Source organism: Phyllobates terribilis, unplaced genomic scaffold (assembly GCF_046119375.1).
Source record: "Phyllobates terribilis strain yellow unplaced genomic scaffold, ASM4611937v1 Scaffold_4__5_contigs__length_816908805, whole genome shotgun sequence".
NCBI classification, from domain to species: Eukaryota; Metazoa; Chordata; class Amphibia; order Anura; family Dendrobatidae; genus Phyllobates; species Phyllobates terribilis.
The window spans coordinates 657,382,768-657,454,856 of record NW_027362764.1 but is presented as its reverse complement, the minus strand read 5'-3'; the positions used below and the strand labels follow the sequence as shown (position 1 = coordinate 657,454,856).

Here is a 72,089-nt window from a genome sequence, read left to right as displayed (position 1 = left end):
GTAGGCAAGAGCGAACATTTCAATGTTCGGTACAGAAAAGTTCGCCGAACAAATTGATATTAGCCGAATTTATTCACCAAATGTTAGTTAAACAATTCCGAATCACATAGGAGTCAAGGGGTGACCAAAAAAACGCATATACAACACCTAGAAACAGGACCAAAAGCTGACAAAACACAGCAGGCAGAGTCTGTATCAGAGTGCAGCAGGCAGAGTCTGTGTCAGCGTGCAGCAGGCAGAGTCTGTATCAGAGTGCAGCACGCAGAGTCTGTATCAGAGTGCAGCAGGCAGAGTCTGTATAAGGAGTGGAGTAGGCAGAGTCTGTATCAGAGTGCAGCAGACAGAGTCTGTATCAGAGTGCAGCAGGCAGAGTCTGTATCAGAATGCAGCAGGCAGAGTCTGTATCAGAGTGCAGTAGGCAGAGTCTGTAGCTGGAGTGCAGCAGGCACAGTCTGTATCAGAGTGCAGCAGGCCGAGTCTGTATCAGAGTGCAGCAGGCCGAGTCTGTATCAGGAGTGAAGCAGGCAGAGTCTGTATCAGGAGTGCAGCAGGCAGAGTCTGTATCAGAGTGCAGCAGGCAGAGTCTGTATCAGAGTGCAGTAGGCAGAGTCTGTATCAGAGTGCAGCAGACAAAGTCTGTATCAGAGTGCAGCAGGCAGAGTCTGTATCAGAGTGCAGCAGGCAGAGTCTGTATCAGAGTGCAGTAGGCAGAGTCTGTAGCAGGAGTGCAGCAGGCAGAGTCTGTATCAGAGTGCAGCAGGCCGAGTCTGTATCAGAGTGCAGCAGGCCGAGTCTGTATCAGAGTGCAGCAGGCAGAGTCTGTAACAGAGTGTAGTAGGCAGAGTTTGTAGCAGGAGTGCAGCAGGCAGAGTCTTTATCAGAGTGCAGCAGGCCGAGTCTGTATCAGAGTGCAGCAGACAGAGTCTGTATCAGAGTGCAGCAGGCCGAGTCTGTATCAGAGTGCAGCAGGCAGAGTCTGTATCAGAGTGCAGTAGGCAGAGTCTGTAGCAGGAGTGCAGCAGGCAGAGTGTGTATCAGAGTGCAGCAGGCAGAGTCTGTATAAGGAGTGCAGTAGGCAGAGTCTGTATCAGAGTGCAGCAGACAGAGTCTGTATCAGAGTGAAGCTGGCAGAGTCTGTATCAGAGTGCAGCAGGCAGAGTCTGTATCAGAGTGCAGCAGGCAGAGTCTGTATCAGAGTACAGCAGGCAGAGTCTGTATCAGGAGTGAAGCAGGCAGAGTCTGTATCAGGAGTGCAGCAGGCAGAGTCTGTATCAGAGTGCAGCAGGCAGAGTCTGTATCAGAGTGCAGTAGGCAGAGTCTGTATCAGAGTGCAGTAGACAGAGTCTGTATCAGAGTGCAGCAGGCAGAGTCTGTATCAGAGTGCAGCAGGCAGAGTCTGTATCAGAGTGCAGTAGGCAGAGTCTGTAGCAGGAGTGCAGCAGGCAGAGTCTGTATCAGAGTGCAGCAGGCCGAGTCTGTATCAGAGTGCAGCAGGCAGAGTCTGTATCAGAGTGCAGCAGACAGAGTCTGTATCAGATTGCAGCAGGCAGAGTCTGTATCAGAGTGCAGCAGGCAGAGTCTGTATCAGAGTGCAGTAGGCAGAGCCTGTAGCAGGAGTGCAGCAGGCAGAGTCTGTATCAGAGTGCAGCAGGCCGAGTCTGTATCAGAGTGCAGCAGGCAGAGTCTGTATCAGGAGTGAAGCAGGCAGAGTCTGTATCAGGAGTGCAGCAGGCTGAGTCTGTATCAGAGTGCAGCAGGCAGAGTCTGTATCAGAGTGCAGTAGGCAGAGCCTGTATCAGAGTGCAGCAGGCAGAGTCTGTATCAGGAGTGCAGCAGGCAGAGTCTGTATCAGAGTGCAGCAGGCAGAGTCTGTATCAGAGTGCAGCAGGCAGAGTCTGTAACAGAAGTGCAACAGGCAGAGTCTGTATCAGGAGTGCAGCAGGCAGAGTCTGTATCAGGAGTGCAGCAGTCAGAGTCTGTATCACAGTGCAGCAGGCAGAGTCTGTATCAGAGTGCAGCAGACAGAGTCTGTATCAGAGTGCAGCTGGCAGAGTCTGTATCAGAGTGCAGCAGGCAGAGTCTGCATCAGAGTGCAGCAGGCAGAGTCTTCAGCTGGAGTGCAGCAGGCAGAGTCTGTATCAGAGTGCAGCAGGCCGAGTCTGTGTCAGAGTGCAGCAGGCAGAGTCTGTATCAGGAGTGAAGCAGGCAGAGTCTGTATCAGGAGTGCAGCAGGCAGAGTCTGTATCAGAGTGCAGCAGGCAGAGTCTTCAGCTGGAGTGCAGCAGGCAGAGTCTGTATCAGAGTGCAGCAGGCTGAGTCTGTATCAGAGTGCAGCAGGCAGAGTCTGTATCAGGAGTGAAGCAGGCAGAGTCTGTATCAGGAGTGCAGCAGGCAGAGTCGGTATCAGAGTGCAGCAGGCAGAGTCTGTATCAGAGTGCAGTAGGCAGAGTCTGTATCAGAGTGCAGCAGACAGAGTCTGTATCAGAGTGCAGCAGGCAGAGTCTGTGTCAGAGTGCAGTAGGCAGAGTCTGTAGCAGGAGTGCAGCAGGCAGAGTCTGTATCAGAGTGCATCAGGCCGAGTCTGTATCAGAGTGCAGCAGGCAGAGTCTGTATCAGAGTGCAGTAGGCAGAGGCTGTAGAAGGAGTGCAGCAGGCAGAGTCTGTATCAGAGTGCAGCAGGCCAAGTCTGTATTAGGAGTGCAGCAGGCAGAGTCTGTATCAGTAGTGAAGCAGGCAGAGTCTGTATCAGGAGTGCAGCAGGCTGAGTCTGTATCAGAGTGCAGCAGGCAGAGTCTGTATCAGAGTGCAGTAGGCAGAGCCTGTATCAGAGTGCAGCAGGCAGAGTCTGTATCAGGAGTGCAGCAGGCAGAGTCTGTATCAGAGTGCAACAGGCAGAGTCTGTAACAAAGTGCAGTAGGCAGAGTCTGTAGCAGGAGTGCAGCAGGCAGAGTCTGTATCAGAGTCCAGCAGGCCAAGTCTGCATTAGGAGTGCAGCAGGCAGAGTCTGTATAAGGAGTGCAGTAGACAGAGTCTGTATCAGAGTGCAGCAGGCAGAGTCTGTATCAGGAGTGAAGCAGGCAGAGTCTGTATCAGGAGTGCAGCAGGCAGAGTCGGTATCAGAGTGCAGCAGGCAGAGTCTGTATCAGAGTGCAGTAGGCAGAGTCTGTATCAGAGTGCAGCAGACAGAGTCTGTATCAGAGTGCAGCAGGCAGAGTCTGTGTCAGAGTGCAGTAGGCAGAGTCTGTAGCAGGAGTGCAGCAGGCAGAGTCTGTATCAGAGTGCAGCAGGCTGAGTCTGTATCAGAGTGCAGCAGGCAGAGTCTGTATCAGAGTGCAGTAGGCAGAGTCTGTAGCAGGAGTGCAGCAGGCAGAGTCTGTATCAGAGTGCAGCAGGCCAAGTCTGTATTAGGAGTGCAGCAGGCAGAGTCTGTATCAGTAGTGAAGCAGGCAGAGTCTGTATCAGGAGTGCAGCAGGCTGAGTCTGTATCAGAGTGCAGCAGGCTGAGTCTGTATCAGAGTGCAGCAGGCAGAGTCTGTATCAGAGTGGAGTAGGCAGAGTCTGTAGCAGGAGTGCAGCAGGCAGAGTCTGTATCAGAGTGCAGCAGGCCAAGTCTGTATTAGGAGTGCAGCAGGCAGAGTCTGTATCAGTAGTGAAGCAGGCAGAGTCTGTATCAGGAGTGCAGCAGGCTGAGTCTGTATCAGAGTGCAGCAGGCAGAGTCTGTATCAGAGTGCAGTAGGCAGAGCCTGTATCAGAGTGCAGCAGGCAGAGTCTGTATCAGGAGTGCAGCAGGCAGAGTCTGTATCAGAGTGCAGCAGGCAGAGTCTGTATCAAAGTGCAGTAGGCAGATTCTGTAGCAGGAGTGCAGCAGGCAGAGTCTGTATCAGAGTGCAGCAGGCCAAGTCTGTATTAGGAGTGCAGCAGGCAGAGTCTGTATAAGGAGTGCAGTAGACAGAGTCTGTATCAGAGTGCAGCAGACAGAGTCTGTATCAGATTGCAGCAGGCCGAGTCTGTATCAGAGTGCAGCAGGCAGAGTCTGTATCAGAGTGCAGTAGGCAGAGTCTGTAGCAGGAGTGCAGCAGGCAGAGTCTGTATCAGAGTGCAGCAGGCCGAGTCTGTATCAGAGTGCAGCAGGCAGAGTCTGTATCAGGAGTGAAGCAGGCAGAGTCTGTATCAGGAGTGCAGCAGGCTGAGTCTGTATCAGAGTGCAGCAGGCAGAGTCTGTTTCAGAGTGCAGTAGGCAGAGCCTGTATCAGAGTGCAGCAGGCAGAGTCTATATCAGGAGTGCAGCAGGCAGAGTCTGTATCAGAGTGCAGCAGGCAGAGTCTGTATCAGAGTGCAGCAGGCAGAGTCTGTAACAGAAGTGCAACAGGCAGAGTCTGTATCAGGAGTGCAGCAGGCCGAGTCTGTATCAGGAGTGCAGCAGGCAGAGTCTGTATCACAGTGCAGCAGGCAGAGTCTGTATCACAGTGCAGCAGGCAGAGTCTATATCAGGAGTGCAGCAGGCAGAGTCAGTATCAGGAGTGCAGCAGGCACAGTCTGCATCAGAGTGCAGCAGGCAGAGTCTGTATCAGAGTGCAGCAGGCAGAGTTTATCAGAGTACAGCAGGCAGAATCTGTATCAGGAGTGCAGCAGGTAGAGTCTGTATTAGAGTGCAGCAGGCAGAGTCTGTATCAGGAGTGCAGCAGGCAGAGTCTGTATCAGAGTGCAGCAGGCAGAGTCTGTATCAGGAGTGCAGCAGGCAGAGACTGTGTCAGGAGTGCAGCAGGCAGAGTCTGCTTCAGGAGTTGCGCAGTCAGAGTCTGTATCAGAGTTCAGCAGTCAGAGTCTGTATCAGAGTGCAGCAGGTAGAGTCTGTATCACAGTGCAGCAGGCAGAGTCTATATCAGGAGTGCAGCAGGCAGAGTCAGTATCAGGAGTGCAGCAGGCACAGTCTGCATCAGAGTGCAGCAGGCAGAGTCTGTATCAGAGTGCAGCAGGCAGAGTCTATCAGAGTGCAGCAGGCAGAATCTGTATCAGGAGTGCATCAGGTAGAGTCTGTATTAGAGTGCAGCAGGCAGAGTCTGTATCAGGAGTGCAGCACGCAGAGTCTGTATCAGAGTGCAGCAGGCAGAGTCTGTATCAGGAGTGCAGCAGGCAGAGACTGTGTCAGGAGTGCAGCAGGCAGAGTCTGCTTCAGGAGTTGCGCAGTCAGAGTCTGTATCAGAGTTCAGCAGTCAGAGTCTGTATCAGAGTGCAGCAGGCAGAGTCTGTATCAGAGTGCAGCAGGCAGAGTGTGTATCAGAGTGCATCAGGCAGAGTCTAACAGGAGTGCAACAGGCAGAGTCTGTATCAGGAGTGCAGCAGGCAGAGTCTGTATCCGGAGTGCAGCAGTCAGAGTCTGTATTAGAGTGCAGAAGGCAGAGTCGGTATGAGGAGTCCAGCAGGCCGAGACTGTATCAGGAGTGCAGCAGGCAGAGTCTGTATCAGAGTGCAGCAAGCAGAGTCTATAAGAGTGCAGCAGGCAGAATCTGTATCTGGAGTGCAGCAGGTAGAGTCTATATCAGAGTGCAGCAGTCAGAGTCTGTATCAGAGTGCAGCAGGCAGAGTCTGTATCAGAGTGTAGCAGGCAGAATGTGTATCAGAGTGCAGCAGGCAGAGTCTAACAGGAGTGCAACAGGCAGAGTCTGTATCAGGAGTGCAGCTGGCAGAGTCTGTATCAGGAGTGCAGCAGGCAGAGTCTGTATCAGGAATGCAACAGGCAGAGTCTGTATCAGGAGTGCAGCAAGGACTGTTACGCAACCTTACACAACTTAGACTGCAGAACAGGAAGGTTCCACTACAGCCAATCCAATAGATAGAGAGACAATCAGGATTCCTCACATTTAACAAAAATTGTGACAGACGCCAGCAAAGTGTTATCAATTTCACTACTGTAGAAATAGTGTAAATAAGACCCACACCTCTTCCAGTACAGCCAGCCCAGGAGATGGAGACCTGACCAGAAGTGTTCACATTGCCCTAAATGAGGGATTAACACCACCAAAGTGGCATCAATGTCATCAGACTACAAGTAGTTTAATGCAGACCCAAACCTGTCCCACTACAGCTAACCCAATGGATGGAGACAGAATCAGAATTGTCCACATTTCCGAAAATTAGGGCCTAAAAAGTGCAGCACCAGCAAGAGCATGCACAGAAGCAATATAACAGACTGCAATTTCAAGAAATCAATGCAGCACACTCAAAACGACAACATCGCCTACTCTGTACAGTCTGCAATTGGGGTGCAAAAGTCCATGGAGATCCATGACTTGTTCATCTTGATGAAAGTTAGGCGGTCTATACTTTCAGGGGACAGCCGGGTGTGCTTTTCCGTCAAGACACTACCAGCAGCGCTGAAGACATGTTCAGAGAGAACGTTGGCTGCCGGGCATGATAAAACGTCCAAGGCGTGAGAGGCGAGCTCAGGCCATTCATCCATTGTTGAAGACCAAAATGTAAAAGGGACCAAACCCTCCCAGATGGTATTGATATTGAACTCTAGATACTCCTGCAGCATCCTCTCTATTCATTCACTTCATGTTTGACTTGTACTCTGTTGTGCTGGTGCACGAGCTGGTGCAAAAAATGTGTGAAAGGACTCCCAGAAATTGCTTCTGCCACTTACTCTGCCGCTGCTGCTAATGTTTTGGTGTTGACGAACTGATGTGCCGAAGGTTGAAAGACTACAGCTGCGATACGCCAACATAAGCGGGTCCCTTTCCAGGGTAGGAAGCATCTGGCAAAATTGACTCTTATAACGTGGATCTAACAGAGTGGCAACCCAGTAGTCACTATTATTTTAAATCCTAAATATACGGGCATCATGTTGCAGATAGTGCATCAAGAAGGCACTCATATGTCGTGTTCTTCCAGAAGGTCCAAAGCCAGGATGTATTGTGGGCTGCATAATACTGATGCTTGTTTCCTCCGTCCCCTCCTGCCAACCACGTTCAAACGAGAGGGGATGAAGATTCTCTTTATCCTCTGACAGCTGCTCGCCCAACACCTATTCCTCCTCCATTAGTTCCTCAGCTCTTGCACCTTCACTAACAGTTTGCCTGGTATCACTAAACCCCCTTAATCGCTGTAATCCACCATCACTTGGCATCCGCCTGTGTGGCGACAGTCTGGAAATTTGAGACATTGGTATCCCTTACGCATCCTCCTCTTCTTCTGGGGCCACCACCTCCTGCCGCAGGTTATTCAAAGATTTCTCCAGCATGTATATGACCGGAATAGTGATGCTGATGATGGCATCATCAGCGCTAACCAGTTTAGTAGCCATTTGAAAACCGTGCAGAAGGTTGTAGAGGTCCTTAATCTGTTCCCACTCCGCAAACGTGATATGCCCAAGTCCGTACTGCGTTGCCCCAAGCTATACGTCATGACATACTGCATCAGAGCTCATTGCTGCTGGAACAGACACTGCAACATGTGCAGAGTGGAATTCCACCGCGTCGGCACATCGCAGATCAACCTGTTAACTGTCGATGACTTGAGTGGTGCAAACGGAGGAAGTGAGCACACAGCTTCAGTACTTTGTGAAGAAGCTCATCCAGGCCAGGATAGTGGTGGAGAAATCGCTGTGTCACCAGGTTGAGGACATGAGCCATGCAAGGAACGTGTGCAAGCTTGCCTTGGCCTAGGGCCGCTAACAGGTTTGCACCATTATCGCACACAGCCTTCCCTGGCTCTAGATTCAGGGGAGACAGCCTTTGGTCAAACTGAGCCTGGAGAGTTGCCCGCGACTCTTCACCTGTATGACTGCGATCTCCAAGGCATATTAATTTCAAGACTGCCTGATTATGGTGAGTCCTGACTGCACAGTACGCTGGTGGTGTGTATTCGCTCTGCACCCTTGGAATGCTTGTCTCGTTAAGGCAGAGGTTGAGTGCGCAGGTGGAGGCCCTAGAGGAGGTGAAAGACGCAGAACCAGCGGAGGAAGTGGGAAATACCGAGGTTTCTTCTGCAAGCCTTGGGGATTCCAAGATTTGTGGAGCAGCCCCTTCCCCGCCTGCCCCCCCAGCCACCAGAGTCACCCAGTGCCCAGTCAGCAAGATGTAACGCCCTTGACCATGCTTACTCGCCCCGGTGTCCCGGTGTCTGTGGTGAAATGCACCCTGACACATGTAGATTTAGACAAGGAATGGGTGATGTTGTCTGAGACATTCTGGTGTAGTGCGGTCACAGCTTTCTTAGAGAAGTAATGGCGACTGGGCAACTGGTACTGTGGGACTGCGATGGCCAACTGTCTGTATCTACCAGGCGGAAAGGCAGCATTTCTGTGGCCAACAGATTGGAGATGGTGGAGTTCAACCTCTTAGCTTTGTTATGCGTAGAATGAAACAATCTTTTACGTGACCACAACTACGGGACCGAGGGCTGGCTAAGGTGCTGAGAGAGGGTGGAGTATGGTGAACCAGAAAAACTGGTGGAGCGTGAGTGAGGTGCAGATGTTACAGTGGATTGAGAAACATGCGTGTCATCGGTGAAAAAAACACAGCAGGCGTGTCCACTTCCAATACAGCTGACGGGCTGTCACTCAGCCTGACTGGAGTGGGTAAAGAACTGGAGTTTCTGCAATGGGAGACCTGCGTGACAATACTTGGCATGGTAACAGAGGAGGAGGAAGAAGCAGCGGATGCGTTTGATGGGGCAGCTGATGGTTGCTGAGCTGCACTGGTCCGCATTTCAGCACGGTAAGATTCCCAGCGTAAAGAATGTTGTTTGAGCATGTGAACGTTCATGCATGTAGTAGTCAAATTATTGCAGATTTTCCCTCTACTGAGTTTTTTATTCCAAAGTTTGCAGATAACTTGAGTTGGCTCATCCTTTGCAGTGAAGAAAAAAGGCCCATGCTAGGCAACCCTTGCTGCCCCTGCGAGCTGCAGATCCGTGACTGCTGCTGGTGACAGCCATGGTTGTGGTTAAGGATGCAGTGGTCCTCGTGCTTGTATCTCTCTGTGTCTGTGCCATAGGGCAAAATGTAACCTCCTCGTCTTCCTCCTCCACCTCCTCAGATGAGCTACTTGCCTGCTGATTCTAGGTTCACACCAAGTAGGATCTTCAATCACGTCATCATCCAATGTGTTATCCCATTCCTTGCCCTCAGAGTGACCCCTCTCCTCTTGTTGCGCTGACAGCACAGTACAGTCCGCAATAACCTCAGGTATCTGAGTCTCATCAGGATCACCTCCCTCCCCTGCGGTTAACGTCTAGTGATGAGGGTCAGGAACCTGCTCGGACCCTAGTTCGTCCTGCCCCGAATCCAAGCTAAAAAAATTTTTGGCATCAGTGCAGATGCTTTCCTCCCCTTGACTCTGTGACTGTTTGGGGAACACTTCTGATGCCCATGGTGTAGAATGGGTGAAGAGTTCTACAGACTTGTCCATCTGTGGTTTCCTACAGTCAGTTGGACAGTTGGCCAGTTGTGACACAGGGGGAAGCATGGATAATTGGGGTGCTACCTCTGTGGACTGTACTGCGTGTGATGTTGAGGTGGAGGAAGAAGAGGAGAGGGCACTGGAAGCAGAGCTTGCCATGCACTGGACTACCTGCCTTTTCTGGGCCTTATCAACAAGGCGTATCACTGTGCTGCTGCCAAAGGAAGGGAGTGCAGTAGGCCATCCACTAAAATAAGTTGTCAATTGTCTTTGGATAGGAACTGTTTGTGTTGGTTCACCAGTGCTTTCACTAACATTACCACTACCCCACGTACACCTTGAACACCAAGCCTATTCCGCCTTCCACCACACCCTCTCTTTTTCCCACTCATGTTGGTGAGATACAGTTGTAGGGGCACGCAATTAACTAAACAAAAATACGTTTTTTTCCTGTGCAATAGTTCAGCACACACCTGAATTTCAGTGACACTAAATGACAAGGTAAGATATGGCCTGCCGTATAACGTTACTAACAGACAAAAAAAATTTGTTAGTGCGCATGAGGCCGATAAAACCTACGAGATATTCTCCAAACAATTTCAAACTGAGATGTCCCCTGCTGTATTACTTTAGGAAGAGAAGAATTTTTTTTTTTTGAATGTGGATGAGGCCAGTATGATATAGAATACATGCTCCAAAATATTTCAAACTCAGATCTAGCCTGCTGTATCACCCAAATATTTTTGGGTTACTCTGCAAAAGCTCTGCATCCAGCTGACTTTGACCGCCACTGTCGAAGTAGCTGGCTTATAGCACTGTATGACTTTGGGCACAGGAAAAAATATTTTTTGGACTGGGCCTAGTAAGAGAAGTTTTTTTTTACTGTAAAACCAGGACAAGTTCATCGCCACTAAAATAGGATCTGCCTTTTTGTAGACTGGATCAACTTTGCCACAGTAAAAAACCTTTGGTGGACTCTGCCTGCCAACCAAAAATATATATAGGTTTGACTGTGCGTACAAGCTGAATTTGACCGCCACTGACGTAGTAGCTGGCTTATAGCACTGTATGACTTTTGGCACAGGAAAAAATATTTTTTGGACTGGGCATAGTAAGAGAAAAAAAATTTTTTTTTTACTCTGAAGCCACCTGAAGTTCAACTCCACTAAAAAAGTATCTGACACTAAAAAAAACTTTAGTGCACACAGCTTTCCATATCACAATAGCAACAGAAAAAAAACCGATTTTGTGCTCTGCAATAATAAGCTCTGCAGACTGTGCAGAGCACAAGTTCAACCCCACTAAATGAAAAGGTGCACTGCTCTTGCTTGATCACATTAGCAAGTGCAAAAAAAGATTCAAGGTATACTGAGACATGGAGCTTTATACCAGCGGTGCACAGCACTATTGTATGGCATGAGCCCTCTGTTTCTGTCAGAATCTCAGTACTTGCACAAGAACATCAAAAATGTGCTGCACCAGTGGTTGCAGAGGTACACAGGCCAGGAATTATCTGCACTATCTGACTAACACACAATTGCCCATCTATCTAGCTAATATCTCTCATTACACAGGAGAACACTGAGCTGCATCTGTCTCCAGCAGTGACATGGATATAATGGTGCTGAGGGAACATGGTTGCTTTTTATATTGAGAGGACAAGTGATTTCTGCAGCCAGTTGCAGAAGCCCTTATGTCTGGACAGTGTAGATGCTTCCTGCGCTATGATTGGCTGGCCGCGCTTTCCTCAGTTAAAGTTACCGCCCACAGGAAATAAAAAAAAAAAAACAGTGCGCTGCTGATCTGACCTGTTCTAAGCTCTCCACAGCTGCCACACTCACCTGGCACATGTCACCGCTCATCATACACTTGCACAACAAAGCTGTTCAAAAGGCATGGTTTCCCTGTATTCACGGTCAGGCACAAATTCGTCGAGCTTTTTCGATTTTAAGAAAATTTGCTCGCCTTTGCAATCACGAATCCGAATGTGCCATATTTGTGCCGAATTTGAAACTTTTGAAGATTCGCTGAACAAATTTGCTCAACACTACTAGTAAGACAGTTTTATAGGACAGGTCTTTCTGGATGCGGCTATACCTGCTATCTGTACTTTTATTGTTTATTTTTTCATAACAATATTTATTCATGGGTGTAATATATATATTTTTTTGATTAGTTTTTCATTTTTTTTAACATTTTTGCAATTGTTTTTCACTTTCTTTCACTTTTTTACTGTGTCCCACTATGGGACTTTCATTTTTTGCAAGCTGATCGCTTGTATAGCATAGGGATGCAGCAGCAGCTCTATTCTATGCGGGTTGTCAGCGCTGCACTGCGCATGATCTAACTAATTTGCTGGTGCCTGGTGACCCAGATTTCGTCAAGACGACATCGGGTCACCATGGCAATGATCGGGACCTTGCAATAATGTCACGGCGTCTCCAATACAAGGTAAGAGGGACTGTCTTACCTCTGCCTGCCCCTGAAATGATGCAATCAACTACAATCATAGCATTTCGGGGGTTAATGTGTCGGGAGCAGTGCGACACCGCTTCTGGTACATTTTTCTGCATTGTGCCAGCGGAGCGGAAGTCTCAGTGACTCACCGTCGCTTGCGCAATACAAGGCTTCTGCGCAGTACGCAGCCAAATGGGGCCAGAGTGAAACAAAGCGCACCCCATGGGAGCGGCGCTTTGGGCATGCGTGGGAAGGGAGGCTGGGCAGGGCATGTCACAGGCCATGTCACAGGGCCCTGTGACATGCAGGGGAGGGGGGGAATAAGGTAATTTAGCACAGAGGCGGCGATTTAGGGGAATAGTAAGCAGATAGGAGGGATTTGCTTGGCATCCCCCGGGCACCAAACCTCTGGAAAACAGACTTTATAAAACCAGATTTCTCTGCAATCAGACCTCTGCTATGGGCCATACTGGTTAGTATAGATTTACTTTTCTATCACCTGTATGGCCATAGTAGAGGTCTGATATCGCCCAGGGGGTTGACACATTCCCTTTAATTCTATAGCCTCGTGGGGATTTATAAGTCTGCAGTCACACAGAGTGACTGCAGACTTTTTGTTTTGAGGTCAGGACACCCACGACTGGTCCTAAAATTATAGCTCATACCGTGAAACAAGAATGTCTGAATTGAGCCTAACTTTTTGCTACTGGGTCATAATACAATATCTAAATTGAAGTCTTACTACTTTCATGAGGCATAAAATAGAAGTCTACTCATGTGACAATGGTATATTTCCTGTCCTTTAGGTACCAGGACTTGGCTGCAACACCCACCTAAATCTGCAAAGGTTGTAGACCTTATTTTAAAAGAGGACCTGACACCAAGTAAAAAGGTTTTGCTTTCATTTAATTCCCACTGCTCCCTTGAGTGTAATTTTTTTTATTTGCTTGTTTATTTATTTGTTTTATTCAAATCCACGATCAAGTTCCAGAGATATGGGCTTTTTATTTAGTGCTAATTTTATGGTCTTTACTAAGGGGATTTTGCCACTAGGTGATTACGCGAACAGCCGACAAACACACTCCACAGAGTTTTCTGTAAGCAATGCCCCCTTTGTAGAATTCATAACAACTAAGTCTAAACTAAAAGGCCCATATCTCTGGAACAGCATGGTGGATTTAAATAAATAAAATGGCATACTCAGAAGGGTGGGGGAATAACATAAGAGCAAATACTGGCCACTTTTGATCTGATGACAGGTCCTCTTTAAACCATAATTTTAATGAACTTCTCAAAATATTATTAAGACGGATTAGTATAAAGAACAAACAACATGTTTGTGCTGGTCTTCTAATTAACATAGAATATAAGACCTCAACATGTAAAACTCCAGTCTCAGTTTATCAAACGACACCAAAAAGTATTAATACTGTTCTCATATTCTTTCACATCAATAATAAATACTTAAAAATTTAAAATTCTGTTTTGTGTTGCCTGACTCCAGCTACAATTGCGCATTTGCAATCCTGCGCCACTCATAATGGATCCATAAATTAGATGAACATTCTGAAGCTTTTTTAATAATTAAAAAATCTTTTACTTTTTTCAACCGGCAAACAAGTATTACAGTAAATAGTTTCCCATCTTCATCTAACATGACATCTAACCAATACAGGCATCACAAAATTAATAATTTATGGAAAATATTTATTTAAAGGGCTGTAATTTACCTTGCATTTACCATATGTCATTCATCCAAGTATCAATATAAAATATTCATTAGAAAAACTCATTAAATCAAACTTCTATACAATGAGGCGGTAGGCCAAAAAATACATCAATCACAAGATTCCAAAGCTTTAAGTTGTGCAAATATTTCTAACTACCAAATTATGAATGTTTTTGCTTAGGCGGTGGAATAACCATCTATTCTCAAAGGCCAGTAAATGTTTTCCCTTCATTTGTTTTAATTTTAGTCAAGAAGGCAGTGACAGTACAAAAGATCTATTTTCTAAATGATGAAATAAAGCGGATATAATAATTAATGAGAAATCTATAGTTAATCTGAAGGGCAGAAGAACTAGGCTTGTATAATGGTCAACTTTGGCGTGGCGTAACTCTTAGTAATTGGTCATGACAGCACATATTGCAGAAAAGCAATCAGTAAACATTAGCAAAACACCCATAGCATCTAGATCAAGATATATACATTAGAGCTCCAAATGAAGTAACGTGGGGTGGAAATTAGTATATGAAATGTCAATAACTAGATTCATCAAGATTGTTTTCCAGTAAGTTTAATCAGTATATCTTCTATTCTATCTTTATATTTTCTTTATGTGGTAAGCGCGCCCTTGCAAACTAATTTTCTTTTAAGGGAAATAGAGCCTTTTATTATGCTAAGTGCGATACATTAATATGTACACAATAAATTCTAACTGGAATGATGCAGATAAAGTGCATTAGCTAGTTTTTTAATTCCTATTTAAAGGGATTATCTGGAGCCTCTTTAGACGCGTGTCCGATTGACAGTTATCGGGCACGTATCATACTAAGTGTGATACGATAAAATGTACATGATGAATTCGAACTAGAATGATGCATGTAAAATGCGTTAGCTATGTTTTTAATTTTTATATAAAGGGGTCACTCACTCTTGTATCACTCTGATGTGAAAGTGAGGAGCGCCGAATAACCCTTTTTATTTTTGTACAAAGTGATGTTAAAAGTTTTTTCAATCCAACTTAGCGAATTAAAAGCAAGCAGTTATTTATAGCGACTATATTAAAATATGAGAGTGGGCATAGAAAAATAACAGACGCGTTTTGAGCCTGACTGACCCTTAGGGCTTGTGCAGACAAGTGTATTTTCAGTCCAAGTATGATTGCATTGGATTGTACTTGAATCAATGTCAGTTTATGGGGTCGCGCTCATGTCTCATTTTGCTATTCAGACACAGACTGTCCAATGGAAAAATCGCAGCATGTCTGAGCTTGATCCAATATTTGGAGCGCAATCGACAATGCAAGTCAATGAGTGCATGGAAACCATCTAATTGCACTCGGATGACATCTCAGTGCAATCCGATTTTTGCCCACTCACAGAATGGAGAAGATGGAGCAATTTTTTCTTCATCTTCTCAACCAAGAGAATTGGATCACAATATGATAAAACTCTGATCAGACTCCTTTCAAAACGTCATTTGTATAATTGGCCTGGTTCTCTAGGATGAGAGAATATACAGCCGGCTACACCTACTCTTAATTGTAGATAAAGTTCAAAAATGCCAAAACTACTGGACTAAAAGCACATAAATCCCATTAATTAGATGCCCTCACATATTGACAGCACCTGAAAAGCAAAGTATCAACCCTTGAATGGGATGTTGTGGACAGTCATATGACCACAGACAACCGTGTAAAAGAAAACCCTTTGTAATGGGATTTATGTTCTTAAAAGTGGTTCTGTGCAGCATTTGAACCCTAGGTTTGAATCCATTTGCATCTACATGATGTTTGTATGTTCTCCCTCTTTGTCGAACATATATTTTCCAGTTCTCCCTATATGTCCTGTAATGCAGCGGCTTGCTTGGCATTACGGTAATGGTCCAGGATGTGTTTTGCCTGACCATGTACCTTCCCCCTCAGGTGACTGGTCACATGACTGTGACATAGTGCAGGTCCTGTATGCACAGAATGTCTGATCACATGACTGTGACATCAGCACCGGTCCTGTGGGTGTGTACTACAGGATATAAACCCAGGCAGTCTTGACACAGGTGTGTGTGTAAGGCCTGAGGCCTGATCCTGTGTGGGACGCTGCTAGAGTGTGAGACCTAGTGAGGCCTATAGAAGCCTGAAAGGCAAAGGCTGGATGTTGGTGGTGTAAGCATACCAGTAGCCTTGGATGGTGCGAGGGCTGTAGACCCCCACCTGGGAAGTCTAAAAGCCACAGTGGTGGCAGACTAAACCTGATGCAGCTAAAACCTGCCAAAGGTAAAAACACTGCGTTATATGGACACTTATGTTGTTGCCTAGCTGAGGGCTGTAACTGGAGCCAAGTAGACGTGACTGTCGCTGGAAAGGCTCCCGAATGTTATGTGTGTAATATGCTGGGGAGCCACTAAGATGGACTGTGTGATAAGCGGTTTATGATAAATAATAAACTGCTGCATTGTGGAAAAACCGGAAAGACATTGCATGTGTGCTTTACTTGACCTGGTGTAGCGAGTATCCCCCAGTATGACGACTAGCGCTGCCTTACAGTCCCCAGGTGCAATGCAAAAGACTGCAAATATGGAGATTTGTGTTTATGAAATTAACTCTAATGTGTGTTTATCGAGGTTGTCCATTACTTTATTAGTGATGAGTGACCAATCCTTAGGATAGGTCATCAATGTCTGATCGGTCAGGGTCCAACACCTGGTTCCCCCGCTGATCAGCTGCTCTCGTTGTCGGTAGCAGCAGCCACCAGCTGGAAATGCTCAATTGCAGAGCTGCTCCATCCACTGATAGTGGTCATGGCTGGATACTGCACATCCACCTCCTATTAAAATCATTATGATACGGATGTGCCCGGCCAAGATCCAGTATCAGAAGATGGAGCAACTCCACAACTGAGTATTTCTGGCCAGCGACACTTAGAACGGCTGATTGGCGAGGGTATCGGGAGTCGGACCCTGACCAATCAGAGATTGATGACCTATCCTACAGATAGGCCATCAATGATAAAGTAGTGGACAACCTCTTTAGTATAAGGAAATTAGATTGTGCAGCCCTTTGCAGGCTGATGGAAGTAATGGAAATCATTAAACAGGAACCTCAGTATATTTTGGTGTTGTCTAAATCACTGGAAAGAAAAAAATAAATGGAACACATTTATTAAAATAAGACACCTGTACAATGACTAATTTATAAGTTCACATGTAGAGTAAATGCTATGGATTTTCTGCGCTGAAGTGTTCATAGAAAATCTGCAACATGTTCCAGCCAGGAAGATGAGATTTTAACTAATCCCATATATAAACTGTGAAGATTTTATAGGCGGAAACTAACTTGTCATATCAAAATCTGGAAATGTTTCACCACAGACTTCACCTCTTGCAAAGCAAGACCAAAGCAAAACCAAATCTGCCACACTTGCAGCAAATGCTGATTTTACTTAGAATTCACCAAGTGTGGAGAAATCAGCCATCATAATTGTAGCACAGAACTCTGCATAATGTGCAGCTGCCCTGAAAGCTGAACTAGTGTCTGAACTGGCAGACGATAAATAGTAATTAAAGGGAATCTGTCACCAGATTTTTCTTTTTGATAAAAACACTGTTTTATCAGCAGGAGATTGTCATTAGAGGACTAATAAATGTGCTGCCATGTAGCCCTTCATATTTATGAGCTGTGTATAACTCGACTCCCAAAACTGATTCGCAACTTTCTGCCTATACACAGTGTTGGCAGAAAGTTGTCAATCAGTGGTGTGGGTGGGGTTATACAGAGCTCAGCATTCAGACAACTGCTAGATCTGCAGCAGAGAAAACTGTGACGTTATCAAAACTGCACTAAGCAACTCAGTAAGTAACTCTGCTGGAATCAGGATGTCAGCCCCTATATCACGCTTCTCTCAGATAAGGTTGCAAAAATGTGATGACAGATTCCATTTAAGTTGCAAATGTGGACCATGAGAAAGGACCTCCTCATAGCTGCTGCTAAGTGCTTAAATTTAAATCCCTAACCTACCAAAAATCTCTAAAAAGACTCAAAGAAGGGATCAGCATATGCAACTGAATAGTTTGCAGATCCATAATTGGCTATTTGGAAGCTTGTTTGATATATTTAAAGGAAATCTGTTACCGGGTAGGTAGGAAAAGAGACCCTGATTCCAGATATGTGTCACTTAGTTTACTGGGTGCAGCAGTTGTGACACAGCTAGAGTTCTTAGATGTAGCATGAAGCAAAGTTCAGAAAGCTAACCCCGCCCACACTACAGCTGACCCTGCTCACGTCACAGCTTTCTATGTACATTGTCTATTGACAGTGAGCTGCTTATCAGAGGAGGGGGCATGGTTGGACCACTTGGCATGAGGGGCAGTGATAAACTTCAGATGATTAAACCTTTATTGTAAGTAAATAACAGCACATAGATAAAAAAGTGACACATCATTACAAACAGTGTCTCAGCTACTATCTCCTGCTGACAAATTTTCTTAATTACTTTAATTAGGTAAGCTTTACCGGACTTGTTTAGGTTCTCTTAATATGTAAATGTATAGCATTACATTACACTGCTCAAAAAAATAAAGGGAACACTCAAATAACACATCCTAGATCTGAATGAATGAAATATTCTCATTGAATACTTTGTTCTGTACAAAGTTGAATGTGCTGACAACAAAATCACACAAAATTCATCAATGGAAATAAAATTTATTAACCAATGGAGGCCTGGATTTGGAGTCACCCCCAAAATTAAAGTGGAAAAACACACTACAGGCTGATCCAACTTTGATGTAATGTCCTTAAAACAAGTCAAAATGAGGCTCAGTATTGTGTGTGGCCTCCACGTGCCTGTATGACCTCCCTACAATGCCTGAGCATGCTCCTGATGAGGTTGCTGATGGTCTCCTGTGGGATCTCCTCCCAGACCTGGACTAAAGCGTTCGCCAACTCCTGGACAGTCTGTGGTGTAACGTGACATTGGTGGATGGAGCGAGACATGATGTCCCAGATGTTCTCAATCGGATTCAGGTCTGGGGAACGGGTGGGCCAATCCATAGCTTAAATGCCTTCATCTTGCATGAACTGCTGACACACTCCAGCCACATGAGGTCTGGCATTGTCCTGCATTAGGAGAAACCCAGGGCCAACCGCACCATCATATGGTCTCACAAGGGGTCTGAGGATCTCATCTCGGTACCTAATGGCAGTCAGGCTACCTCTGGCGAGCACATGGAGGGCTGTGCGGCCCTCCAAAGAAATACCACCCCACACCATTACTGACCCACTGCCAAACCGGTCATGCTGAAGGATGTTGCATGCAGCAGATCACTCTCCACGGCGTCTCCAGACTCTGTCACGTCTGTCACATGTGCTCAATGTGAACCTGCTTTCATCTGTGAAGAGCACAGGGCGCCAGTGGAGACTTTGCCAATCCTGGTGTTCTGTATCAAATGCCAAGTGTCCTGCACGGTGTTGGGCTGTGAGCACAACCCCCATCTGTGGACGTCAAGCCCTCATACCACCCCCATGGAGTCGGTTTCTAACGGTTTGTGCAGACACATGCACATTTGTGGCCTGCTGGAGGTCATTTTGCAGGCCTCTGGCAGTGCTCCTCCTGTTCCTCTTTGCACAAAGGCAGAGGTAGCGGTCCTGCTGCTGGATTGTTGCCCTCCTGCGGCCCCCTCCACATCTCCTGGTGTACTGGCCTGTCTCCTGGTAGCGCCTCCAGCCTCTGGACACTACGCTGACAGACACATCAAACCTTCTTGCCACAGTTCGCATTGATGTGCCATTCTGGATGAGCTGCACTATCTGAGCAACTTCTGTGGGTTGTAGAGTCCGTCTCAGGCTACCACGAGTGTGAAAGCACAACCAACATTCAAAAGTGACCAAAACATCAGCCAGAAAGCATTAGTACTGAGATGTGGTCTGTGGTCTCCACCTGCAGAACCATTACTTTATTCAGGGTGTCTTGATAACTGCCAATATTTTCCATCTATTGTCTATTCCATTTGCAAAACAGCATGTGAAATTGATTGTCAATCAGTGTTGCTTCCTAAATGAACAGTTTGATTTCACAGATATTTGATTTACTTGGAGTTATATTCTGTTGTTTAAGTGTTCCCTTTATTTTTTTGAGCAATGTACAGTACAGACCAAAAGTTTGGACACACCTTCTCATTTAAAGATTTTTCTGTATTTTCTTGACTATGATAATTGTATATTCGCATTGAAGGCATCAAAACTATGAATTAACACATGTGGAATTATATACTTAACAAAAGAGTGTGAAACAACTGAAAATATGTCTTATATTCTAGGTTCTTCAAAGTAGCCACCTTTTGCTTTGATGACTGCTTTGCACACTCTTGGCATTCTCTTGATGATCTTCAAGAGGTAGTCACCGGAAATGGTCTTCTAACAATCTTGAAGGAGTTCCCAGACATGCTTAGCACTTGTTGGCCCTTTTGCCTTCACTCTGCGGTCCCGCTCACCCCAAACGTTCTCGATTGGGTTCAGGTCTGGTGACTGTGGAGGCCAGGTCATCTGGCGTAGCACTCCATCACTCTACTTCTAGGTCAAATAGCCCTTACACAGCCTGGAGGTGTGTTTGGGGTCATTGCCCTGTTGAAAAATATATGATGGTCCAACTAAACGCAAACCAGGAGGAATAACATGCCGCTGCAAGATGCTGTGGTAGCCATGCTGGTTCAGTATGCCTTCAATTTTGAATAAATCCCCAACAGTGTCACCAGCAAAGCACCCCCACACCATCACACCTCCTCCTCCATGCTTCACGGTGGGAACCAGGCATGTAGAGTCCTTCCGTTCACCTTTTCTGCGTTGCACAAAGACACGGTGGTTGGAACCACAGATCTCAAATTTGGACTCATCAGACCAAAGCACTGATTTCCACTGGTCTAATGTCCATTCCTTGTGTTCTTTAGCCCAAACAAGTCTCTTATGCTTGTTGCCTGTCCTTAGCAGTGGTTTCCTAGCAGCTATTTTACCATGAAGGCCTGCTGCACAAAGTCTCCTCTTAACAGGTCTTGAAGAGATGTGTCTGCTGCTAGAACTCTGTATGGCATTGACCTGGTCTCTAATCTGAGCTGCTGTTAACTAGTGTTGAGCCACCCCCGTAGTGTTCGGGTTCGGTTCGGTTCGTCGAACACCGGGATGTTCGAGGAACTGTTCGTCGAACTGTTCGTCGAACACCTTAGAACACCGTCGAACACCGTTAAAACCAATGGCAGGCAAACAAAAACACATAGAAACACATAGAAAACACCTTCAAAGGTGTCCAAAAGCTGACAAACTGCTCAGAAGACGCTTTCTTTAAAAAAGCCGGCCGGCAACTCAGCAGCGCCATACACCGGTACCCGACAATTTAGACAAGAAGGAATAGAGCCTCACACATAGATTAGATAGATAGAAACATGTCAGACACACATATAAGAAGCACAGTGACAGTGTTGCTTACTGTACTTGTCATTTAGTGTAAAGGATTTATTAAAAAATATAATAGTGTTTTCATGCACTGTCTCTTTAAAAAAGCCGGCCGGCAATTCAGCATCTGTACCCGACAATTTATAACAGACAGAATAGAGCTTCACACATAGATTAGATAGATAGAAACATGTCAGTCACATATATATGAAGTACAGTGATAGTGTTGGTTACTGTACTTGTCATTTAGTATTAAAATGAAGGATTTATTATTAAAAAAAATTGGCGTGGGGTTCCCCTTAATTTTAGTCTCTAGCGGAGGTTAAGCAGACAGCTGGGGCAGATGTTTGAAGCCTGGGAAGGGGGTAATACCCACGGAGCTTCCCAGGCTACTAATATGAGCCCCCAGCTGAATACATAGCCTTTACTAGCTATTAAAATGGGGGACCCCCCCAAAAAAATGATGTGGGGTCCCCCCTAATTTAATAGCTAGCAAAGGCTAGGCAGACAGCTGGGGGCTGATATTAATAGCCCAGGAAGGGTGCCATGAATATTGGCCCCCTCCCAGGCTAGAAACACCAGCCGTCAGCCGCCCCAGAAATGGCGCATTCATAGGATACGCCAATTCTGGCACTTAGCCTCGCTCTTCCACGCTGCCCTGTAGCGGTGGCAGGGGGTAATAGGGCTGGGGTTGATGTCAGCTTATAATGCCAGCTGACATCAAGCCCAGGTTAGTAATGGAGAGGCGTCTATAAGACACCCCCATTACTAACCCCATAGTCAAAGTTAAAAGAAAACACAAACACCCAGAATAAAGTCCTTTAATTGAAATAAAGACACAATCCTTTATTGTTCTAAATTAAACCATACTTACCATCACGCCCATTCCAGCTGAAGCCAACGATCTCCTGCAATAAAAGAAAAATAATAAAGCAACATCATCCTTACCTTTCCATGGTTCCCACGACAGCTTCAGCTCTGCTACATCGAGATGACAGGCTGGACCGCAGCAGAACGCTGCCATCCAGCCTGTCATCCCGCAGACACTGAGAAGCGCAGGCTTGCTTGCGCTCTGCAGTGTCTGGCTGTGACGGCATAAAGATGAGACGAGTTCATGTCCAATAAACTCGGCGCACCTCATGCACGTCACTGACAGCGTGGGAAAATTCTCACGCTGAAGCGCTGAGTGCAGGAGAATTCTCCCACGCTGTCAGTGACGTGCATAAGGTGAGCTCATGTCCAATGAACTCAGCTCACCTCCTGCACGTCACTGACAGCGTGGGAGAATTCTCCTGCACTCAGCGCTTCAGCGTGAGAATTCTCCCACGCTGAAGCGCTGAGTGCAGGAGAATTTTCCCACGCTGTCAGTGACGTGCATAAGGTGAGCTCATGTCCAATGAACTCAGCTCACCTCCTGCACATCACTGACAGCGTGGGAGAATTCTCCTGCACTCAGCGCTTCAGTGTGAGAATTCTCCCACGCTGAAGCGCTGAGTGCAGGAGAATTTTCCCACGCTGTCAGTGACGTGCATGAGGTGAGCCGAGTTCATTGGACATTAACTCGGCTCATCTGGATGCCCTCACAGAGAGACACTGTGGAGCGCAAGCAAGCCTGCGCTTCTCAGTGTCTGCGGGATGACAGGCTGGATGGCAGCGTTCTGCTGCGGTCCAGCCTGTCATCTCGATGTAGCAGAGCTGAAGCTGTCATGGGAACCATGGAAAGGTAAGGATGATGTTGCTTTATTATTTTTCTTTTATTTCAGGAGATCGTTGGCTTCAGCTGGAATGGGCGTGATGGTAAGTATGGTTTAATTTAGAACAATAAAGAATTGTGTGTTTATTTCAATTAAAGGACTTTTTTCTAGGTGTTGTGTTTTTTTTAAATACTTTACTAGAAATTCATGGTGGTCATGTCTAATATTGGCGTGACCCCATGAATTTTGGGCTTAGGGCCAGCTGATAATGCCAAGCTGGCCCTAACCCCTTTATTACCCAGTGAGCCACCGCATCAGGGCCCTGGATGAGTTGGGTACAGCGCCAGAAGATGGCGCTTCTATGAACGCGTCATTTTCCGGGGTGGCTGCGGACTGCAATTTGCAGCGGGGGTGGACCAGAAAGCTTGGGCCTCCCTGCGCTGCGGATTCCAGCCCCCAGCTGCATAGTTGTACCTGGCTGGACACAAAAACAGGGCGAAGCCCCACGTCAATTTTCTTTAAATTATTTCATGAAATAATTAAGAAAAAAAGGGCTTCCCTATATTGTTGTGTCCGGCCAGGTACAAATAGGCAGCTGGTGGTTGGGGGCAGCCCGTTCCTGCCTGCTGTACCTGACTGGACACAAATATAGTGCGAAGCCCCACGTCAATTTTTTTTTAATTATTTCATGAATTTCCTGAAATAATTTAAAAAAATTGAAGTGGGGCTTCGCACTATATTTGTGTCCAGCCAGGTACAGCAGGCAGGAATGGGCTGCCCCCAACCACCAGCTGCCTATTTGTACCTGGCCGGACACAACAATATAGGGAAGGCCTTTTTTTCTTAATTATTTCATGAATTTCATGAAATAATTAAAAAAAAAATACGTGGGGCTTCGCCCTATTTTTGTGTCCAGCCAGGTACAACTAGGCAGCTGGGGGCTGGAATCTGCAGCGCAGGGAGGCCCAAGCTTTCTGGGACCCCCCCGCTGCAAATTGCAGTCCGCAGCCACCCCGGAAAATGGCGCGTTCATAGAAGCGCCATCTTCTGGCGCTGTACCCAACTCATCCAGGGCCCTGGTGCGGTGGCTCACTGGGTAATAAAGGGGTTAGGGCCAGCTTGGTATTATCAGCTGGCCCCAAGCCCAAAATTCATGGAGTCACGGCAGTATTAGACATGACCGCCATGAATTTCTAGTAAAGTATTTAAAAAAAACACAACACCCAGAATAAAGTCCTTTAATTGAAATAAACACACAATTCTTTATTGTTCTAAATTAAACCATACTTACCTTCACGCCCATTCCAGCTGAAGCCAACGATCTCCTGCAATAAAAGAAAAATAATAAACCAACCTCATCCTTACCTTTCCATGGTTCCCACGACAGCTTCAGCTCTGCTACATCGAGATGACAGGCTGGACCGCAGCAGAACGCTGCCATCCAGCCTGTCATGCCGCAGACAGTGAGAAGAGCAGGCATGCTTGCGCTCCTCAGTGTCTCGCTGTGACGGCATCCAGATGAGCCGAGGTCATGTCCAATGAACTCGGCTCACCTCATGCACGTCACTGACAGCGTGGGAAAATTCTCACGCTGAAGTGCTGAGTGCAGGAGAATTCTCCCACGCTGTCAGTGACGTGCATGAGGTGAGCCGAGTTCATTGGACATGACCTCGGCTCATCTTTATGCCGTCACAGAGAGACAATGTGGAGCGCAAGCAAGCCTGCTCTTCTCAGTGTCTGCGGGATGACAGGCTGGATGGCGGCGTTCTGCTGCGGTCCAGCCTGTCATCTCGATGTAGCAGAGCTGAAGCTGTCGTGGGAACCATGGAAAGGTAAGGATGAGGTTGCTTTATTATTTTATTTTTATTACAGGAGATCGTTGGCTTCAGCTGGAATGGGCGTGACGGTAAGTATGGTTTAATTTAGAACAATAAAGAATTGTGTCTTTATTTCAATTAAAGGACTTTATTCTGGGTGTTTGTGTTTTTTATAACTTTGACTATGGGGTTAGTAATGAGGGTGTCTTATAGACGCCTCTCCATTACTAACCTGGGCTTGATGTCAGCTGGCATTATAAGCTGACATCAACCCCAGCCCTATTACCCCCTGCCACCGCTACAGGGCAGCGTGGAAGAGCGAGGCTAAGTGCCAGAATTGGCGCATCCTATGAATGCGCCATTTCTGGGGCGGCTGACGGCTGGTGTTTCTAGCCTGGGAGGGGGCCAATATTCATGGCTCCCTTCCTGGGCTATTAATATCAGCCCCCAGCTGTCTGCCTAGCCTTTGCTAGCTATTAAATTAGGGGGGACCCCACGTCATTTTTTGGGGGGGGTCCCCCATTTTAATAGCTAGTAAAGGCTATGTATTCAGCTGGGGGCTCATATTAGTAGCCTGGGAAGCTCCGTGGGTATTACCCCCTTACCAGGCTTCAAACATCTGTCCCAGCTGTCTGCTTAACCTCCGCTAGAGCCTAAAATTAAGGGGAACCCCACGCCAATTTTTTTAATAATAAATCCTTTATTTTAATACTAAATGACAAGTACAGTAACCAACACTATCACTGTACTTCATATATATGTGACTGACATGTTTCTATCTATCTAATCTATGTGTGAAGCTCTATTCTGTCTGTTATAAATTGTCGGGTACAGATGCTGAATTGCCGGCCGGCTTTCTTAAAGAGACGGTGCATGAAAACACTATTATTTTTTTTAATAAATCCTTTACACTAAATGACAAGTACAGTAAGCAACACTGTCACTGTACTTCATATGTATGTGACTGACATGTTTCTATCTATCTAATCTATGTGTGATTCTCTATTCCTTCTATTCTAAATTGTCGGGTACCGCTGCTGAATTGCCGGCCGGCTTTTTTAAAGAGACGGTGCATGAAAACACTATTATTTTTTTTGATAAATCCTTTACGCTAAATGACAAGTACAGTAAGCAGCACTTTCACTGTACTTCGTATATATGTGGCTGACATGTTTATATCTATCTAATCTATGTGTGAAGCTCTATTCTTTCGGTTCTAAATTGTCGGGTACCGGTGTATGCCGCTGCTGAATTGCCGGCTTTTCATGTTTCACTGTATGCACTGTTCCCATCGATTTCGGCAATCACTGTAATGCCACAACCACCATGGCTGTGGCATTACAGTGAGTGGCAGACAATCCCTGCATGATTGGTGCTCTAAATAGCGCCAGACATGCAGGACACGCTTTTGGTGGACGAACAGTTATCGAACATAACCTCGAACAGCCGAATTTTTTGCAAATCGTTCGGGTTCGTCGAACAACTCGAACACCGCCCAAAACAGCTCGAATTTGAGATTGGCGAACAGTTCTAGTCGAACACCACTCATCTCTACTGTTAACCTCGATTTCTGAGGCTGTTGACTCGGATAAACTTATCCTCAGAAGCAGAGGTGACTCTTGGTCTTCCTTTCCTTGGGAGGTCCTCATGTGAGCCAGTTTCTTTTTAGCACTTGATTGTTTTTGCAACTGCACTTGGGGACACACTCAAAGTTTGCCCAATTTTTCGCACTGACTGACCTTCATTTCTTAAAGTAATGATGGCCACTCATTTTTCTTTACTTAGCTGCTTTTTTCTTGTCATAGTACAGATTCTAACAGTCTATTCAGTAGGACTATCAGCTGCGTATCCACCAGACTTCTGCACAACACAACTGATGGTCCCAACCCCATTTATAAGGCAAGAAATCCCACTTATTAAACCTGACAGGGCACACCTGTGAAGTGAAAATCATTTCTGGAGACTATGATTTCCGATTTCTCTACAGAATCACCACAAGAAAAGGTGAAGCATTAGGCAGGTCCCATTGAAATAAAAGTCATGTGAATGTTGGGCATGTCCATTCCTGATCTCCATTTGAAGACATCACCGAACTCCCATAGGGTTTGCTACTAATGCTGCATTCCCAAGGTGAGCATTTTGTGATTTTTTTTGATGTTGCAGATTTTCTGCCCCATTTCTGCACCTATTATGTGAATAAGGTTCCTTGTGTTTTTTCATTTTGTTTTTCATTGCGTTATTTACATACATTTTTATTGCATTTTTAATGCTGCTGTTTTTATATGTCATGTTTTAAATAAAGCTGCTTTGTTTTTGATATTACCTCATATTTGGCTTTGACAAATGTTTATTATTACAGCCATATGCGGCTTACATGCATTTTTGATGCGTCTATGCAGCTGAAACGCACTTAAAACACATGTTCATTTGTTACCTGTGGATCTAATAAAAACATATCTAATAAAAGTCTATGGGAAAAATCTGCACATAATACTCAGTGTATCTGCAAAAATTATTGACGTGTTGCGGATGTGAAACACACACCGCAGGTCAGATTACACTGAGTGAAAAAAGAAGCATAGTGGGCAGGAGATTTCTATAAATCCAATCTACTTTGCTGGAAAATACGCAATTTCAAAAAGTCACCTAATTGTAATCTAGAACAAATATTGGATTCTACCCTACTAAAACGCAGCAATTTCTTCACCTTTGTGTAGAAAATAGACTTTGATTATGATTATGTTCTCTGACACCTGCATTTAATGGGGTTGATCCATAAATGTATCCACTGAATAGGTCATATCCCAGCAATGGGACCTCCAACCATAAGTAATGCCACAGCCCCACTATCAGTATTTGGTCTGTATTTTTTCTCAGGAGTGGGAGCCAAAACCAGGAGAGGGTGATAAATGCAGAATTGGTGACTTGTTTCTATTATATCTTTTCTCTGATTGTTCCTCACCTGGTTTTGGCTCCCACTCTTGAGAAAAAATACTGATGAAATACTGATTAAATACTGATAGTGGGACAGTGGCCTAATCCTGAGAACTGACCCCATTTGAATGGAGAAATGATCTCTCTTGTCCATCATCCCTGTCCCTATACTCATCCCTACACTCATTGTATACAGACAGCCAAGAGCGCACCACTTTCATTCAGGGTTGCCAACTTGATTTTTTATTTTTTCTGGACACCTTCTCAAAAAATCACAGACAGAAAACTTCTTTACAGACTCATTAGATAGCCATAAAAAATCATTAAGGTAATAAGTGACACATGTCCACAGATCATAAATCCTATATGAAGACATCATCTGTATTCACAGTGGGCTGTAAAAGGATGATAAATACAGTCATAAAAGTCTGTACAATTCTCTCCAGCTTAAAAAAAAATAACGGGCATATTGAAAAACTTTTAAGGGCAGGGAAAAAAAGTGGCCTATTTTTACGGACTGTCCAGGAATTTCTGGAGGATTGACAACCCTGCATTCATTGTTTATGGGAGTGAATGCTGTAGGACCTCCGGTAGTCTACTCATGGTCCACAATTCTGTTGTCTATTGATGTTCTGTTTTTTGTGAAGTACAGTATCTATCTTTTTCCAGTTTCAGATTACCTGAAAGCCTCACTGGGACCCATGAAGCTGTCAGTTTGGCTCTTTAGACCTGCGGTCAGACCTGGCATTTCATCCATAATAAGCTCATCTGAAGATGGCTTGTCTGTGTTTCTTTCTCTCTCTATCCTCATGCAACCACAAATTTACAGTAAGCTCTTACTATTTTCATTGAATACAGATTCTCAGTAAATTTAAACATTTCTACATATGGCAACATAAGCAAATACCTGAATTATTCAGGAAAAGTGACGAGCCAAAAATAAATGTATAGATTTATGGTATATGGCGGAAAAAAGAATTTCAGCTTTCCGTAGAAAGTTATTCATTATGAAGTTCTGTTAAACATCTACTTCATGTGTACTGTATTTCTAGTGTGTTGTTGATCTGTGATTAAATGCTTTAATAAAATTAACTGGCCAGGCTACAAACAGAACATCTGGAGTTATGTTTAAGTCAATGTCAAACTTAGACAGGAAACACCTGTCTAGGTGAAGCACATTTTTTTTTCTGTAAATGACATTAATCCATCTGTTGTGGAAATGTATGTCACATTTGTCACATTAAACAGTAATGTCAACAAACGCAGAGAGCCTAAATTGCTAAGGACATAATACCTTTAAAATTAATCCAATTTTTTTTTTTCACTTATGCCAGTTTTGTTGTGACAGGGTACTTTTGGACTGAATAGGGACCCTTCTTCTTGTATCCAGGAATTTTTTCCGTTGCCTTTTTTTTTTTTTTTACAACTGCTAAGTGCTAAAATTTCCAGATGTGAAATTAGTCTATAACAAATTAGAAGATTAGAAGCTTTTTATATAGCCCGCCTTCTACTAAAAGAAGAAAAAAACAACGCCTTTACCAATAAATGTTGTAAAAGATCATTAAAGTCACTTAAACACAGCTGTAAAGTTACATGGTAGTCAAGTTAAAAGAAAGACGAAAGCGAGAAGGATGTTTACCAAGCAAAGTCATGGCTGTTTCAGTTAAATAAATCAGGTTTGTTTTATTCCTGCACCAGGTGGCAGGATTATAAATTATAATTTTCCATAGGAATGAGCGAGTGGGAAGTTTTCATAGATTCCATTGTCTAAAGAGTCCTTTCATTGTTTAACCTGAAGTAGCTCCAAAAGTAAGTCTGCTGAAAAGTGTATCTGGTTAGTTACTGATAAAGCTCTGTCTAAATAAATATTACTTTTACATGTTATTCTAGACTTTAGAGGAAGTCTGTCAGCACAAAAATGACTCTTCAAACCAAGCACCGCGCTTTGTAGGAGACATATGTAGTCTTAATAAAAATCATATCATTAGGGCTTGTGCACACAACTGCATTCTCAATCTTAGCGTGATCAGATCACACTCGGACCATTGTTATTCTATGGAGCCATGATTATGTCTGATTTTTTTCTCCGAGGAAAAAATCGCAGCATTCACGAATTGCATCTGATATTTGGATTGCACTCGGCCATGTAAGTCAATGAGTCTATGGAAAAAATCGGACGGTACTCGGATGACATCTGAGTGCGGTCTGGTTTTTGCGGAATGACTGAATGGAGAAAATTTTTTAATTTTCTCATCCGAGAAAATTGGATCATACTGTGATCACAATCTTATCAAATTCTGATTAAAGTGTAATCTGCATAATCAGATGATTTTCTTGGATGAGAGAAAATGCAATCGTCTGAGCCCAACCTTAGAGTCAAAATCCATTGTTGGAATTGCCTTAAATACTTATTTATTCAAACATGTTAAAGAGGTGCTCGGTGCACCTTCCTGGTTACTTGTTTTGCATCTATCTTTGCCCTCCTATGGCTCCTATAAAACCAGAACTGTCAATCAAGAAGGAATGAATGGACCTAGAAGCACAGCAAGTAGGTGGGAAGGTGTACTGAACTGCTCGCTATGCCAAAGGCTTCAGGCAAATGCAACAATGGATTTGAATTCTAAAGGATATTAAAGGTTTTTATTAGGGTTATGTCCTTTACAAAGTGCTGTGCTTGTTTTGAACAGTCATTTTGTGTTGACAGACGCCTTTTACTATAAGCACTGTATTTCTATATACAGCCAAGTTTTCCAAAGGGAAGTATTACAACATAAGGGACAACCAGCACATAACACAATCAGCAAGTGTATCATGAAGCTGAAATGACAATGAATAAAGACCCAGAAGTTCCAGTAATTACATCCATATTAGTAGGGCCACGTAATAGGAAGGACAAATGAGGCATATAACTTGGTGACTAGTCTGTGCAGTCTGCATTGAATTGGACTTTATTACTGTTATATAGGCAGAGTATGTGTTGTTTTTATTATTGCACTCTGTTGCATTTTTATTTAAGCAATATATAGTTTTTAACTGTGACACCAATAATTGATGTTTATTTAATGTAGTGTATTTTACCACAATATATCCCATTAAGGGTATTCACACATTACATCTAGCCATCATAAATGCATTAAAGGGGCTGTACAAGGTCCTTGGGATAGGTGATAACTTACTGATCGGTGGGGGTCCAACCAACAGCAGAATAGGAAATTTTTATCCTTAATGAAGCACTTTTATCCCTGCTACAAAGTAGTTCAGCAGGTTGGATGCTCAACCACTGCAACATTCATTCTTTATCAGTCAACCATAAAAAGGCAAAATGCAGCCCTCAGCAGCCCCATAGGGAATGAATGGAGCATGAGATAAGTCGAGCACATGCATTGTCATTTCATTGTAATGTGGTATTTTGACACATATTGCCTATCTAAACATTGTTTCAAATCAATTGTACCCCTTTATGGCAATAGTGTTCCATAATGGTAGTGGCCTGTTCCTTATGGATAACACTCCCTGCCATAATATCAGGAAGGGTTTGAAAGATATGTCTAGTTTTCATACTGTAAACTTTACCTCCAAATTTCCAAACCTTGATCTACTCAAGATCTGTGAAATGTGCTGGAAAACCAAATCTGATCCTGACATGTCTGACAGATGGAGCTCAGAATTTGACTACAAACTGCTATTTACACTGCATGTGATGCTACGTGTTGTCAGAATTTGAGATTGTGATGGAGATCTGTCTAATGTATGAAAGGACACTGTTTTGGCATATGTTTGCCCCAGAGAAAGCGAGCACAACTTTGTAGTGAAAACATATCCATCTGACATATGGAGTAAGGTAAAGTGTACATAGCCTAAGGATAGTAGAAAATTTTAATGTAATCTTTAACATTTATGAGGTGTGACCCTCATAAAGAAATGCTTTCAGAATTGAAAATTGTCCACTTAACCACTTTATAAGAGTTTCTTTTTTATATATTATACTTATTTTTTTCTTTTGATTATTTTCTTTTACATTTTTCCTTTTGTTATAATAAGCTTTTTTACATACTGCATGTTTCCACCGTTAAATTTTCTTGATATAAAATTCAATAAAATAAAACAATTTGCTAGCAAAACCCTGCAAGTCACATCATAATCATTGGGTGGTCACACATAGCACATAGAACACAGACAGACATCTTGTATCACAAAATTATATTAATTTATTTACTTTTTTATTTTTTTTAGAAAGCAGCTAATTTTATTCAACACATATTGGATATTGATGAACCAAGGGGAAAGATAAAGGAGGACATATCTGTAAAATAACCTTTTATGGTAGAAAGCAGCTCAATCAATTTGACAATTGTCATAGTCATTGGGCCCTGATTCATTAAGACTGATGTTTCATAAGCCAGTTTTAAAGAGTAAGGCTGTGTGCCCACTATGCGTTTTTTAAGAGTTTCCGCAGTGGCAATTCCACCGCGAAAACGCTTAAAAAATGCTTGGTAGAAGGTCTGCAATGTTCCCCAATGATAATCCGCATGTACTGAGCACATGCTGCCGAAATTTCTGCTGCAAATTATCATTGTTGAAAAATCCGTAGCACAACCAATTATTTTGCGTAATCGCAGCATTTTCGCCGCCATTGACTTGCATTGAATCGCTTAATATCCGCATGACTACATGTGCACATTCAGATATTAAGCGATTCACTGTGCAGATGGTACCCGGGTCTGGAGAAGAGGAGACTCTCATCCAGACCCAGGTACCATAGTACCTGTTAAAAAAAAAATAAAAAATAAAAAAAAACATTATACTCACCTTCTGATGGCCCTCGGACTCTGGTACCGTTCGTCCTGGCTCCTCGGCGGCTCTCAATGGTGTAAAAGGACCTTCCATAACATCATTTAGTCATGTGATAGGTCACGTGACCGCTGACGTTGGCGGTCGCGTGACCTGTCACATGACTAAATGATGTCATGGAAGGTCCTTTTACACCACCGCGAGCAGCCGAAGACACCAGAGAAGGAGACCAGGGGCCATCAGAAGGTGAGTATAATGTTTTTTTTTTATTTTTTACCATTTCTACTCTTTTTTTTTAACTTAACTTGGTCACACTATATAAATCCATGCCGGTTGCATGGATTTATATAGTGTGACCAAGTTGTCAAGCACTTTTCCAAGTGATGCTAAAATCGCTTGGAAAAGCACTTGACAATCTGCATGCAAAATCGCATGTGCAAAACGCTTGACAAACGCTTGTCCCTGACTGAAAAAACGCATGTAAAATCCGCATGCATTTTTCCTGCCAGGGGGATGCAGAAACGGTCAGGAAAAATCCAGAGCATTTCTGCATCGTGGGCACTTAGCCTTACCATCATTTTACTTTTTAGTTCATAAATCAATAGTCCAATAAGAAACTTTGTAATATATCTTATCAGAGAGATCTGCTTCTTTCTCCTCCAAGACTGATCTTTCATTCTCAAAATTCTCAATTTCTGCATTAAATCTGTCTTCAGTTAATACAGATTTTTACATTACTGATCTAGGAGGTGACAGTTGGCACCCATCAAGTAGATGGATCGGAATACTGGGCAACAATTATCCACTATACATGCAACTTGATAGTGTTGTACAGAAATGAATTAATCGGTTTTGTACTAAATCAAGTTTAACTTGAGTTTTATGATAAATTCAGATTCAATAAAATCCGTATTTTTTGGGGAACCAACAAAATGGCAGCCAGCTTATTGCCAATTTGATGGGTTACTTTGAGGCCCCTGACCACGTGAGGTCAGCACTGAAATATCTGAAGACCAGAACCTGGCAGATTTGAAGACCAGAGGCCTGAAGATCTAAAGCAAACACAGGATGACCAGTTGGGCAGCTATGGTGACAGGAATACATCAGGGGTGGGTCTAGGACAGGTAAATATAATTTTCATTGTTGTTTAATCCTTTTCCTCCCCTCTTTTGTTGGGGAGGAAAGTTGTATGGCCTGCAGAGCCCTCAGAGCAATAATAAATGTCTTTTCGAGGCTCTTTCGACTGATGATGAATAAAATTGGACCAAATTTTTTAGCCAATACCGACTAATTGAACCTGAAACTAATCTTTAAAAATTTGATCATCTCCAATGTAGTGTTTATTCAAGAAAAACCATGGAAGGTGAGCTCAGCTCCACAATCCAAATAATCCATTTCACTTGTCCAAATATATTATCCAGATGTACCACCTTGTATGTTTCATTGAAGGTGTATGTGTCATTTTATCGTAAACAGTGGCTCAAATTTTACAATGACATAAAGATTAAGCGACTTTAACTTTAATTTTATAAATGAATAGTACTCATGAAATAACACAATTTCTAATATATTTTATCAAAGAAATCTGCTTCTTTCTCCTCTGTGACTGATCATTTTCAAAATTCTCAATTCTTAGGTAAAAATCTGTATTCAGTGAAGACAGATTATTACATTACCGAGATAGGAGGTGGCAATTGCTATTGATAAGATTCTATAGAGAAGGAAGAGAGAAAGAGGAGGAAGGAGATCCATTCTACCCCTAACTACTGCTCCATTCTACCTAGATACCGATGAGGAGCAACTGCCATCTCCTATCTCAGTACTGACGGAGAAAGAGGCAGATTTCTCTTATAAGATATAATACAAAATTTCTTATTTTCACATGTACTATTAACTTATAAAAAATAAAAATTAAAGTAATGGTTACTCTTTAACATTACCATTTTGGTACTCATGAAGATAAGAAAGGTGAATGATACCAAAGTGTATATAAGTTATATGTTTTCTACTAGACAGTGACCACAATAATGTAACAAAAATAAAATGACTTAAGTAGTCAGAAATGGAACAATGTACGTTACAATACATGACTGATTTACAGCATATATTTTTGCATCCAGATAAAAGGCAAATGTGCACTGAATGTTTGGGCTCGGTTTATTTTATACTGATTTAAAAAATGTTTAATGCTTTCTAAGTCTGATTTGTGCTTACACAAGATAAAAGGTACTTTGTTTTGACAGCTTCTTTATATAATCGTAAGACTTCTGTGCTGCTGATCATTCTACATCTCCTCGGCCGTGTGCAGCTGTAAAAACAACTTTTTAAAAGTTAAAAAGTCAGTGGGGTAGAGCATCTTAGAGTACTTAACAATGCATATGTCTGATCTAATTTCCAGCACTGCCAAAAATAAGACAGACAACAAAAGAGGATATATAACAAAGTTTTCACTTCTTGCAGACTGTTGCTATACTTAGTAGGACGAGCTACATGTAAAAGATAGATACTTTATATATATAAGCCAATAAAAATACTAATATCTAGGTTATGTTGGCACGGAACTGCTTTATTAGGAAACATGAAAATGCAGAAGTTAGCTAGATAAAAAATAAATAAATATGTTAAATATACCACGATGTAGAAAAATACCTTGATGCAGAAAACTAATATGTCTGATAACACTGATAATCTGCAGATAGGACAATATGTGCAAGAAATTTGTATGTTCTCCCCGTGTTTGCTTGAGTTTCCTCCGGGTTCTTCTGTTTCCTGCTATACTCCAAAGACATATGGATAGGGAATTTAGATTGTGAGCCCCAATGGTGACAGTGATGATGTCTGTAAAGCACTGTGGAATTAAAGGGGGAAATAAATAAATAAATTATTAAATATTGGGTTAATCAGCAAGTTAATGGCATTATTATTGTGCTCTGTACTGAAAGTGCAGCACCTGAGAGAAAATGAACTTTATTCCTCCTAGGAGCCGATGGTTCTCAGTCATAGAGGCGGGCTGGTGCGGCTTCACTATACTGACTATAAGCACACTCTGGCACTTTCACTGACAGCCGACTGAACAGTGCATCACTGCACAGCTGGCTGTCAGTTGAAGTTCTGGGGCATGCTTGCAGCCACTGCTCACAGTATACTGAGCGGTGACTGTAGCCATGTCAGCATGCCTGCATGACTGAAAGGAAGGAATAAAGTTAATTTTCTCCTGGGTGTTGCACTTTCAGTACAGCGTCTGGGCACCTTCATAACACTATTAACCTGCAGATTAACCCTATATCTGCAGGTTATTAGTGTTATCAAAGATGACAGGTTCCCTTTCAAGAGAATATCTGTCAGTAAGATTTTACACCCCAAACTATTTACGTGTTCATATAGCTCTTTAAAAGACAAGTCCTGAAATACCTTTACCTAGACAGTCCGTTCCTCCATTTCTGAGAAATCAACATTTGAATTTAGCCTCTATGCTGTGTGACTTCAGGGAAAGGAGTCTTCAATTCAGTAGGAAGACATAGCGCTGGGTGGGGAATAGAGCTGGAGTGACAGAGGCTTCAGATCTACAACCTAATTTGCATAACAATTCAAACGCTTGTTTCTCAGTAATGGAGGAACAGACTGGCCATGTAAAGGTATTGCTGGACATGTCTTTGAAAAAGCTTCATGTGCATATAAATAGTTTGGGGGTAAAATCCTGCTGACAGATTTTCTTCAATAAAGTGCGAGCCGCTGAATATGTCAAGTTAGGTGTCGAGTTACAGTATTCTTCATGAAAATATCTTCCTTCATTGTGGTATCTGTGTCTAGTTAGAAAATGCTATCTCTGTATTCAATCCATTTTAAGTGCCTCATCCAGGTGGATTGTATTAGGGTGATTTCAGAGGGCTGATCTGCTGCAGAAATATGATTGTAAATCAGTTCCATGCATCTGAAAAAACTTATTGTAAAAAAATGATTACACACTTACTCACAGTGCCAAAAATGTTTCTATCTTTTATATTATTATTATTATTATTTATTTATATAGCGCCATTGATTCCATGGTGCTGTACAAGAGAAGGGGTTACATACAAAATAAAGATATCACTTACAGTAACAAATAAACAATGACAGACTGGTACTGAGGGAAGAGGACCCTGCCTTTGCGGGCTTACATTATATGAAATCTTCATAGGGCTCCTATAGAGGTACATGGGACCTTTAGTCTACATGTTAACATAAGTGGTCATAATGAGTATTATTTTATATAAAAACTCATGAAAAACTTTTGATGCAAGGTGCAAAGGTGACATGCGCCAGAAGAAGCGATTAGTGAAACGGTGTCCATTTTGTGTGGGGAGATACACAGCTTTCCTAATGCTCCTCTATTGACTGCATTACCAGGTACAAATGCCTTAAAACATTCTCTCTCTCATTATTCTTGCATTTGGCAAATATTAAAAATTATGGTAATCCTAATTGACCTAAAACGGGAAAGGTTTATTCTGATTTCATGTGAGATATTGAGAAAAACATCCATATGTGTCTTTTTATATAGTGTATGTAAACTTCTGGTTTCAACTGTAATACCTCCTGAGTAACAGGATATATAGCTATCCCTATACATAGGAATTAGGAATTAGAAACTAGGCATAGCTCTGATATAGTCTAAATTTTTGGTGGCATTTATACTGATGCACTTGTATGTTACTTTTATTGCTGCCTTTCTACTTTGTCTAATCCTCGTGTATTGGTACACAGATTACATTGGACATTAATAGACCTTTTACCTCAGTTGTCCTTGCCTTTATTTGGAAATATTCTGCTTTCAAACCTATTTTTATCTGTGTACCCTTACTAATCGGGCTATTTTCTGCTGTGTTTCATTTCCCCTGTTCTTTGAGGTTTTTGCCCTGTCTTTTAATATTTTCCATTTTTAATATTGTATTTAATAAAATGTAATGTATGTTTTAATATCACTTTGGTTAGAGTCTCTTCTTATCTGGCGGTTATATGCCGCAACAGGTCATGTTGCTGTATAATGAGTGAAGTGTCTAACAGCATCAATTTGTTGTGGACAATAGGAGTAAAGTACAACTACAGTATCTCCATATACAACTTTCTCTTCCGGAGCAAGACAACTGCAAACAGAGGCCACCTGGCACCCATTGCTCTATTACACCTGTAAGATATGTAGCAATGAATGTGGGACCTTCAGTCCTTCTTTTTCATTTAGATTAGATGTTTTGCTTCAAATAACCTCTTAAAACACAATATACTAATAATGAAGAGGAACAATAGGGGGTCTTATGTAGAAGCTCAGCGCAAAAGTATTATCCTGACATGTGTCGATGCTTTGTCATACTAGCATTTTATTATTTTAGGTCTGAGGGATTCTATACTCCCATTAACTCCAACTTTGTCTAGTCATCGTACTGTACATATGAAAGGCTTCTGTACAATGATAAACAATCCACTTAAGTGGCAGCAATATAGAAATTAATTGAACTGAAAGTCCTTTGCATAGAAATCATTCTTGGTTCCACTCTACAACACATACTGGCAGATGATAACAGGAGAGAAATAAGTGGTATCATTTACATATAGCTTAATAAATAAACCTAATTGTAGACAAATAGAAGTCTACAAGCATCATTGTATTACCCTTTTCATCTTATGCATGAAATCTAAAATTTCCAACTTTTATTTTTTGCTGGCTTAAGATTTCAGTTTAGATATAAATTGCCCTTCTTCAGTCAGGCTAACTAAAGTAGATGGATGCCAGTTACTAAATGCTTCACATGTGCTGTCAGCTGGAAAAAGAGGTCAAAACACTTTCAAGTGGCGTAAAAGCCATGTTCTCTACTCACAATTCGCATGATTCAAATAGAAATTGACTGTATGGTAATAGAAATTATTTTTCAAAATTATTTCCTTGAAATATGTTGGTCATTTTAGACTTGATTATATTTATCTTACATGACTGTTTTCTGACTCTTATACAAAAATCAAAAAGGTGTACTCTTCATTAGAATTCACATGATTTTATTTGTGCATAGGTATCACTGAGCCAGTTTAGTATGGCACTATTCAGGAATGACCTCAGGACCAAAATTTACTGTCATGGCAGGGAAAGAGTTACCAGCTTTTATGATTTACATTATAGGAAACATAATAAGAAATTGCGATAACATCTTACTGAGCAATTAGTACCAACAAAAACTATTAACGTGATTCCAAATATGATTCCAATCGATTGTAATGGAATACCAAAAATGATTTTGCATTGAAAGAGGACCTGTGACCATTTTTTTTCTTGTTGAACTAGACACACAATGTAATAGTGACAACAGAGCAGGAAAAAAAGTTTTTTTTGGTTGTTTTTGTTAGTTTGCCTCTCCATTGCGGAGATATTAGAAATCTAATTATTTGGCACCTAATGAGTTAACTTTTCCTAAGTCTGAGTGGGTGTTATCAGATAGCAACTCATTAAAGGAGAAGAAGTACACGCCCCCAGTGAAAACTATCTAATACCAAAAGTTAACTCATTAGGTTGCAAATACTTTGACTTCAAATATCTTCACAACGGAGAGGCGAAATTAAAAAAATAACAAAACATTCTGCACTCTTGCCACTATAGCAATGATGAGACATGGCACTTCTGGGCAATGGTGCTCAAGCAGGATCCTATCCCCAAATTTCAGTAGATACAAAACTTAGCACTCAGATTTAATGAAGATGTACAATACAAAGTTATATTGTGGTCCCGTGTTAGCCAGAAAAATCAATGTGAATACTTTTATGCCCAAAAAGTATTCTCGGAGTGATACTTTTATTGGCTTAACAGAAAAAAATATATATGTGCAAGCTTTCAGAGCACAGAGGCTCCTTCTTCAAGCAATATTACAAATAATCTATAATATTATACAAATTATTATTTGTAATATTGCCGGAAGAAGGAGCCGCTGTGCTCTGAAAGCTTGCACATATATTTTTTTCTGGTTAGCCAATAAAGGTATCACTCCGAGAATACTTTTGTCATTTTTGGGCATAGAAGTATTTACATCGATATAATGAAGAGATGATTTTTTATTATTGATGACAGCAATCCAGAAATAAACCGACGTTTCAGTCTATGTAAACCTTTTTCAGTATACAGATTGCCAGGGAGAGACTGCCTCAATTCGGATGAAAGTGCTGAAGTGAACAAGCAGTGTCCACCGCAGTGAGGGTGGACACTGTGGTGCACACCACTTGCCAATTTTTGTAATTTTGATGAGGCAATCCCATAGGTTGGGGAGAAAAGGGTAAGGGCTTTTGAAAACCTTACCCAAAAGTATGTGTTTTGAGTCTTCCTGGACACTATGAGGCTTTATGAGTGTTTGTGCTTAAAGAGAACCTGTCAGCAGGTTTTTGCTATGTAATCTGAAGAGAGCAGGAGATAAAGGCTGAGACACAGAGTTTAACAATGTGTAATTTATTACTCTGTGTGGTGTTGTTTACTTATAGTGAAGGTTTTATCACTTGTGATTAGAATTGCCAGACTACACTAGTCAAACTATGACCACTCCCCCTGTAATAAGCAGCTCAGCGTTAATAGCCATTATATACAGAGAGCCTCCTGTAGGTGGGGTTAGCTTTCTCAGCTCTGCTTCATTACTAAATCTAAAAGCTCTGATTGTGTCAGAACTGCTGCACCCAGTAATCTAAGTGATACTGTAACATACATAACATAGTAACATAGTTTTTAAGGTTGAAGGAAGACTAAGTCCATCTAGTCCAACCCATAGCCTAACTTGTTGATCCAGAGGAAGGCAAAAAAAAACCATGTGGCAAACACTAAGCTCCACATTGGGGAAAAAAATTCCTTCCCGACTCCATACGACAATCAGACTAGTTCCCTGGATCAACGCCCTATCAAGGAATCTAGTATTTATAACCTGTAATATTATACTTTTCAAGAAAGGCATCCATGCCCTTCTTAAATTTTAACAGTGAATCACTCATTACAACATTACATAGTTTACATAGTTTATAAGGCCGAAAAAAGACAAGCGTACATCCAGTTCAGCCTATTTCTTGTGCACTGCAGCTATTCCGCAGCGTTGATCCAGGGGAAGGCAAAAAAAAACCATGCGGTATAGGCCAATTCACATCATTGAGGAAAAATTCACTTCCCGACACCAATCTGGCAGTCAGATTAAATCCCTGGATTAATTAACTAAGCATAAGATGTAATTTTATTGTTCTCAAGAAAGGCGTCCAGGCCTCTCTTGAACTCATTAAGTGAGTTGGACATCACCACTTCCTCTCCCAGAGAGTTCCAGAGTCTCATGGCTCTGACCGTAAAGAATCCCCTTCTATGCTGGTGCAGGAACCTCCTTTCCTCCAGACGCATAGTGTGCCCCCTCGTCTTTGTCACCATCCTTGGTATAAACCGGTCATGGGAGAGATCTCTGTACTGCCCCCTGATGTATTTATACATGTTTATGAGGTCTCCCCTAAGCCTTCTCTTTTCCAATGTAAATAGGCCTAATTTTGACAACCTCTCTGGGTATTCTAGTCCCTCCATTCCCTTTATTACCTTAGTCGCCCTCCTTTGTACCCTCTCTAGCTCCAATATGTCTTTCCTGAGCACCGGAGACCAGAACTGTGCACAATATTCTAAGTGCGGCCTTACCAGCGCTTTATACAGAGGAAGAACAATGTTCTCATCATATGCCCCTATTCCTCTTCTGATGCATGCCATGTCTCTATTTGCCTTCGCAGCTGCTGCCAGACACTGGGCACTCCAATTTAATTTGCTATTAACCAAGACGCCCAGGTCCTTCTCCATGTCAGATTTCCCCAACGGTTTCCCATTTAATATGTATGGGTGACTGCTGTTTTTCTTTCCCATGTGCATGACCTTACATTTATCGGCATTGAACCCCATTTGCCACTTTTTGGCCCAACTCCCCAATTTATCTAAATCCTCCTGTAGCTGTGCCCTATCCTCATCTGTATTAACTACTTTACAAAGTTTAGTATCATCTGCAAATATTGCTATTTTACTATGCAACCCTTCCACTATATCATTAATAAATATATTAAATAATATAGGGCCCAAGACAGACCCTTGAGGCACCCCGCTAGTTACCCTGACACACCCTGAGCTTACTCCATTGATAACCACCCTCTGCTTTCTATCACTCAGCCAGCTATTTACCCACTTGCACACATTATCCCCCAGACCAAGCATTCTCATTTTATATACCAACCTTTTGTGTGGCACGGTATCAAACGCTTTTGAGAAGTCAAGGTATACAACATCCACTGACTCTTCCCGGTCCAGCTGTGAGCTCACCTCCTCGTAGAAGGCGATCAGGTTTGTTTGGCAGGAGCGATCCCTCATGAATCCATGTTGATATGGAGTTAGACAGTTATTATCATTAAGATATTCTACAATAGCATCTCTAAGAAATCCTTCAAACAATTTACCCACAACAGACGTTAAGCTGACTGGTCTATAGTTCCCAGGGTCACTTTTAGACCCCTTTTTGAATATTGGTACCACATTTGCTGGGCGCCAGTCTAGTGGGACAGTCCCTGTCCATAAAGAGTGCTTGAATATAAGATACAGCGGTCTGTCTATCACATTACTTAATTCTTTTAGTACCCGGGGGTGTTTGCCATCTGGGCCTGGTGACTTGTCTATTTTGATATTATTTAGGCGTTTCTGAACTTCCTCCTGGGTTAGGTGGGTGATATTTAGCGGAGGGTTTACTTTATCACTCTGCATTTCCTCCGATAAATTGTTTTCTTTTGTGAAAACAGTGGAGAAGAAGCTATTGAGTAGGTTTGCTTTACCCTCATCGCCCTCTATGATTTTACCCAGGTTATTCTTCAATGGGCCAACTCCATCAGTTTTAATCCTTTTACTGTTTATATAGTTAAAGAACAGTTTGGGATTCGTTTTACTTTCCTTGGCAATTAGTCTCTCCGTCTCCTCTTTTGCTATTCCTATTTGATTCTTACAGATTTTTTTTTTTCCCTATAAGATATTAGCGCTTCCTTGCTGCCTTCTTCTTTAAGTTTACCGAAAGCCCTTTTTTTGTTTTTCATTGCCCTCTTGACTTCCTTATTTAGCATCATTGGCTTCCTCCTATTCCTAGCCCTTTTATTCCCGTAAGGTATGTACCTTCTACAGTGACTATGTAGGACTGTTTTGAAAATTTCCCATTTTCTATCCGTGCTCCTATTTCTAAAGATACTATCCCAGTCTATAAGGTGAAGGGCATCTCTTAGCTGATCAAACTTTGCCCTCCTGAAGTTCAGTGTTTTTGTGACTCCCTTGCTGGGCACCCTACTGAAGCACATGTGGAATTGTATAATGTTGTGGTCACTATTTCCCAGGTGCCCCCCGACCTGCACCTCAGTTATTCTGTCTGGCCTGTTAGTTAATATTAAGTCTAAAAGGGCCGTCCCTCTAGTTGGTTCCTGCACAAGTTGTGACAAATAATTGTCTTTGATAATTGACAGAAACCTGTTTCCTTTCTGAGATCTACAGCTTTCGGTTTCCCAGTCTATATCGGGGTAGTTGAAGTCCCCCATAATAATCACCTCGTTATTTTTTGCTACTTCGGCTATTTGTCTCATTAATAGACTTTCCATGGCTTCTGCTATATTTGGTGGTTTATAACAGACTCCTATGATAATTTTATTATTGTTTTTTGCCCCATGTATCTCCACCCATAAGGACTCGACCTCCTCATTTCCCTCCCATACATCCTCCCATATTGTAGGCTTTAGACACGTCTTTACATATAGACAGACTCCACCCCCTTTCCGACTTCTTCGATCCCTTCTAAACAGACTTTAACCATGTAAGTTAACTGCCCAGTCATAGCTTTCATCTAACCATGTCTCGATTATTCCCACTATGTCATAGTTACCTGTAGATATTTCTGCTTCCAGTTCATCCATCTTGTTTGTCAGGCTCCGGGCATTTGCTAGCACGCAGTTTACACGATTTTGTTTTGTTCCAATCTTCTCCCTGTGGATTGTATTAGAAATTTTCTTACCTCCCTTCCAAGTATCTTGTCTTGGACCTTCTTTTTCGCACTTCATATCTTTAATTAGTATGTTCTCTGGTTGCATGTTCGTGTCCGGCATTGGTCTTCCTATCCCCTCTTCTTCTTGTTTAACGCCCTCCTGATGAGTGCTGCGAGTCTCCTGGCGAATGTGTGTTTCCCGGGTTTGTTGAGGTGTAGTCCGTCTCTGGCAAGGAGTCCGTCATAGAGGTAATTCACACCGTGGTCCAGGAATCCATATCCTTGTTGTCTGCACCATCGTCTCAGCCAGTTGTTCACATCAAGGATCCTGTTCCATCTCCTGACGCCATGCCAGTCTACTGGAAGGATTGAAGAAAAAACTACCTGCGCATCCAGTTCTTTTACTTTCTTCCCCAATGCTTCAAAGTCCTTGCAGATTGTCGGTGGGTCCTTCTTTGCGGTGTCATTGGTGCCAACATGTATCAGAAGAAATGGGTGGACATCCTTGGAACTGATGAGCTTCGGTATCCTCTCAGTAACATCCTTGATCTTCGCCCCTGGGAGGCAGCATACTTCTCTTGCGGTTATGTCCGGTCTGCAGATAGCTGCTTCTGTTCCTCTCAGTAGTGAGTCTCCCACCACCACCACTCTTCTTCCCTTCTTAGCTGTCCTTTTTCTTGTCGCTTCTGGGTGTTTCTGGGTACTCTTTTCTTTTTTGCTTGCTGGTAGTTCCTCATCCTTAGGTGTGCCATCTTCGTCCTCCACAAGTCCTTGGAATCTGTTTCTCAGTTGTGTGGTTGGTGGTGTCTCCATGGTCTTCTTGCTTCTTTTGGTCACTTGCCTCCACTTGTCTGCCTCTGGAGGTTCTCTGACGCTTCCTTCACTTTCCGTGACCAGTAGTGATGCTTCTGTTCTGTCCAGGAAGTCTTCATTTTCCTTGATGAGTTTTAATGTCGCAATTCTTTCTTCCAGTCCCCGCACCTTTTCTTCTAAAGCAGCCAGGAGTCTACACTTCTGGCAGGTGAAGTTTGTTTCAGCTTCTGGTCGATCTGTCAACATGTAGCACATGTTGCAGCTCACCATGTAGGTTGTCACATCTGCCATGCTGCTCCTTGTCCCTGCTGACTTGATGTCTGTCTCCTTTCCTGTGATTTTTTTTTATCGAAAGCCCGAATTCGTGTATAAAACCCGAGTGCGCTTAAAATAGTGACAAGTGCCACAAAAAAAGTGCACTAGGATGCTGGTCTTCTTGAAACCCTCTCCAAAAGGAGAAGGGTCCCCCAAACCATTCCCCGTCCCTCCGAGCCAGAAGGCCACAGCGAGGAACAGGGACAAATAGCCACCTCCAGCCGAAGCCAGAGGCGACCCAATCTTACCCCCAGCACCTGCCCGAGTTCTCACCCAAGCAAGGCACTGGGAGCCAAAGACTGTGCTCCCCTCCCGGAAGAGGGGAGCCAACAACGCTCTCCTCCTGAAAGAGGAGAGCCAGGGGGGTTCAGGGGGGAGCAGAACCTGATGGCCACACACTCCCCCCTAGACCTGCCAAGAGAGGAACCCATAAGGGAACCGCATCCCGACAAAATCCTAGTAAGGATGTGGACACACGTGAAAAAGTGGACACACAGTGACAAAAAAAATTCAATAAATAGTGAAGGTTTCACAGTATAATACTGCCCGGACCTTCGACCGGGAATTGAAAAATTCCCCATCCTAAGGCCAGAAGGCCCGGAATAAGGGTGTGTGTGAAGAAAGAAATATTGAAGTGCTAGTGCAAATGTGCCATAAACTCAAGTGGGGTTCCCAATCCCAGTGAGTTAAGGCACCCCAGGGTCACCACTCCTGGGGCACTTCACACTTCGGGCTTTCGATCTTCCCCGGCCCAATGGCGTCGATCCTGGGGGGCCATGCTTTCCACCAGATGACTATATTAGCCACCTGGCGTACTAACAAGCGCCTAAACCCCAGTGTGCATAATGTATCAATCTACTAGGTCGGCCAACATCCAAAACCGCCTTTTCAAAAGATACTACACTTGATCTTAGCCAAAAGGCCGAGAAGCGATTTCTTGTGATACCCTAGCATAAACAAATTAAACAAACCGGTTTGGCGGTGCTTTCCAAGCAGCTGGTCCCGGCTGTACCCAATGATCTTCTAGCTGAAGGAGACTCTTCGCTTTTCCCAGAAGGCACCTGGAATATGCAAATTGTCCTCTTCAAGCTTCAATCTCTGGATTGGCGGTGCTTTCCAAGCAGCTGGTCCCGGCTGTACCCAATGATCTTCTAGCTGAAGGAGACTCTTCGCTTTTCCCAGAAGGCACCTGGATTATGCAAATTGTCCTCTTCAAGCTTCAATCCCTGGTTTGGCGGAGCTTTCCAAGCAGCTGGTTCCGGCTGTACACAATGATCTTCTAGCTGAAGGAGACTCTTCGCTTTTCCCAGAAGGCACCTGGAATATGCAAATTGTCCTCTTCAAACTTCAATCCCTGGTTTGGCGGTGCTTTCCAAGCAGCTGGTCCCGGCTGTACCCAATGATCTTCTAGCTGAAGGAGACTCTTCGCTTTTCCCAGAAGGCACCTGGAATATGCAAATTGTCCTCTTCAAGCTTCAATCCCTGGTTTGGCAGTGCTTTCCAAGCAGCTGGTCCCGGCTGTACCCAACGATCTTCTAGCTGAAGGAGACTCTTCGCTTTTCCCAGAAGGCACCTGGAATATGCAAATTGTCCTCTTCAAGCTTCAATCCCTGGTTTGGCGATGCTTTCCAAGCAGCTGGTCCCGGCTGTACCCAACGATCTTCTAGCTGAAGGAGACTCTTCGCTTTTCCCAGAAGGCACCTGGAATATGCAAATTGTCCTCTTCAAGCTTCAATCTCTGGTTTGGCGATGCTTTCCAAGCAGCTGGTCCCGGCTGTACCCAACGATCTTCTAGCTGAAGGAGACTCTTTGCTTTTCCCAGAAGGCACCTGGAATATGCAAATTGTCCTCTTCAAGCTTCAATCCCTGGTTTGGCGATGCTTTCCAAGCAGCTGGTCCCGGCTGTACCCAACGATCTTCTAGCTGAAGGAGACTCTTCGCTTTTCCCAGAAGGCACCTGGAATATGCAAATTGTCCTCTTCAAGCTTCAATCCCTGGTTTGGCGGTGCTTTCCAAGAAGCTGGTCCCGGCTGTACCCAACGATCTTCTAGCTGAAGGAGACTCTTCGCTTTTCCCAGAAGGCACCTGGAATATGAAATTGTCCTCTTCAAGCTTCAATCCCTGGTTTGGCGATGCTTTCCAAGCAGCTGGTCCCGGCTGTACCCAACGATCTTCTAGCTGAAGGAGACTCTTCGCTTTTCCCAGAAGGCACCTGGAATATGCAAATTGTCCTCTTCAAGCTTCAATCCCTGGTTACTGTACATCATTAGATTCAGGTTCTCTTTGCCTACATCAGGCTGCTCTCAGATAAAGTAGCAAAAACCTGAAAACAGATTCCCTTTAAGGGACTGAATGTTCGATATCCCCTCATGTTATGCACAAATGTGTTTTTAGCACTCTTCTGTTAACGCCATTCCTAAATTTTCTAATTTTCCTCCACTGACAACTAGGCATCATTTTACTTCTGTTTGTCCCATCACTCATCTTAAGATTGATAAGAGTCTAGAAATGTATCAACTATGTATTTGCTTTCCTTGATCCCTACATGTTTATACTTATTCTTATTAACCCCTTTCTGACCCAGGGCGTATTAGTACGTATCTGTGTCCTGGGCCTTATGGGCCTGATACGTATTAATACGCCCTGGCAATTTCGCTCGCACACAAGCGGTGCGGGCGAGATCGCCGCCGAGTGTCAGCTGATTGTTACAGCTGACACCCTGTGCTATGTGCAGGGAGTGGTCCCGCACCGCTCCCGGCACATTAACCCCTGAAATGCTGCAATCGAAATCGATCGCAGCATTCCGGTGGCAAGAGGAGGTAAGCGTGATACTTACCTTCTCTGCCGGCGTCCAGGATGTTGCCATGGTGACCCGACGTCATCATGACAACATCCGGGTCACCAGGAGGCAGGAAGTTGCTTTGGTCATGCGCAGTGTACGACCAAAGTAACTTCTCCCTATGCAGGGCTGACAGGCTGCATGGCATAGGGAGCTGCTGCTCTCTATGCCATGCAGGCGATGAGGCTGCAAAAAGTGAAAGTCCCATAGTCTGACAATGTGAACAAGTAATAAAAATGTCAGAAAGTGAAAAAAAAAATAAAAAAAACATTTTAAAAATATTTAAAAAAAAAATGAAAAAAATAATAATAAAATATATATATATATTGTACCCATAAATAAATAATCTTATGAAAAAAAAACAAAAAAACAATGAAAGTACACATATTTGGTATCGACGCGTCCAGAACGACCTGACCTATAAAACTGTCCCACTAGTTAACCCCTTTAGTGAACACGGTTAAAAAAAAAAAAACGAAACATAAAACGATGTTTTATCATCATACTGCCAAACAAAAAATGGAATAAAATGCGATCAAAAAGACGAATGTAAATAAAAATGGTACCGCTGAAAACGTCATCTTGTCCCGCAAAAAACAAGCTGCAATACAGCTCCAACAACAGAAAAATAAAAAAGTTATAGCTCTCAGAATAAAGCAATGCAAAAACAATTCTTTTTTCTACAAAATAGTTTTTATTGTGTAAAAGCGGCAAAATATAAAAAAAAAAAAAAAAATGCGGTAGCGCTGTAAACATATTGACCCGAATAATAAAGCTACCTTATCAATTTTACCACATGCAGAACGACATAAAAAAAAAAAAAAAAATTCCTGAATTGTTGGCTTTTGTTTATTTTACCTCCCAAAAATCGGAATAGAAAGCGATCAAAAAATGTCATTTGCCTGAAAATGATACCGATAAAAACGTCAACTTGTCCCGCAAAAAGCAAGCTGTCACAAGACTCTGTCGGCCAAAATATGGAAAAATTATAGCTCTCAAAATATGGCGATGCAAAAACTAGTCTTTGCAAAAAAATGCATCTTTTAGTTTGTGACAGCTGTCAATCATAAAAACCCGATATGAATCTGGCATCGCTGTAATTGCACCGACCCGAAGAATAATGTCGTCTAATCACTTATACCACACGAGGAACGGCATAAAAAATAAACTTTAGGGTTAGGGTTGTGCTAGGGTTAGGGTTGTGCTAGGGTTTGGGTTAACGTTGGGCTAGGGTTAGGGTTGGGCTAGGGTTGGGGTTAGGGTTGGGCTAGGGTTGGGCTAGGGTTAGGGTTGGGCGAGGGTTAGGGTTGGGCTAGGGTTAGGGTTGGGCTAGGGTTAGGGTTAGGCTAGGGTTAGACTAAGGTTAGGGTTAGGCTAGGATTAGGGTTGGGCTAAGGTTCAAGTTGGGGTTGGCATTTTTTCAGAAGTAAAGAAAATAAAAATGATGACGATATGGTGACTAGTGAGCGCAAGTACTCGCTACTTGAGTTTGCATCGGGTGCTTGGGTGTGCACCGAGTATGGCGGGTGCTCGAGTGACATGCTCGAGGCTCCTCCCCAAATGTTTTGCAGCTGTTATACAGCCAAAAAAATCTTGCGGGGATTGCCTGCCATGCACTAGCGATCCCCGCATGGTTTTTTTGGGTTTCTAATAAAAAAAACATGGGGGGCAGGGACTCGAGCATGTCACTTGAGCACCTGCGATACTTGGTGCATACCCTAGTACCTGATGCAAACTCAAATAGTGAGCACTTGCATTCAAGACTAATGACAACTTGTTCAATATGATGACCTAATGTTATCACATTCTGTATCGCACCTCTGGGTTCAAAATGTTCACTATACCCCTTGATAAAATCCTGGAGGGGTGTAGCTTCCAAAATGGAGTCACTGGGGGAAGGGTGGGGTAGTTTCCACTATTTAGTCACATTAGGTACTCCCGAAACGCAACCTGTTACCCTTGTGAGAATGTAAAATAGGGGGCTGAAAACATTTTTGTTGAAAAAATGTGAGTTATTTTTACGTTTCAATGTTATAAACTTCTGTGAAGCACCTGGGGGTTCAGGGTGCTCTCCACACATCTAGATAAGTTCCCTAAGGGGTCTAGTTTCTAAAATGGTGTCACTTGTGGGGGGTTTCTACTGCTTAGGCACATCAGGGGCACATCCGCTAATTATTCAAGCTAATTTTACATTCAAAAAGTCAATTGGTGCTCCTACCCTTCCGAACTCTGCTGTGTGTCCAAGCAGCAGTTTTCCCCCACCTATAGGGTATCAGCTTACTCAGGAGAAATTTCACAACAAACTGCATGGTGCAATTTCTCCTGTTACCCTTATGAAAATGCAAAATTGGGGGCTGAAAAACATTTTTGTTGGAAAAATGTGAAAATTTTAGTTTTACGGCTCAATGTTATAAACTTCTGTGAAGCACCTGGAGGTTCAAGGTTCTCACCACACATCTAGATAAGTTCCCAAAGGGGTCTAGTTTCCTAAATGGGATCGCTTGTGGGGGTTTCCACTGTTTAGGCACATCAGGGGCTCCCCAAACGCAACATGGTGTCAGCTAATTATTCAAGCAAATTTAACATTCAAAAAGTCGAATGGCGTTCTTTCCCTTCCAAACCCTGCCGTGCGCCCAAACAGTGGTTTTTCCTCACATATCAGGTATCTGCGTGCTCAGGGGAAATTGCACAATAAATTTTGGGGTCCATTTTTTCTTGTTACCCCTGCGAAAATAAAAAAATTTGTGTCTAAAGTAACATTTTTGTGAAAAAAGTTAAATGTTCATTTTTTTCTTCCACATTCCAAAAATTCCTGTGAAGCACCTGAAGGGTTAATAAACTTCTTGAATGTGGTTTTGAGCACCTTGAGGGGTGCAGTTTTTAGAATGGTGTCACTTTTGGGTATTTCTGTCATAAAGCCCCTCAAAGTCACGTCAAATGTGATGTGGTCTCTAAAAAAATGGTTTTGTAAATTTTGTTGTTAAAATGAGAAATCGCTGGTCAACTTTTAACCCTTATAGCTCCCTACTAAAAATTTTTTTTTTTCGAAAATTGTGCTGATGTAAAGTAGACATGTGGGAAATGTTATTTATTAACTATTTTGTGTGACATATCTCTTTGATTTAAGGCCATAAAAATTAAAATTTTGAAAATTGCAAAATTTTCAACATTTTTGCCAAATTTCTGATTTTTTCACAAATAAACGCAAGTGATATCGAAGAAATTTTACCACTATCATGAAGTACAATATGTCATGAAAAAAAATCTCAGAATCAGGGGGATCCGTTGAAGCGTTCCAGAGTAATTACCTCATAAAGTGACAGTGGTCAGAAATGTAAAAATTGGCCTTGTCATTAACATACAAACCACCCTCGGGGGGGTAAAGCGGTTAATGGAGAATGTTTGCTGCTTTCTCATTCTGCACTATTACTAAACTAATAAAAAATAGACTTACAAAGAAAAGTTTATACATCTTCTACGAGGGACAAATTGTCCTTAGATTTTCTGTATAAAGCTGATAAATAATGCCAGGTATCCCGCTATTAATAAAATTGCTTTTAAAGTTTTTGTTCAAACTAAACAATGCAGCCATCAAATGTAATTCAATTATGTTAATATACATCAAAGCTAAAATATTTAATGAGGTATTTTATTTGTATTTTCTACACTTAAGATGTTTGAGGTGTAAGTAAGATGGTAATAAAGACAAAGGCTTCTGTTTCGTTGGAGTAATATGCACCAAGTAAATCCTATGTAGCTGGTTAAAAGAAATGGCACTATATCTGGTTGCAGACCAAGATTAAGGTTAATATAATAACCAGCTCTCCAGTATGAGTGAAAAAAAGAACAGAATTACTTAGAAGTAGCAGAAATGTAACATAGATTAAAAACACCTGTACTAAAATGGCTCCAATTTTCTAGATGAAAAATATCTACACAAACGTTTTTCATCTGCTACCTGCCTAGTATTTGTGCCAGGTTATTTAATTTCCCAGATGTTTTGAGACAATTAGCTGAATGACTTCAAGAAAAGTATAGATTCCACAAATGTCTCCAAGAGTGACTGTAGTATAACAGATGGTTTAAATCTACTAAATAAATAATTCAATAATATAATGAAAATGACTGAAATGTTCAAAAAGAACTTACAGTATCTCATCAATAACCAGTGCAGGAGACGCTTTATGTTATACCGAATGTTACGAATTAAAATGAGTGGGCGTAAGAATTTAAATATGTATCATTGTATATTATATTATCAATTCTGATCATTTTTACTTCTGTCCTTAAAGAATGGTGTCTTTATACTGTATATTAGCTTCAGTTTTTCATAGGAGCCTTCAAATTATTCTGGAGTCATAAAATCATTGATTGCAATGCTCTATAGCACCTGAGCACAAGTTTGCCCACACTTAAAGAGAACCTGTCATGTAAAAAAATGCTAATAACCTGCAGATATGGGGTTAATCTGTAGGTTAATAGTGTTCTGAAGCTGCCGGTTGCCCACACTGAGAGCCCCGTTGCCGAGAGGAAATGAATTTTATTCCTCCCGGCAGCCTAGGGAGCGGACCGGTGCGGCTTTAGTCACCGCTCAGTGAATAGTGAGTGGTGGCTGAAACCATGCTCCCGCACTGACTAACTGCCTGCTGTAATGCTGAGCTGGTGGTAAGTCAATGCCGGGGGCATGGTCACAGCCGGCAGGCTACAGCCAGTTTGTGTCTGATGACACTTCTACAGTACTGTAGACGTGTCAGTAGTCATGAAATGACTGTAGCATGCTGTTGTTTGCCTGTACTATACCCACCTGATTTTTATTGCTAGTATGAAATAGTTAAAAAGATTTTTCCATGATGTGGTGAGCGCCATCATTGTCATCTTCACTTCTACTACTTGGGACTTCCAGTGACTTTTCGTATAATGATGGAGCACCACTAATTACTACGACAGCTAGCTATGTGCATGGACTACATTTGTGTATATCTGTATGCATATATAGGAGGAAGACGGCAGTGGCATGTGGCTTCATCTGTGCCTGTTTACACTAACAGCTCAGCGTTACATTGATTTGGTCGTGGAACCAGTTCACCAAAGTGCCCCAAGCGTTTTTAAACATGACAATGCCAGGCCGCTACTGTGAGCATTGTGAGGATAGTTAGGCTACCACCACTGAATGGCAAATGATGCATTGGCAAATCTAAACTATTAAACAACTACCAATCAGCTTACATAGGGGGTTGTTAAACTACCATGATCTGCCAGTGTGAATGCATGCTAAGAATGTGCTCACTATAATTATTTTGTAGCATTTTATAGCATTGGGGACAGGCTCCGATGTGAGTAAATACGTATATAACTGATCCTTGTACAGTGCTGTGGAATATGTGTGTGCAACAGAAGCTGTGGTAAATAAACAAGAAGGAAATAATGTGTCTGTGTAAGCACAACAGAATATTATGACAAAGTTGAGACTAATTTTGCTGCAATGTCTTCGATCACAACTTTGAAGTCAACTAAATTTTACACTATTGATATTCACATGCAGTAAAGTGAACTGCATTCCACAAAGAAAATAATTCTGCATTTTTAAACACATTAGGAAAAAAATCAATGTTATCACATTTTACAGAGCATATTAAAACTGCATTTTGATTATATGTCTCAGTAGTTCATCCTCTTAGATTTTAATATTGATTAAAACATTACCTCTTGGATTTGGCGAGCATATGTGTAGAAATTCAGGATATTATTTTCTCACTGTGTGTGCACTGTTCAGTTTGTGTAAAGATTTTCAATCTATAAAAAGGGTGGTTAAACAGGCTAACCATTAGAGTACTGTCCTTATAGCGCCAATAAATGTAATATTATTCTCATAACTTTAGTGTGATTAATGCTGTGTGCTTTGGTTCTGCAGGTGGTACTTTGATCTTGCATTCTTTCCACATATTTATGAGTCAATCAGAAATTATGCAGAATCGTGCACCGCACCTGTACGTGACAGGAAAAAAATTATACCAAACAATAAGTCATTTTTCTCTACAGTTAAACTTGGAGACCTGCAGTTTAGATTCTTTTTTACTTTTAACTTTTTGCACATTCATGCTAAAAATAAAATAATAAAAGAATCACATTTACACAACATTTTCTGTCCTATATAACATAAAGTGGAGACCCGATTCAACAAATTTCACAGAATTTTGCAAATTGAAAATAGTAGGTAAGATTTTGGTTTTCCTGGTCTATTTACTATGATAATTCTGTAATAGACATCTAGTCAAAAATAAAGGTTGGTCTACTATTCAGAACCTTAGTCCATTACCCTAGCCATTTGTTTAGCTGTATTAGGGCTTGTTTCTTTTCCGGGGATGACTTATATTTTTTTGTCGGCACCTATATTTTAGTACATATACAGTTAGGTCCAGAAATATTTGGACAGTGACCAAAGCTTCATGATGCATGTCACTATGTTTAATTTAAAATGAAAAAATTAATATGCAATTGAAGTGTAGACTTTGGCTGCGTGCACACGATGCGTTTTTCATGCGTTTATGCTGCGGAATTTACGCAGCGGAAACGCATCAAAAACGCATGGTAATCCGCACCCCATGGTCCCCAATGGCATTCCGCAATGTCAATGCACATGCTGCGGATTTTTCCGCAGCGTTTCTGCAGCGCTCATAAATCCACAGCATGTTCATTAATTTTGCGGAAGCGCAGCGGAAGCGCCGCCATTGACTTGCATTGAGACGCATAGAATGTGCGTCTGTACATTTGTACAAGCGGATTCTATGCGTCTCTATCTGCGGATGGTACCCAGTTCTGGAGGAGAGAAGACTCTCATCCAGACCTGGGTACCATTGTACCTGTAAAAAAAAGAATAAAATAAAACATAAAGTTTATATTCACCTTTCCGACGTCTTCTCTCTGCATGCCGGCAGCGCTGAAGGACCTTCGGTGACGTCACAGTCATGTGACCGCAGGCCCTTCACTGCTGTGTCTCGCGATATGCCGGCAGCCGGGAACCAGACAGGAACGAGCGCTGCAGCACACGCCGGGGCATTGGGGGTGAGTATAGCTTTATTTTAAGCATTGCTTTACGGTCACACTGTATAAATCCATGCTGTTTGCATGGATTTATATAGTGTGACCTAGTTGTCAAGCACTTTCCAAGTGATGCTAATCGCCTGGAAAGCGCTTGTCAATCTGCATGCGGAAACGCATGTGAATCCGCATGTATTCCACATGTATTCTGCAGGAAAAACACATGCACAATCTGCATGCGTTTTTTTCTGCCAGGGAGATGCAGAAATGCTGCAGAAATTTTCTGCTTCATTTCTGCATCGTGGGCACATAGCCTTTCAGGTTTATTTGAACAAAAATATCCTGTGAAACGTTTAGGAATTGCAGCCATTTTTCTGCAAAGCTGCCTTATTTCAGGGACTTAGAAGTAATTGTCCAAATAATGCTTTTTATGAATTTGGTGGCTTTTTTAGATGCTTTTTTGGCAAAGTGTAATCTGGCCTTTATATTTTTAAGGCTGATTAATGGTTTGGACCTTATGGTGAACCCTCTGTATTTGTCTTATGAAGTCTTCTCTTTATGATAAACTTAGATACTGAAACATATGCTTAACCCTAGAACGCATGACCATAAAAATCTACATTTTCACATACCTGGGGCCTTTTAGGCCCGTGTGCAAATAACATGGAATAACTTAAACAAAAATAACAAACAACTATATACCTGAGGAATACCTAGAGTTTCAAAATTCTAACTAAAGTAATCTTGCAGAAAATAGAAAACAATTAACAGGGCAGGCCTGCGAGGCCCCAGGTATGCGTTCTAGGGTTAATAGAGAGTGTTCTTTACTTGGGTGGATGTTGTGAAGGGGTTTTGCTTCACCATGGAAAGGATTCTGCGATTATCCACAACTGTTGTCTTCAGTGGATGTCAAGGCCTTTTTTGAGCTCCCAAGCTCACCAGTGCACTCATTTTTTTTCCGCAGAATGTACCAAACTGTTGATTTGGCCACTCCTAACATTTCTGCTGCCTCTCTTATGGATTTTTTTTTTCAGCCTAATGATAATCTGTTTCTCATCCATTGAAAGCTCCTTTGACTTCATGTTGTGGGTTCACAGCAACATATTCCAAATGCAAATGCTACACCTGGAATCAGCTCCAGACATTTTATCTGCTTAATTGATGTTGGAATAACAAGCGAATAGTACATTCAGCCCATTAAAGAGCTTTAGAGATAATTTCCAATTGTGTTACCTGGAAAAAAAGACAGTTACATATTAATGACCTTTAATTCCTAAACCCTTACTCCAATTAGCATGTGAATACTCTCAAATTAAAGCTGAGAGTCTGCACTTTAAGGCCATAATGATTATATAACTATATCTAAAATACGTTTGGTAAACAGATAAAATGCAAAAACTTGTGTCTGTGCCCAAATATTTCTGAACCTAAGTGTATTTTATTGATTAACTTTTCTTAACTTTTAGGGAGTGGAAATGTTATTGTGCAGTAAAAGTAACAAGCTGTCTTTATGTTACAGATTGTTATGATTTTGGTGGCACTGAAAATGTACTTTAAGGTTTTTTTTAGAAAAATAAAACTAGGGTAACAATAATTTATTTTTAGTTAATATAATTGTGGCTTTTATTTAAACAAAATTTTACAAAGAAAAATATAACTAGGATCTTTGATATCTCGAATAATGCTTTGAAATGCATGGTATTTGAAGGCATTGTTGCCTGCTACTGACATGGATTCTCTTGGTCCTTAACTTTGGTGAAATGACAAACCCAGGGGCTATTTAATACTAGAATTGTAGGAATATATCTAAGTGGAACTGAATTCTACTTACATTTTACAAAAATCGTAATTTGCCAAAATTCAGATTTTTTTGTAATTCACTTCTGCGGCAATTCAGCAACATGTCAGTCGCTGAATGTCATTTTTGTGAACCATAAAGGACTATTCACAGGTTAAAAGATAAAAAATATATTTATACTCACTTTACTGTTCACCTCTCTGGCCCCCCAGCTCCTCACCGTCACCCATCCGCTCTTCGTTGCATCTTCTGATCTCCATATCAAGTGTTGAAATCCTGCTAAACCAGGACTTCTGGCTCTGATGAGGCCCAAAATGGTTCATTGTATTTGAGTGCATTATCAAGGTGCACATCGTGACATCAAGACATCATGACCTTTCAATTACTTGCACAGAATCGGTCTGGTCCTAGCGACATCTTCTTATTAATGCATCTCGTGCTGGACTTTCTGCTCTTATACGGCCCAGGCATGAGTTGCTGTGATGTGAAGATGCGTTGAGAACCGAGTGGGTGACAGTGAGAAGGATTTTTTTTAACATATTTTGTTTATTATGCACTATAGTCTGTAAAGGCTCCAGAGCATAACGAGGGACATTCAATTAGAGGAGAATTACTTTTATGCAAATTGAATTTTTCTATAAAACCTCCAATTTGAATTTTGTTATATCCACTAATATTTACTTGCTACCATAGTAAAGAATCTTCTCTATCTCCACAATCACAGGTATGGGTGCTGCCCATAGGCTGATCTCATTCTTAAACACTTTAGCTGTCATGATCACCATTAATTTGCTACCATCTTTTTTCACTCCCTCTGCTTCTCCTTCTTTCGGGCATTGTTGCTCCTTTTTTATGATTGATGCAGGGCGATAATGAAGCAGTTCTGGCTCATATTTTGGGATTACTTGTTGTGCCATTCAGGCAAGAAGTCTGAGGATTAATTCCAACTTAGACTTGTGAGCACATTCATGATTTTCATCAGAAAAATCTTCTGCATGTCCAGGGGCGGACAAAGACTGCAGAGGGCCCATGTGCAAGAAATAGTTCTGGGCCCCCACCTTCATAATGCAGCAATGTTATGTAAACATCTAGATTGTTATATTTATTAGTAGTTTAGAACACAATTATAAAATGTAAACACTAAATGTAAGCTCTATATTTAAGAACTGAATATAACACAAAGCAGTCATGTCATTGATACCTCGTATTTGGATGTGCTTATCGTGGCCTATCACTTATCAAGTGGTCCAGACTCTCACTACTTTACATATTGGAGGAAATAATACTGTAGTTAGGAGAAATGGTATTTTTTTTCAAAACTCTAAGGGATTATCCGGAACGGTTTCTTTTTTTTTTACTATGGGCCTATGAGCTAACAGGCAGATTGTTGCTAACTTCCTGTCTGATTACAGAAATAGGATAACCTAATGGGTATATAATTATATCTCACATCAAAAAAAATAATAATAATAATAATAATAATAAAAAAATAATAAAATAAAAAACGAATAAAAATAATAATAAAAAAAACATAAAAAATAACCTTTACTAGATATCATTAAAATATTGCCTTAAGGCACACAAACAAATACTGTATAACATAGAAATAGACATAAAATTTGTGAAAAGATGATCAAATGCTGTTAGCTCAGATGGATATATAGAAAGACATCAAGCTATAGGCTATAACGTCTAACAAGATGACATGTAGTCCAGAGAGACTCAACCATTCAGAGTCTCTCACAAAAGCCTATTCTTATATAACAGTCATAGATCATAATAGCAAGATTAGCCACTAAGAGTACCGCTAGAATATATTACTAATTTATTTTGATTCAAAAAAGATCCCCGGTGGAGGCGACATCAGTACAATATAAGATGATTCCTGAATCCTCTAATTTATCTCAGCATATCACCTGTTAATGTTAATATGCTCAATAACTAGCTGCAGTTAGCAGTATAATCACCAGGTGATAGTAGTACTCCAAAATTACTAACTAATATATAAATAAATAACTTCCCCAAGCTGGGATATAACAGCAGGTTCCCTTGCAAACAAAACAAAACAAAAAAAAAAAGGTACATATAGTATGAAGTATGCACAGATGAAGCAATACCTCCCACTCTAGTTGTAGATATTTCAGATAAAGTGCATATAGAGTTAAAGTGCATAAATAATTACTAGTGATGAGCTCGGGTGCTCGAAGCTCGGGTCGAGCACATTGGAATACTCGGGTGCTCGACCCGAGCAACGAGCCCAATGTAAGTCTATGAGAAACTCGAGCATTTTTCTGGTGGTCCCCCCGGCAGTCTGCAGAGGGTCAAAAATTGCCCAAATCGATGGGAACAGTGCTCAATTAAACATCAGGAAGGCAGAATATATAGGCAGACAGGCAGGGAGGGTATATAGGAGGGTGCATGAAAAACATAGCAGGGCACTGGAAACACACTAGTGCCCTCCGATTTTCATGCACCCGTCTCTTTAAAAAAGCCGGCCGGCAATTCATCAGCGGCATACACCGGTACCCAACAATTTAGAACAGAAAGAATAGAGCATCCCACATAGATTAGATAGATAGAAACATGTCAGTCACATATATAATAAGTACAGTGACAGTGTTGGTTACTGTACTTGTTATTTAGTGTTAAAATAAAGGATTTATTTAAAAAAAATAATAGTGTTTTTGTCTCTTGAAAAAAGCCGGCCGGCAATTCATCACCAGCATACATCGGTACCCGACAATTTAGAACAGAAAGAATAGAGCATCACACATAGATTAGATAGATAGAAGCATGTCAGTCACATATATATTAAGTACAGTGATAGTGTTAATTATGGTACTTGTCATTTAGCATTAAAATAAGGGATTTATTAAAAAAAAAATTGGCGTGGGGTTCCCCGTAATTTTAGTCTCTAGTGGAGGTTAAGCAGACGGCTGGGGCAGATGTTTGAAGCCTGGGAAGGGGGTAATACCTGTACTTGTCATTTAGTGTTAAAATAAAGGATTTACCCCCCTATTTTAATATCTAGCAAAGGCTAGGCAGACAGCTGGGGGCTGATATTAATAGCAGAGGAAGGGTGCCATGAATATTGGCCCCCTCCCAGGCTAGAAACACCAGCCGTCAGCCGCCCCAGAAATGGTGCATCCAGTCTGCAAACCATCAGCAGGATACCTAATTACATTATCATCCCATTTTCTCTCCTGATGAACCTTGATTTACACGGGGAAACGCGTCGAGGAATGTGGAACCCCTATGCTATACTGGGAAGGCAGTGTCCCTGCATATTAAGATGAGCAATTATTTATGCACTTTAACTCTATATGCTCTTTATCTGAAATATCTACAACTGTAGTGGGAGATATTGCTTCATCTGTGCATACTTCATACTATGTGAACCTTTTTTTTTTTGTTTGTTTTGTTTTGTTTGCAAGGGAACCTGCTGTTATATCCCAGCTTGGGGAAGTTATTTATCTTTATATTAGTTAGTAATTTTGGAGTGCTACTATCACCTGGTGATTATACTGCTAACAGCAGCTAGTTATTAAGCATATTCACATTAACAGGTGATATGCTGAGATGAATTAGAGGATTCAGGAATCATCTTATATTGTACTGATGTCACCTCCACTGGGGATCTTTTTTGAATCAAAATAAATGAGTAATATATTATGAGTAAATATATATTAGTAATATATGAGTAATATTCTAGCGGTACTCTTAGTGGCTAATCTTGCTATTATGATCTGTGACTGTTATATAAGAATAGGCTTTTGTGAGAGACTCTGAATGGTTGGGTCTCTCTGGACTACATGTCGTCTTGTTAGACGTTATAGCCTATAGCTTGATGTCTTTCTATATATCCATCTGAGCTAACAGCATTTGATCATCTTTTCACAAATTTTATGTCTATTTCTATGTTATACAGTATTTGTTTGTTTGTCTTAAGGCAATATTTTAATGATATCTAGTAAAGGTTATTTTTTATGGGTTTTTTGAGGTGAGATATAACTTCCTGTCTGTCCTACCCAGTGCTGACATAGAGGGATCACTGATGGCTTCGGCTTGTGATTCTGCTGCTTCACATCAACAGAGCATCTTTTTTTCCGGGCTGATCTGTTGATGGGAGATCACTACCAACGTCATGATGATTGGCAGGGGGCTTCTCCCCGGAGAAGCTGCTGAATCACCGAACAGGAGTCGTCTGTGATCGCTGTCTGCTAGCAGAGATCAGCGTTTAAATGAATATAGTTCTTTAAAATGGACCATTCATTTTATTTAGTAGTATAACAATTTTTTTGTTAAATATACAATAGGCACTGCAAATAGCTTGTGATCGTTGGGCATCTGGGTCCTGAGACCCCACCATTTGCTCAAAACACCGATGTGAAGTACGCTGTTCTTGTAAGCAGCACAAGAATAGAACAGTGTATGGGGTGAATAGTAATCCTATAGGTCCACACACTGTGTACATGCTGCTTACAACAGCAGCGAAAATCACATGCAAGCGATCATGCGGCCGTCCACTTGCACTGGAAATCAGGACTGCAAATTATTTTAAGAGATGTAACAGGCTCATTTGAACAATTATACTGTACATTGAGTCAGTATGATGCCCATGTTTAACAGATAGCAAACTGACCCCATAATGACCAGTGTACCAGGGGACCTGAGCGATTCTTAATACAGACTCATGGTCTATGTGAGATTGCAGCTTGTCCTAGCCAGATACAGAACACACTAGTGCATGTCACTGGCAGCCGCTGTGCACACAACTTGTGGATATGTGACCGGCACTTTCCGCAGGTGACCACTGCTGCCAACATGTTCATATAGGAATTTTTGATTTCTTTAAAACAATACTATTCCACAACTTCCACAGGAGAGGCTGAGGTCTTACCACCCTGTCAGTCTGGGCCACAGAGAACCTCTGCTGAAGCTTCCTGGCTGCTCCAAACTGTGACTTCAGGGCACAGAGCACACAGGGATAGCATTCCCTGTCAGCCAATCACAGATGTGCTTATAAAGCAAAGTCTGTGATTGGCTGCCAGGCAATGAGGCACAAATGTCACTGGGTGCAGTGCCTATAACTTTATAATGGTTCTGAAGTAGTGCACTGGAGATCCCTCTTATAGTGATCAGGACATGGTTAATGTCCTGCTTCAGGGATCCCCTCTCCCTACCAGCAACTCCCTCTCTTCTCACATCCTCAGATCAGCAGCAAGGCACAGGTAGGTCAGGTGTCAGAAGAAAAGAGGGAATCACAGCATGATTCCCTCCTCCCTGGAGTGTCTGCACATAGATAAGACTGGACAGCAGCATTAACCCTTAAGGCTATGTGCCCACGTAGCAGATTTGATGCAGAACATTTTTGCCTCTCTCTGGCAGAAAAAAACGCATGCAGATTTACATGCGTTTTTTCTGCCAGAGAGAAGCGTTTTTTCAGAGTTTTTTCATGTGTTTTCACATGCGTTTTTTCAAGCACTTTCCAAGCGATTTTGAGCATCACTTGGAGAAGTGCTGGACAAGTTGATCACACAATATAAATCCATGCAACCGGCATGGATTTATAATGTGTGAACAACTTAGATGCTTTAAATGCAGCATCTATAGTAAAAAAAAAGAATTAAAACGTTAAAAATAAAAAAAAAACTGTATATTCACCTCTCCGGCGGCCCCCGGTCTGCTCTCCGGTCTCCTCCAGTCTGCTCCCGGCCACGTCTTCTCTCTTCAGCATCCCGCAGTGTACTGTCAGTATATGCGGTGACGTCATTTAGTCAGCTGATGGTCACGCGACCATCACCTGATCGCCGACGTCAGCAGTCACGTGACCATGAGCTGACCAAATGACGTCACCGCAGGTCCTGACAGTACACTGTGGGACGCTGAAGAGAGAAGACGCGGCCGGGAGCAGACTAGAGAAGCCAGGAGAGGTGAGTATACAGGTTTTGTTTATTTTTAAATTTTTTATTTCTTTTTTTCACCGCGTGGTAGCCCGGATGAAGAGGAGTTGTAGTCTCCTCTTCATCCCAGGTACCACACGCACCGCGATTATGCTGCAGCGTAATCGCGGTAGAAATGGTCATGCTGCGTTTTGCAAAGCAATGCGAATTTGGTGCGCAAATTAGCACATGATGTGCACGGCACATCCGAATTCACATTGCTTTGCATGGCAGACTGTTTTACAAGCGTTTTTGCGGCGTTTTCGCGGCCGTAAAAACGCCACAAAAATGCTACAAAAAAGCTAAGTGGGCACATAGCCTAACAGGTGAGGACAGAGGCCCCTTTCATCATAATCTTGTGTAGTGTTCAGCAGAGCGGGCCTTGCCTGTCCTGTTAAGTGTTAATGCTGCTGACTGCTCTGTGATGGATCTCCTGGGCCCCCCTCCTACTGGGGGGGGCCCTGGTGCAGCTTCACCGGTTGCAGAAGTGATGTGGCCGCCCCTGTGCAAATCCTATGTGTTAGCAGGAAAAAAAGCTGCTTAAAAAATGTACATTTTTGCTGCGTGTTTTCCCACTCATTAAAATGGGTGAGAAAGACTCCAAAAATGCTGAAAGATTGGAAATTGCTTCTGATTTGCAAGGAAAAGCTAAACAACATGTGCAATGGATTTCATAAATCTCCATCATTTTGCTGGGACAGTAAAATGCTGCATTTTTCACAGCAAAAACGAAATAAAATGCAACGTAGGAACATACCCATAGTACTCTAATTATCTCCCTTCTTTGAGCCTTGAGTAGGGTTCACACTATATAACCCTCTAGCTCTCTAACTCCAGTTGCCAGTTATAGATTTTACCAACCTTGGATTGTTAGTCTATTGCCTTTTGCCATTCTCAGGTTATGACTCCTCCTGCAGTCACTCTGTGGACTCAACCCAGGGGGCTCTATGTAAGTCTCGATGCATTTTACACAGGTTAAAACTAAATGCCAGTGGTCCTCTGGAACCTCATAGACAGAGTGTCTAGACAAAGCCTGTCTGTGGAAACCCTAATAGGAGCTGCTAGGCTATCACGAACAGAACTAAATTATATGACTGCACATTTGAAAGGGTTAAACATTTTAAGATCAAATTAGTCTCCAATGTCTGCTCAATGCCCAGCACATAGCACTGCAACCTTTCTATGGTAGAGCATCAGAAGCCTCTTTAACCCCTTTACAACCCAAGGTGGTTTGCACGTTAATAACCCGGCCAATTTTTACAATTCTGACCACAGTCACTTTATGTGTAGTGTTGAGCATTCCGATACTGAAATATCGGGTATCGGCCGATATTCGCGGTATCGGAATTCCGATACTTAATTCCGATACTTTTGCAATATCGTATACCGGAATCGGAAGTTCCCATAATGCAATGAGCCATTTTCATTTTATTCAGCCAATGAGGATTCTAAGAAGTGTGGGCACATCCTGTTAGGCATGTAGGCATCTTAACTAATGGCATGGCTGTGATTGGCTGCTGAAATGATGTCATGATGCACTATAAAAGCCGCCGCCGCCATTTTGAGCTCACTCTGCTGTGAATTCAGTTAGGATGCTGTTGTTCTGAGGGACAGTTTTAGCTACCTATTTGGTCTATTCTGCTTTACCCAAGCTACTTTATAAATCGCTGTGCCTTGCAGTGCTAGTGCACAGTTCTCTGTGCTGTTCACCGCTTTCTGCAAGGTCTCTGTGTGTGAGTGCAGCTCACCCTGTAGTGTGTGCTTCAGCCACGTCTGGTTATAGTGCACTCAGTGTGTGTCACTGCCTCATACATTGTCCTTTTTTGGGCAATTCATAATTTTTCCTGATATCTCCTATTAGTGTGGTGGTTCCATCCGTATTCAGCTAAATTGGTTCCAAACACACTATATAGGAGTAGATAGAGAAATTTTTTTGGTCTTGCAACGCTAGTGCACAGTGCTCTGCATCTGTACTGTTCACCGCTGTCTGCAAGGTCTGGTGTGTGAGTGCAGCTCACCCTGTAGTGTGTGCTTCAACCACGTCTGGTTGTAGTGCACTCAGTGTGTGTCACTGCCTCATACATTGTCCTTTTTTGCCAATTCATAATTTTTCCTGATTTCTCCTATTAGTGTGGTGGTTCCATCCGTATTCAGCTAAATTGGTTCCAAACACACTATATAGGAGTAGTTAGAGGAGCCTTTCTGCAGCATTGGGCCCTGCAGCCCCAGCCAGATTAGTATTAGCCTATTTTTTGCAGCCTCATCTATTGCATTGTAGGTTACCTTCCTACATTGTAATAGCTACAAAAAGTTTGTGATACTATCGTTATTACATCTTTAGGCACATCCAGTGTCTTTTTGTGACAAAAAAAACCTAAATAAAGTTCTCCAAACACTCCACTTTACAGTTGTGTAGGCCACATTAGCTCATATTAAAGTCTAGTCCACACTTTATAAAATTAGTGTTTCTTACACCTGTTAGCAGCTGTTCAGGAATAAGCACACTAAGCCCATAGTACTTTTCTGCCTATCTTTATCAGTCTACCAAAATGAAGAAGGCAGGGAGTAAGGCATGTGGTCTTGGGCGTGGGCGTGGGCGTGGAGTTTCTGCAGGGAGAGGACGTGAGGATTCTGTGCCTGCAGGGAGAAGACGTGGGGATTCTGTGCCTGCTGCTGGCACCAGTGACTCAGCATCCCCCAGTTTTACCAGGGAACAGTCCTTTATGCGCAGCTTTGTAGGAGCTAGCCGTACCCCACTGCTGCGGGAGGACCAAATTGAAGCCGTTGTCGGATGGATGGCAGCTAACGCATCGACTTCAATTAGTTCCAGATCCTCTCAGGTCCTGAGCACTGAAGAGCACCCATCTGTCTCTTCACCACCTGCCAAATTGCCCAGGCTGTCAGAGAGCCCTGGACAGGAGCCATCTCTACTTCTGTTCTCTGAATCTCTTGGCTTGGAAAGAGGGGGCCAGCCAAGCAGAATTCGAGAATTTGAAGAAGAGTTAGTATGCAGTGATGCGCAACCGTTTTGTCTCTCTGAATCTGAAGAGGCGGGTGGGCCAGTGCCTATGGTCAGCAGCACACCTCAGTACGCATCTGATGATGAGACTCAGGTGCCACTTTCTGGTGCGCACTGTGCTGTCGAGACTACCCAGGAGAAGCAGTTGTTTGAAGAGGGTGGTGTAGATGATGAGGTCCTTGACCCATCATGGCGTGAGGGACAGGAAGGTGGTGGGAGCAGCTCTGAGGAAGAGATTCCCCGAACAGCCCAAAAAGGAGGGAGAGGGAGGGGGCAGACTTGGTTGCCTGTAGCCTCCACTTCGGCACCCATTAGGAGCATGGCTCTTCCAAAATCCAAAGCGGGCGCTCCCAAGACTTGCAGTGCCTGGTCCTTTTTTGACACAGTTGCAGATGACATTTGCTTTGTCAAATGCAAGCTGTGTAATCAGAAGGTGAAAAGAGGGAAAAGTGTCAGCAACCTCAATACCACAAATATGTGGAAACATGTGCGGACCAAGCACGTGGTGGAGTTACAAAAACACACTGAAGACCTAGGCCAACCTAGAGCGCCACCTACCACCTCTTCAGCTCGTGTTGTAGCCTCTTCCTCCAGCTCACACACAGCTGGTTCGGCTTCCTCACAGGATCGCCATGGAAGAATCTCTGGCACTGTTGTACAGAGACACAGTGTAATTCCACCCACAGCACCACTTTCCCAGTCATCCTCACACTACCAGGCCAGTCTACAGCCATCGTTAGCACAGGCATGGGAGAAAAGGCGCCCATACTCGGCAAACCACCCCCGAGCACAGGCTCTGAATGCTGGCATTGCTAAACTACTGGCCCTTGAAATGCTATCATTCAGGCTTGTGGAGACTGACACATTTCGTAACTTTATGGCATTGGCAGTCCCACAATACAACGTGCCAAGCCGATTTTATTTCAGCAGGCAAGCCGTCCCTGCCCTGCAACATCATGTGGAGGGAAAAATTAAACATGCGCTACAAAACGCCGTCAGTAGCAAGGTCCACCTGACCACCGATGCGTGGTCCAGTAAGCATGGACAGAGACGATACCTTTTCCTCACTGCCCATTGGGTAAATGTTGTGGAGCCGGGTACAGATCTTGAGAGTGGCGCTGTACGTGTTCTGCCAACTCCAAGGATTGCAGGAATCCAGTCTGTACTCATTGACTCCTCCTCATACTCCAGTTCCTCTGAATCAGCGCTGCAGGAGCCATCACGGTCTACCTCCACATCGACCCGTGAACGGTTACCTGTTATGGTGACCAATATGAGCACAGCCGTGGCCAAACGTCAACAGGCCGTATTAAAATTAATTTCTTTGTGGAATCGAAGCCACACAGTGCAGGAGCTCTGGAATGCCATCAAGCAGCAGAGCGACGTGTGGTTTGTGCCAGCGAATCTCCAGCCAGGCATGGTAGTGTGTGACAATGGCCGAAATCTGGTGGCAGCTCTGGGCCTAGGCAACCTCACTCACATCCCATGTCTGGCACATGTGCTCAACTTGGTCGTGCAGAGTTTTTTGAGGGACTATCCGGATCTTGATGCACTGCTTCACAAGGTCCGCATAGAGTGCGCTCACTTGCGGCGTTCCAGCAATGCAAGATCACGCATTGCAGCTCTGCAGTGCCGATTACGTCTTCCGGAACATCGCATCATATGTGACCTACCCACTAGGTGGAATTCAACGTTACATATGTTGGAGAGGTTGTGTGAGCAGAAGGCAGCAGTAATGGAGTACCAGCTGCAGCAGGCGCAAAGAAGTCGCAGTGCGCGCCGTTCACACTTCACCACCACTGAGTGGGCCTCTATGAAGGACATTTGCCACGTTTTGCGTGCCTTCGATTATTCCACGCGGATGGCGAGTGCAGATGATGCACTAGTCAGCATGACTATCCCCCTTATCTGCCTGCTTGAAAAAACACTGCAAGCACTAAGGGACGAGGTTTTGGAAGAGGTGGAGGATGAGGAGTCACAAATGCCATCTGCTTCTCTACAGTCTGCGCAACGTGGTTCCTCACAAAGGCCTAGGCAGGGGACACTTTGTGAGGAGGATGAGGAGGAGTCAATGGATGAGGAAGACATCTGTCCAGAGGAGGGAGGTACACAATGCTCTAGTAGTCAGTATCTAGAGCGAGGGTGGGGTGATGCAGAGCAGGCAGAGATCACGCCTCAAGCAGGGGACAGCGTTTCTTGGCCAGTTGGCAGTCTGCAGCATATGGTTGATTTCATGCTGCAGTGCCTGAGAAACGACCGCCGCATCGCCCACATTCTCAACACGGCTGATTATTGGGTGTCCACCCTCCTAGATCCTCGCTACCGGGACAACTTACAAAGCCTCATAACACCGTTGAACCGGGAGCGTAAAATGCGGGAGTACCAAGACGCACTGGTGCATTCCATCATGTTCCAACCAAGAGCAGTGCTGCTAGTGCTTTACAAAGCAGCTCAGTGCGTCGAGGCAGTGGAGGAAGCTCTGCACAAAGAGGGAGCAGAAGCAGCGCCTCAGCACAAGGCAAGACCAGTATGGCCGAAATGTGGCAAAGTTTTGTGTCCCCACCGCCACAAATGTCTACACCATCACAGACGGCTCCAGTCAGCAGGAGGCAACGTTTCCGTCAGATGGTGACAGACAACATGTCTTGCCCTCTTAGTGTACTCCCAGACGGCTCTTCTCCCTTCAAGTTTTGGGTCTGTAAGCTATATACATGGCCAGAGCTAAGTCAGTATGCATTGGAGGTGCTAGATTGCCCTGCTGCTAGTGTATTATCGGAACGCGTCTTTAGTGCCGCAGGTGGTGTACTAACAGACCGTCGCATGCTACTATCCTCCGATAACATTGACCGGCTTACTTTTCTCAAAATGAACAAGGGCTGGATCTCTCATGAATTTGCCAGTCCTCTTCCAGAATAAATAATTGCTGGCAAAAGTATCCAGGTCTCCTGTTCTGTTCATGTTTCTACCACCTGAACTGTAATCCCTGAGCTCCAACACCGCCAGTTGGCGCTCGGAAGTGCCGTCTGCACAGTCAACACTTGCTGCCGTGTCATTGGGGTTCAGTAACGTCAGCTGTTCCCCGGCTGTGCGGACGGCAATTTCTCCTGCTCTGTCCACATTCTCACTACTACAGATTTTAAAGTTGCTCCAATTACACCTCTGGCTCCTCTGTTTTCAGTATTATCCCTGAGCTCCAACACCGCCAGTTGACGCTCGGAAGTGCCGTCTGCAAAGTCAACACTTGCTGCCATGTCATTGGGGTTCAGTAACGTCAGCTGTTCCCCTGCTGTGCGGACGGAAATTTCTCCTGCTCTGTCCACATTCTCACTACTACTGCTCTGTCCACATTCTCACTACTACAGATTTTAGAGTTGCTCCAATTACACCTCTGGCTCCTCTGTTTTCAGTATTATCCCTGAGCTCCAACACCGCCAGTTGGCGCTCGGAAGTGCCGTCTGCACAGTCAACACTTGCTGCCGTGTCATTGGGGTTCAGTAACGTCAGCTGTTCCCCCGCTGTGCGGATGGCAATTTCTCCTGCTCTGTCCACATTCTCACTACTACAGATTTTAAAGTTGCTCCAATTACACCTCTGGCTCCTCTGTTTTCAGTATTATCCCTGAGCTCCAACACCGCCAGTTGGCGCTCGGAAGTGCCGTCTGCACAGTCAACACTTGCTGCCGTGTCATTGGGGTTCAGTAACGTCAGCTTTTCCCCTGCTGTGCGGACGGCAATTTCTCCTGCTCTGTCCACATTCTCACTACTACAGATTTTAGAGTTGCTCCAATTACACCTCTGGCTCGTCTGTTTTCAGTATTATCCCTGAGCTCCAACACCGCCAGTTGGCGCTCGGAAGTGCCGTCTGCACAGTCAACACTCGCTGCCGTGTCATTGGGGTTCAGTAACGTCAGCTTTTCCCCTGCTGTGCCGACGGCAATTTCTCCTGCTCTGTCCACATTCTCACTACTACAGATTTTAAAGTTGCTCCAATTACACCTCTGGCTCCTCTGTTTTCAGTATTATCCCTGAGCTCCAACACCGTCAGTTGGCGCTCGGAAGTGCCGTCTGCACAGTCAACACTTGCTGCCGTGTCATTGGGGTTCAGTAACGTCAGCTGTTCCCCTGCTGTGCGGACGGCAATTTCTCCTGCTCTGTCCACATTCTCACTACTACAGATTTTAGATTTGCTCCAATTACACCTCTGGCTCCTCTGTTTTCAGTATTATCCCTGAGCTCCAACACCGCCAGTTGGCGCTCGGAAGTGCCGTCTGCACAGTCAACACTTGCTGCCGTGTCATTGGGGTTCAGTAACGTCAGCTGTTCCCCTGCTGTGCGGACGGCAATTTCTCCTGCTCTGTCCACATTCTCACTACTACAGATTTTAAAGTTGCTCCAATTACACCTCTGGCTCCTCTGTTTTCAGTATTATCCCTGAGCTCCAACACCGCCAGTTGGCGCTCGGAAGTGCCGTCTGCACAGTCAACACTTGCTGCCGTGTCATTGGGGTTCAGTAACGTCAGCTTTTCCCCTGCTGTGCGGACGGCAATTTCTCCTGTTCTGTCCACATTCTCACTACTACAGATTTTAGAGTTGCTCCAATTACACCTCTGGCTCCTCTGTTTTCAGTATTATCCCTGAGCTCCAACACCGCCAGTTGGCGCTCGGAAGTGCCGTCTGCACAGTCAACACTCGCTGCCGTGTCATTGGGGTTCAGTAACGTCAGCTTTTCCCCTGCTGTGCCGACGGCAATTTCTCCTGCTCTGTCCACATTCTCACTACTACAGATTTTAGAGTTGCTCCAATTACACCTCTGGCTCCTCTGTTTTCAGTATTATCCCTGAGCTCCAACACCGCCAGTTGGCGCTCGGAAGTGCCGTCTGCACAGTCAACACTTGCTGCCGTGTCATTGGGGTTCAGTAACGTCAGCTTTTCCCCTGCTGTGCGGACGGCAATTTCTCCTGCTCTGTCCACATTCTCACTACTACAGATTTTAGAGTTGCTCCAATTACACCTCTGGCTCCTCTGTTTTCAGTATTATCCCTGAGCTCCAACACCGCCAGTTGGCGCTCGGAAGTGCCGTCTGCACAGTCAACACTCGCTGCCGTGTCATTGGGGTTCAGTAACGTCAGCTTTTCCCCTGCTGTGCCGACGGCAATTTCTCCTGCTCTGTCCACATTCTCACTACTACAGATTTTAAAGTTGCTCCAATTACACCTCTGGCTCCTCTGTTTTCAGTATTATCCCTGAGCTCCAACACCGTCAGTTGGCGCTCGGAAGTGCCGTCTGCACAGTCAACACTTGCTGCCGTGTCATTGGGGTTCAGTAACGTCAGCTGTTCCCTTGCTGTGCGGACGGCAATTTCTCCTGCTCTGTCCACATTCTCACTACTACAGATTTTAGATTTGCTCCAATTACACCTCTGGCTCCTCTGTTTTCAGTATTATCCCTGAGCTCCAACACCGCCAGTTGGCGCTCGGAAGTGCCGTCTGCACAGTCAACACTTGCTGCCGTGTCATTGGGGTTCAGTAACGTCAGCTGTTCCCCTGCTGTGCGGACGGCAATTTCTCCTGCTCTGTCCACATTCTCACTACTACAGATTTTAAAGTTGCTCCAATTACACCTCTGGCTCCTCTGTTTTCAGTATTATCCCTGAGCTCCAACACCGCCAGTTGGCGCTCGGAAGTGCCGTCTGCACAGTCAACACTCGCTGCCGTGTCATTGGGGTTCAGTAACGTCAGCTTTTCCCCTGCTGTGCCGACGGCAATTTCTCCTGCTCTGTCCACATTCTCACTACTACAGATTTTAGAGTTGCTCCAATTACACCTCTGGCTCCTCTGTTTTCAGTATTATCCCTGAGCTCCAACACCGCCAGTTGGCGCTCGGAAGTGCCGTCTGCACAGTCAACACTTGCTGCCGTGTCATTGGGGTTCAGTAACGTCAGCTTTTCCCCTGCTGTGCGGACGGCAATTTCTCCTGCTCTGTCCACATTCTCACTACTACAGATTTTAGAGTTGCTCCAATTACACCTCTGGCTCCTCTGTTTTCAGTATTATCCCTGAGCTCCAACACCGCCAGTTGGCGCTCGGAAGTGCCGTCTGCACAGTCAACACTCGCTGCCGTGTCATTGGGGTTCAGTAACGTCAGCTTTTCCCCTGCTGTGCCGACGGCAATTTCTCCTGCTCTGTCCACATTCTCACTACTACAGATTTTAAAGTTGCTCCAATTACACCTCTGGCTCCTCTGTTTTCAGTATTATCCCTGAGCTCCAACACCGTCAGTTGGCGCTCGGAAGTGCCGTCTGCACAGTCAACACTTGCTGCCGTGTCATTGGGGTTCAGTAACGTCAGCTGTTCCCTTGCTGTGCGGACGGCAATTTCTCCTGCTCTGTCCACATTCTCACTACTACAGATTTTAGATTTGCTCCAATTACACCTCTGGCTCCTCTGTTTTCAGTATTATCCCTGAGCTCCAACACCGCCAGTTGGCGCTCGGAAGTGCCGTCTGCACAGTCAACACTTGCTGCCGTGTCATTGGGGTTCAGTAACGTCAGCTGTTCCCCTGCTGTGCGGACGGCAATTTCTCCTGCTCTGTCCACATTCTCACTACTACAGATTTTAAAGTTGCTCCAATTACACCTCTGGCTCCTCTGTTTTCAGTATTATCCCTGAGCTCCAACACCGCCAGTTGGCGCTCGGAAGTGCCGTCTGCACAGTCAACACTTGCTGCCGTGTCATTGGGGTTCAGTAACGTCAGCTCTTCCCCTGCTGTGCGGACGGCAATTTCTCCTGCTCTGTCCACATCCACTGTACTACTGATTTAAAACCTCCTCCAAATACACCTCTGGCTCCTCTGTTTTTAGTATTTACCCTGGGCTCCAATACCGCTAGTTGCTGCTCAGAAGTGCCGTCTGCACAGTCAACGCTTGCTCCAGTGTTATTGGGGTTCAGTAACGTCAGCTGTTCCCCTGCTGTGTGTCCGGCAAATTCTCCTGCTTTGTCCACATCCACTGTACTACTGATTTAAAACTTGCTCCAATTACACCTCTGGCTCCA

At 43.3% G+C, this 72,089-nt stretch overlaps 1 pseudogene; it reads right to left on the bottom strand.

The window, feature by feature from the left end:
- Positions 1-45,244: 45,244 nt before the first annotated feature.
- On the bottom strand, positions 45,245-45,336 carry LOC141266286 (U2 spliceosomal RNA; annotated as a pseudogene).
- Positions 45,337-72,089: the final 26,753 nt, after the last annotated feature.